The sequence below is a fragment of the Corylus avellana genome, chromosome ca7, assembly GCF_901000735.1.
Source record: "Corylus avellana chromosome ca7, CavTom2PMs-1.0".
Lineage (NCBI taxonomy): Eukaryota > Viridiplantae > Streptophyta > Magnoliopsida > Fagales > Betulaceae > Corylus > Corylus avellana.
In genome coordinates, this window is record NC_081547.1 from 27,575,561 (window position 1) to 27,647,128 (window position 71,568).

Sequence of the window (71,568 nt, forward strand, 5' to 3'; positions counted from 1 at the left end):
TTCTTTTGTGAATAATACAACCAAATTAAGCTCCCTCACCCCCCTCCCTCACTTTGTTTTGTTTTTTCTTTTTAAAGTGTGGAAGTAAAGAATAATGGATCCATAGTGATAGAGAAATAAATGAGTGGGGGTTATGGGACAATGATGAAGTGTAGGGGTAGTGAGGTGAAATCTTGGTGGCAATTTCACATGAATTAGGATGTTTCATGGGACTCAAATCTCAGGGGTCATAGGTGGCGGGTGGGTGTGTGTTGTTCAACTACGGCTTAATTATTTTGATTACGTGTTCGATCTTGTAGATTTGGTTGATGCCTCGAATTGGACAGTATGGCCTTGTCACCTCCAAATCCTTTATTTATTATTATTTTTTTTTAATGCAAGTAAAAAGGAAGAAATCTATATATTATTCCCACCAAGATTCTTCACATGCATGTAAATATTCTTTTTTTTAAAAAAAAAAAAAAACAGTAAATTGCTTTCTTTAAGTGTGTTATCAATATAATGATTTGTATGGATTGTCAACATAATCATTTTGTGCATTCCCTGTTGTTCCTTTATATACAATTATATCAAACATATAATTCGAATTAAAAACAAAAGAAAATGGGCTGTCATAGGATTCTGTTGACAGTAAATACAAACATCAAAAACCAAATTGCACGAGTTCAAACTTCTGGTGAAATTAATGATAGTAAACTCAAATTTGAAACGGGAAAAAATAAATTTACATTTAAATAAGGCGTAAAAAGTAGGCTAACGAATCACATGATTGAGATTCTTTGAAGTTGGGCCCTTTTAATTGTGCAGTTTTGTTTATCTTACCTGCTACGGATATTCAATTGTAAAGCATAGCTGAATGACTAGTGTAATTATATTTCTTAAGTATCTCTAATATGTAGGCCGGCGTTTGCATGCTTTCAATATTCTAGTAAATTAATTAGACATATATGCCACGGAATGTAGAATTAATTTACGAAATATGTGGGTCCGCCTACAATTCTGCTAGGGTTTCTTCTCCTAGCAGAGAGCGTCGCCTTGTTCTCTCCCTCCACCCTGGTTTTTCTTCCCCTTCCCTCCCCGCCTCTTCCCTCCCCTTCTTTTTCCCCTTTTGCTTATCTTTGTTTTCTGCTTGTTTGTATGTTTTTGGCACACTTTGTGGGTTCCATTCTTGGGGAATTCACTCAAACTACTCCTAATTTTTTGAGTGTGCCATTGATCTCCTCCCCGTCGCTTTGTCGTCCACCGTCTACTGCCGGGTTTGTTGTCGCACCCCCCACTGCATTTCACTGGCCCTATTCGCTTCCAACGCCAGCTTCGGTTTCTAGCATGCACCCAAGCAGCCTTTCTTCCAGCCGTTGTCATCCGCCTAGTGTGCTCCTATTTTTTGGCTTTTTGATTTTTTTGCTTTCATTTTCCCTGTATTTTTTCGTTTATGTTGTTTTTTCCTCTGTTATTTGTTCCTTATTTTATATTTCCTGGTTGTTTTGTTGCTTGTAATAAGGCTATGTTCTCTTGTTGATCCGTGAGGTATTTGTTTATGGTCTAAACCCTTGAGTTGTGGATGAGATCTCTATTCAGGCTTTCAAGTCAAGGAGGAAGAGTTTCTGCATGGAGGTTTTCTAATCCTAGGTCGAGGAATACGAACTACCTACTCATTGGAATGAGTCTGTTTAGAGCAAATCTGTTATTATATCTGAAGATTAGTCATGGGTTAGCGGATCTTGTTTGAAATTGGGATGGTTGTATCTTTGATGTCATCTTCGACGTTTTGTAACCTCGTAGCTTCGGCTATGGTTACTTCAGAGCTTTTTGCTCTGTATTGTAAGAGGTTTATACTCGTATTATCTTTGAATGAATGTGACTGAAATACTTTTCTCTTGAAAAAAAAAAAAAAAAAATTACGAAATATGTGGAAACATATTAATCACTAAATGTGCCACAAAGGGCACAAACAAAAAGGGTACGTCCCCTGATTATATATGGAAAATATATAATTAGGAAAAATAATATGGTTGAATTAATTAGTGGGTAAATTCTTATGCATTGAAAACTTGCCTGATCTTTTGCAGACCTAGGGACCATTTACCATATTTATGTCTTCTCTTTAGAAGAAAGGGAAACCCTATGTTTATATATGTATATGGCTCTATTGAGCTTTACGCGATCCCCAAAAGGAAAAGTTCCAAGTTTCTCAAGCAAGCAATTAAATTTAGAATCATATATATCTTCTTCATCAACTTTCTCTCGCCCTCTGCACCACCACCACCACCATTACTGCCACTGTGGCTCAATCTTTTCCTTTCGTTTTTGCAGGGATTCTTTTGGAGGTCCCCATGTGCTTTAGTCTCTAGGCTACTTTAAGCTTGATGAAGCCTAACTACCACATCAACCAATTTAACTACCACCCATTATAGCTAGCTACTGAATAAAAAAAACAATCATTTCTGTGATCAATATAAGAAGAAGAGACAGGAGTTCTTTTGTTTTTGAAGAGGGTTGTGGGGAGGGAGGGCAAGCACACTTTACGAAAGCACCTCCTTCAAGCTCTAGGAAAATGAATCTGATACCCTTCTAATTAATTATGATACACTGAAGTGGGTCTTTATGTTTATTGCATATCAATCTTTATTTCTACGTAACAATTTACAAGATACTTCAGTGCTAAATAATTAAATTTATTTATAAAAAAAACCCTCAAACTGGTGAGATGAATCTTTATCTTAATTAGCGGCTATATATACCCCTAGGCGGATTTGTGATCTCATGTGACAGAATTGAAATTAAACCAAAGTTCCCAAACAACACTTTGTTTGGGGTTTTTGGATGAATTGAATTTCAAGAACAATTATTTGTATATCGAGATGGGTCCTGCCAAATTCTGATAATTGCACTGAAGTAGGTCTACCACATTTTAAAATTTACTTATTTGGCACATGTTACACAATTTCGCTGCAAAAGGGGACAACAAGTCCCATGATGTATGTATAGGCGGTTGGTCGAGGCTTAGCAATTTCAAAACATCCCGTTTGAAAAAATAGCAATTTTAAATGCAGTTAACAAAAATATAAATTTTAAACGCATGTGAAAAAATCATGAATCAACCTTTAAAATTGTGCGTTTTCAAATACACACTTACCTACAATTTTAAATCGTGATTTTTTTTTTTTTTTTCTTTTCACATTTTCAAACCTGCAACTTTTTTAAAATGGGAAAAATACACTTTACCTTCCACTATCCACCCATTTGCACTTTTAACCTTAATGTTTAAAAAATGACACTTTACCCCCCCCCCCCAACTTTCAAATTATTATTATTATTTTCCAAAATGTCCCCATCACAAGTTAAAAAATAAATAAAAATTGAGGGGTGGCCAGTCTGCGGTGGCCAAAGCCACCCCCAGGCCCAACCTGGGTAACCGGTCACCCCTTAATTTTTAAATTTTTTTATAATTAAAAAAAAAAAAAAAACTCTTAGAATGAGGGCATTTTGGGAAGAAAAAAAGTCAGAATGGTCGAATTGCTACAATTTTGAAGTTTGGGGGGGAGAGGAGGGTAAAGTATCACTTTTTAAACATTGGGGGTTAAAAGTACAATTGGGTTGATAGTTCATGGGAATAAAATGTATTTTCCACTTTTTAAAATGCACTTTCCAACTGAATACTTTTTGTGATTTTGGTTAAAAACATGCGTTTGGCCTGTGTGAAAGAACCCTGACCTAACACTAGGAAATTACAAGGCCAAACACACTCTTAAAACAAATAGGTCAACAACTCAGATCATAAGTCACTACTCGATAACAGAATCCCAAAATGTATATATTAAGGATGGAAAAATTATTTTTTAAGGAAAATTATGTTATTACATTGGGTTAGCTATGTTGAACATTATAATTAATTTTTTTTATTTTTACTGTGAACAATATAATTCATGAGAAGCAAAATGATCTCGAAGGGAATGATGCACCCATAGTTCTTGCTTTTTGCTTAAGAGAAAGCTTGGTATAATAGTATATATGGATGAGACTTGAGAGCCTCTTGGTATTCAATACAATTAGAAATGATAGGGTCATCCACATTCTCAAGTAGCTTAATTTGTGGTTTTCTATCAATTTCCTTCTTAAACTCGTGTTGAGAAGAATGAATGCAACAATCCTCAAGGCATAATAAGGCATTATTACACTTAGGTTTCAGAAACTGAACTCTTACTTCTTCCCATTTTTTTCAATTTTACTATGTAATTATTCTTTCAATTATAGTTTCAATATTCCAGCCTGCTACTGCCTACTAGTAGAAGCAAATAATCCATGCCTGATGCCACTCTCATTCATTCCTATTAAAAAAAAATGGTTCACCTACTTCTTGCCATTTTGGGCCGGTTTGGGTTAAGCCTAAAAAAGAAGGCCCAAATGGGACACTAGTTTATGGGTCTGACATAGAAGAAATTAGAATCCCATTCCTGAGTCAACTTAAAATGGGTTCGGATCCAATTCGGGGGTGGTACTAGATCTATCTGTTTTGGGCAAACTCACAAAAGTGGAAAGAAAGATATAGGAAGCAGGCAAAATGTCTATGAAACATTTTATCAAACAACCCTCGTACATAATATTCACTCAATAATATTGAGACACTATAGCTAAATATGATTCGTATATAGAAAACGTAGATATCTTCTGTATGTTGAAAAATGAGTGAAGCTTAAACTTTGCGATAAATTAGACCAATAGAAAGTGAACAGGCATCCTTCAAAGATTTCAATATTAGTTCTTTTCCATAAGTCAAGGGAAAAAGGAACTTCACATCCTCTGTTAGCAATTTCTTTTCTTCTTATTGATGAAAATAATTTTTTTTTTTTTTCCAGATTGAGTCAGTTGATTAAATTGACATCTATCATTAAAGCATGTAATTCTCACATATATTTTTAATAAGATTAATAGAACATGTGATTTTGAGTTATGAGCTGACAAGCTTGCATAACCCAGACACCAAGCCCATTTAATTCTAACATTGACCCACAAGCCCGAAAGTACCATATGGGCATAGAATGAAATTCATTCCCAAGCCATTGGTCTCATGCGCAAAATTCTGTGCATTAACAATTTATCACTTACCTTTAAACACCGGAGTTATCTCTCACTATTACCCTCTTGCCACCTATTTTCTTTTTTCTTTTGTAGGTGTGAATTTGTTAGTGTCCAACACGAACAAAACTATTCTAACATATGATATATGTCCATATGATAGAAGATTTTTCACATAAATTTTAAGAATGCCGAAGTGAATCATGTGCTCTAAGAATTTAAAATCAATTTAATAAATTAGGTTGGATAAATTTTTTCCACTCAATTCAATGGAAAAAAATTTCCGTAGAAAATTACTTGAAATTAAAATCTGTTATGGGTAGCTATCATACTTAGCATTATTGTCATATCCACTTCTTTCAGAAGTTGCACTTAAGACCCCAACAAAAATAATGAGTATCACCATTTTTAGTGATATAAAATCTTGGTGAAGGTTTCAAATGGTACAATTATTGAATATTATATGTTGAAATAGCAAGACCCATTACAGGAGAAGATCCAATTATTTTTGTCAACCTCATCTACCTAACCTAAAACTAGTTAGGAATGAAGTTTGAAAGTAGAACAATATAACATGTGAGTTTTGATTAAATACACCATGGGCTCTTAAAGTCTACCAATTTAACATTTTATGTAATAGTTTTTCTTCAATTACAAGCAACTAATAGCTTATTAAATCCACCACAAACTACACTTAAAAATGGAAGTCAAATCCTTAATCCTTTGCAAGTTAAGCCAAATCCATTTTATTCACACTCAAATCTGCTTAATTATTCCTCCTCCATATATATATATATATATATATATATATATATTCAACTGTTCCCATTATACATCACCCATATTAATCAAAGGTTGCTTTTCAATTTCCCGTTGTTTCAATTGTATGACAATACTCTTTTAAAAAGCGAGTAATTAATTTTAAAAAAAAAAAATAGCTAAAATAGAAAATATTGAGGAAGATGCTCCAACACTCCACCGTACCCAACCTTATCCCTCACGTTTGATCGTTTAGTTTTAAAGAGTTTTAGATCTCTCAGGGGGACAGCTAGCTGGCGGAGCAAACATAGGCATGCTGTATTCACACGCTATCACATGCTGTTTTGAGAGCCCCTCTACAAAATACAAATCACACACACACACACACACAGATATTTCTTCTAATTTTCTGTCCATCTTGCTGATTGTTATTAGTGGGCGTGGAAGCTTTACTTGTAGAACATGCTGCTGCATCAATACAGATACCTTCTCTTTAATTAATTCATACACATTTTTTATGTCAATTTTCGTCTCGAAGATTCCCTTTGTTTGGCTGTAAATACTTCACTGCCTTTTCTAACATTGCATTCTCGAGCCATGAGCTGGTTTTTAAATCTTAATGTTTTCCAAAAGTTGGAAAATTTATTGTTGAGTTCATCATAACTTTATTCTTACTCATTGTCACCGGATATTGCCAAAAACATGTAACTAATTAAAGCCTATAAAGTAAAAAAGCAAAGGGGCTTTTTTTTTTTTTGGTGAAGAAACGATTGTAAGCCAAATTCTTGATTAAGAGCATCTATAGAATAAGGGAAATTAATCTTCAATGGTGGTTACTCCGATACTTAGGTCATAATTCACTTCGATGAAGGAAAGTGTGTGATTAAGATTGAACATACCTCTTGATGACTCAATTTTCTTCTCTTATATATATGGAGTGTTTTTATGTACTCTTTCGATTGATGGAGTGGTTCGTGGGCTAACATAATTTGATTATGTGACCTCCACTTGATTAAACATACATTTTTATCATTTTTCGAATATAACAAAATGTCATAACTAAAAAAAATAAGTAAAACATAATGTCAGTGATCTAGGTGACAGGGTTTGAGATATGGTAAATGTAACCTATATTTATACCCCATGCACTCATCAATTAGGCTGGACGTCTGCCTAATCAGATTGGGTCTGACCAACCCAAATCAGGTGTGGTTGTTTGTCCGGCCAACCTATAGGGTTTCGTTAATAGTAGGTTGGCTTGGAGCTTTTATTGAAGATGGGTTGGGTTGGATCTAGCGTCTGCCCAATCGGATTGATTCCGACCAACCCAAATCAGGCGTAGTCTGACCGGCCTAGATTAGGCGTGATTGCTCATTCAACCTAGCTAGATAAAGTGTGTTTCTGCCAACCTATAGGGTTTCGTTAATAGTAAGTTGGCTTTGAGATTTATTGAAGATGGGTCAGCTTGGGCTGATTGGCATGCTGGGAAAGCTTGCTTATAAAGCATTTATTGTGTGGTATACCATAAGAAATTTCATCTAACTCGGTTGATTAAGTTGATATGTCAACTCAAATATTTTCATGGGCCAATTTAGCAAATTGAGTCTGCAATAATCTTTTGGCAATAGAATTATCTCATCCAATGCTTACTACTTTAACCAACTCAATTTTTTTGACAAAGTTGATAAACGAGGGATCTTATGTCACATGCATGTTTGACATAAATCTTATTGCTAATCATTATGGTGACAACCGACACAGCCACCAATTAATCAGGCCACGTCATACAGATTGATCTTATTGATTTAACGTTGTGCATGAAGCAATATAAGTGTGGTTTGTTTAGTGAATTGTGATGCATACCCCAATTAATGGTTGACCCCATCACTATTATTATATAATCTTTTTTCAAAAAGCATATAATTCTAAAATGCATTTTTTAAAAATACATATATTTTGGAACCGACTGAATTGATAAAAATTATAGTTCTAAAATTTGTCCATGAAGTAATCAGATCTACTGAAATTCTTAAAAAAATTTAATTTTTAAAATTTTAAATTCAGGCTATTTATTTTTTATCCAAATGTCATTGTTCTGTCATATATCTTACTACTAATAAAATAATAACACGTAGCAGAACAACAACCTTTAGATAAAAAATGAATGGTTTAAATTTAAAATTTTAAAAACTAAAATTCCTTAAAAATTTGAGTGGATGCAAATCCGTAATCGCAATGAAGAGGAATGGGCTTCCTTTCATCCAAATAAACACAATACCTCGTTTCTACCAATAAAGTGGGTAAAGCCTATCTCATTGAAATTACCATTAAATGTTAAGATAAGGTCCTTATTTTCGACGATGACTGGTCATGGGGTGAACAACCCAAGCCCAAACCCCCAACCCCCACCAGACCAGACACAGTTGAATTCCATCCCTACCCATTAATTAATTTTGACAAGCAGAATCTAAATAACACTTGGCATCCAATGAAGGCGGCCAGACCAAGAGTGTGACCGTGGGTTAGTCCATACTCACAGCGTCATTGCGGGTCATTGATTCATTATATTTATACCCGACGTTAACAAGCTTAACATGTAGTACAACAGATCAGCCCTGGACAGAATCACCCCTGCCTTTAAGATCTTTAATCCTCACAAAATTTTAGAAATGTCAATGACGTATTTTTTAATTTTATCCAACCTCCTAATATTCCAATTCCGCCTCTCATATCAACCATAGTAGAACAGGAATATCTCCTACATCTCTTTCAATGAAGCTTTGCCAAACTTATTTCTTTCTCTCTTTTATTTTTTATTTTGACAAATAATTTAATATATAGAATACTCACAAATCAGTCAAAATAAATATTTTTGTCAAACCCAAAAAAAAAAAAAAAAAACAACCAAGGCATTATCAAACGGAACTGTTATATTCTTCTTCCTTGAAGAATGCGTGTCCAACACTTATTGTAAAGCAGACAGTTTTGACGGGACAACCGGGAAGAAAGAATGAGTTTGAGCCGCTTGTTTCTTTCTTTGATACTGTCGGTACCTTGTAGTTGTACGCTTTCTATGTACCACATAAAAAAGTAAAGTAAAAAAAAAAAAGAAAAAGAAAAAGAAAACTCCACAAATCCCTTGCAACTGACGCCGTCGGACTTTCTTTGGCTTATCCCACTGCCACTACTCCATGCATGGCTGACACTTGACAGAACATATCCACACATACACCGTCTACGTCAGCTTCCATGCTCACGTCCCATCTGTCACCCTTTTCTACCCCAGTGAATCACCTTCAAAAAATTCGATGCAACTCCAAATCATGATTAATTTTTTATAGTGGTTATTTTCATTTTTACTGGAATACCAATCATGTTAAATCACAATTTTTTTTTTTAATTTTTTATTAATAAGTTGTAAAATTAATTATTTAGCTAGCAATAACCGATTCTTAATCTTTTACGGATTGACTTCTTAGGGAGTTTGCAAAATTTCTTTAATTGTATTTCACAAGTTAGTGATAGGTTACTTTAATGGCATTAAATTAAAATTTTATTTAATTTATGGAGATTAGTTATGATATTTCAGCAGTCATCAGGCTCGTTTAAACATAATAAATATCAAACAATTGTGCGATTATAATCTAGTGGACATGTATAAATGTAAACACGGGTTAATTTATAATTTCAAAATTTAATGAAATAAAAATGAACGCTTGAGATTAAAAATAAAAATATTCTATAGTAATTCCATGTGACACCTTGAAACAAAGAGGTGCATTTGCATATTCTACAAACATGTCTGTTTGGCTTGCGGAATAGACCATTAAAATAGAATGGTTACTCTCATGGAATAGTCATTCTTTTGTTTTGTATAAGTTTATTCCTCGGGATAGTTATTTCCATAGGAATGACTAATCTTATCCACACAGGAATAGCTATTCCTTTTAAAAATGAGAGGAATAGCTATTCCTTATAGGAAGGACATGGTTTTTCAAAAAACTATTTTTTTTTTTCTTTCAAACTTTAAAAAAAAAAATAATAATAAATAAAAAATCATGTGGGCATAGAAGGCCCTAGGGGTGGCTTTGCCACCCCCGGAGGGCCTCGCAGTGGACCAGTGAGGCCCTCTGGGGTGGTGCGGCCACCCCCAGGGCCATCGGGAGTGGTCAAGCCACCCTTGGTGAGATTTTAGGGTGGCTTAGCCACCCCGATTCACATCGGGGGTGGTCTTAACCAATTTTTTTTATTATTATTTGAGATTTGGAAAAATTAGAAATCAAATGGGTTTTTTTAGTAATTTTAGTTCAATTTCAATTATGAAATATATGTTACTACCAAACTAAAGCATTAGAATAACTATTCAATTCCAATATCTTTCATTTTCAGTAATAACTGTTCACTTTCCCAATGAAATACACATTTCGCAAACCAAACAAGCCATAATGTGTTGTGGGGGCGATGGTGCAATAAATATTTTGGATCTAATAAAATAAGTCTGTTTTTCAAATAAAATAAGTGGCTTTTGTTTAAAGCGTTTTCTAACTCCTTTTTATTTTTTTATTTTCAAAACAAAGTATTAAAAACAACTTCAAATACAAAATATTTAATAAATTACATCAAAACACTATTTCATTTTTTTTTTTTTTTTTGAATGCAATACTTTTAAAATATTCTATCAGGAAAGTTAGGTGATAGACCATGAGACTCTTCCTATTACAATTCTAAGGATTAAGGATCTAACCGTCTTAATTTGTTTGGATCAATGATTATCCCTTAACAACCCCTTTTTTCAAAAAACAAAATCTTTCATATATCCTTTAACAATTTAGGAGCATTATGTATTGTTTTGAAGTGTGTTTTAAAAAATTGTGATTTAAAAACATATAAAAATTTTGTATTTTCAAATCCAATGCAAATGGGTGTGTTTTTAAAAACATACAATTTTAAAAGGCTAAACTACAATTTAAAATGTCAAACTGTGATTTTATCAAACATTTAACTGTGTTTGGGTTTGAAAATTTGCAAGCCAAAGGTGTTTCAAATCGTTAAATCGCGACTTCACCAAACACTTCAATTATGTTTTCAAAAATTGTATTTTTAAATGATATCGTTATTTTTAAAATTATATGTTTTAAACTCGCAATTCCAAACAAATCTTTTGATGTCCAGATTACATTAACGTGGTCCACTCGATTTATCAAAATATTAACGTCGCCCCAATTATAAACCATTGATTTAATACACCATCTAAGATAGGGAACCCAAAAAATTTGTTAGTTAAATATATTAATTCTTTTCGTGGTCCCAACCAAATATTTTATTGACCTTTTTTTTTTCTAAGTAGTAATTTTCCTTGTAGATAATTCTTGGATTAATCTATCATAAATGATATTCCAAAAGTTGAGTTTCCTTGACATATATATGTTAATGTGTTTGATATGAATTGCACACTTAGAGCCTGTTTGAGAATGCGATTTCAATAAGTGCGATTTTAAAAATTGCGTTTTTGAAATCGCCACTTTTTAGAATCGTATAGACGTTTGGTAAAATATGTTAAAATCGTACAGAAATTTTCCACGATTTTAAAATTTGCGTTTTTAAAATCGCAATCCCAAACATTCCAAAATTGCGATTTGATTTAAAAACGCGAATTATTTCTTAAAAAATGCACACTTAGTTTAGTAATTAAACGAATTTGTTAAACGTTTATTTATTTATTACTCTTAATTTTATATTTCATTACATATTCTATGCAAAGTCCAATTAACTCGACAGTATCCAACCCTAACCGTTTTCATTCCATGTTTCTTAATAACAACAAACATATGTATTAAAATTTAACCAACAAATCATTATATATATATCAACTTCTTTATTTATTTATTTTTTATTTTTTTGACATGCCCACACTAGAGGGGGAGGGAAATTCGAACTAGTGACCTTCGCTTCATTAGGTGTGGTCCCAGCCGATCAACTTCTTTATTTATTTATGTCACATAGACATCTTTTTTTAAACTAAAAACAAAAAACACGTGCCAAACACATTAACAAATAGAGGCTTATATTTGCTTGATTTTGTGTTTTTAGGAATGTTTTGTGTTTGAGTTGTCTTTTAATGTTTTTGTTTTGTAGGAGAGAAAACAAAAAATTTAACAACCGGAGCTAAGGATTTAAAATTGCACCAATAATATAGGGGCTCAGTTTTCCTTCGAACTCGGTTTGAGGAAATTCCTTTAATTTAATCTATTAAGTTGACATATGTTTTTAGAGTTCAATTTAATAAACTAAATTAAAAAAAAAAAAAAAAAAATCATCAAACTCAATTCAAACAAAAAACTCAATCATTTCCCTACCTCGATTAGTATATGGGACAAATTATTAGTTATTGGATGTACTTAACTAATCAAATAAGAGCATGTTTGAAATTATGTTTGATAAATAGAGTTTTTAAATTAAAAAGAGTTTTTGGACAAAAACTTCATTTTTAAGCTTTTGTCACAAGTACTTTTTGGCTATTTTTAAGTTTTTTTACCCTTAAAAATGCTTTTAATTTTTTTATCAAACAAATATTTTTTTCTTTAAACGAATTTTTTGAGTGTTAAAAGCACTTTTAAACTAATCAAACGCAATTCTAAACAAACCCTAAATGTTGTATTCATTTTTTCCCAAAGGATTAGCCATTTAAATCACAAAACACTCAAATTTAAATTTATGTGGAAGATATAAAAACAGTTAGTGGGACCACTAAAACAAGTATAAATAAAGCCGAGATGGGAATCTGAGGATATACCCTTATCCCCAAAAATATACAGAAACCTGGGAGAGGTTTCGTACAGCCAGCAGGCACTCCACGTGGCGAAACCTATCCAGTGCAATAATAATAAGGGGTTGAGAACTGGTCTAAAAGAGGAGGAGAGAGAGAGGAGTCGGGGGTTTTGGCAACCGGCTATTTCCGGAACAACAATGCCAGGTTACCGGCTTGTTCGGTTGTGTGGACACGAAACTGTAAGATAATTCCACTATAAATAATTTAAGGGGTTTAAGCTACTGTTTTCCCTTTAGGGGGTTTTTGAGAAAAAAGAAAAAAAAAAAAGAAAGAGAGAAGTTTAGAGAGAGAAAGAGAGGGAATTGAAAAGTGTTTGTTCGTTTATCGTGAATTGAATTCCGATTGATGGATCTTCTTGCATTTGCGGGAAATCTATGATCTTGGGGGGTGTTTTTATTTCTTCTTCTTCTTCGGAATTGCATTTTTTTCAACGGAAGCTGTTAACGGAATTTAGAAACAACTTGAACCGGAAATCGATCTCCAAGAGGTGAGTTGATTGAGTTTGTATGGGATTGTGATGTTTTGGTTCGTTGAATTTGGGTTGTGATCTTGTTGTTCTGGGTTTCTCGGGATGTGATTTGGTTGAATTTCTTGGAAACTGTGTCATAATTTTGCTTGCTGTCTGATCATTTGGGTTCTGGGGAATTGTATTGGATTTGAAATTGTGGTGGAGATCGGGATCGGATCGTGAGAGTTTGGCTGCGTTTGGTGGTGTTGAATCGGGTTTGATTTGGAATTTGAACTCGACACGTTTCCGTGTTTGATTTGGTTACGAAATTCTCTTTGATTTGTTTTGGTTACGAATACGTAGTTGTGAAGCAAAAAGACGTTGAAAATTGGAATTGGCTTGTTTAATATCGATTTTTGCGCGTTTAATATAATGTAACTATACCAAGCTTTTGAACTTGATGACGTTGTCCTTGATTTCTGGAATTACCACGTTCTGGATTTCAGGTTTATGGAATTCAAGTTTTATTGCTATATTAAGCAACCGATATGAATTTGAAATTTGGGCCTCCATTTCCAAATTGGATGGCCCGGTTTCATGCTACTGATTGAAATCTTCATTAACTGCCTGGAATTTGATCTCTGGTTTGCTTTTGGGATCTGATAATTGATATTATAATGTCTGTGATGTGGATCTATCGTGGAATCGTTTGATTGCTAAGGAATTGCAGTACATAGATACAAACACAAGCTCTCACACACATATATTGCAGCAAAAGTATTGGTAACCTCCAATTTTGCGCCATACCTAATCCTTCTAACTTGGATTGCTAATGTTGACTTTTATTACCATTGCATTGAACCTCAAGTCCTTTAGATCGTTTAAAATTCTTGCATCAATATATTTTTCAATTAATTTGTCTGGAAGGAGAAAAACATTATATTTAAACCTATTTTGACTTGGTTACAGAACTTTGTTTTAAATCAATCAGACTCAATATGCCAGAGTTATCTGGCTGTGGTTACTGATAGGAATCCTAGGAATTTACTCTAGTAAGATTCTGTCATGGTTAACTAGTGAGAATTGTGTTGACAATGGGTCTTTTTTTGGGGATTTGGTGGCAGTGAGGAGGATCTGGATGGTGAGGCTTCTTCGTGTTTAATGTGTTTCTATTGCCACGTATGTCTAAGCTATGGTGTTTAAGAAGAGGTTAGATCATGGATTTAATGGCTTCCAGGTCCCTGCTATACCTAGAGCTCCCAGATCTGTTCGAGTAAGTATTTATTGCAATTCTAGTCTTTATATTATTCTATGTTCCCAACTCTAGTTCTAACTCTGTAAATCTTGGTTATTGGTTTCAGAGGAGGGGTCTGTATAAGAAGACAGTTGAGGATAGTCAAATCTGTGCATTTGAATTGCTGGCATCTATAGCTGGCAAGTTATTGCAGGAAAGCGAAAGTTCTGCTTCTAGTAATGCATCTGAAGGAAATGATCAGCCTTCCACTAGCAAAGATGTTAAACGGGAACAACAAGATAGGGATAAACCATTCATGGCAGGGTGGACTCAGGGAAGTTGTGGAGACAGTTCTTTGGCCTCTGAGCTGGCCTCACAAAACATCAATCTTAAGTGTATTCTGAAGGAATTTTCACATGCTGAAAGTGATGATGTTTTGGAACGCAATTCTATCATTAATAACTCTGACTGCTCACAGAAAGTCAGTGGGGATTTGAAATCTGTAATCTGCAAAAGCAAGACTGATTTTGGAAACTATTCTAGTAAAGCGGAGGGAGACTACCCTCATTTTGGGGAGTCTTGTGATGCTAATGTAAAGAATGAAATTCAAAGACAACAAGAGGTTGAGGGGTTGAAAACTGAAGGTGTTAATACATTTAGTTCAAAGGAGCCAATGGACTCCTCTCTAAAATCTCCTGCAGCGATTGACTCTGACAGTAATGTCAAGTTGCCATTGCGACAGGACCCTGTTCCTGATGCTTGTTTTTCCGGGCATAGGAATGATATTATGTTAGTTAGTAGAGATGATGACGAAAATTTATCTAGGTGCTTTAAACCTAGCACCAAAATAAAGGCTTCTAGGCCTCCACCACGAATTGCAGACCGAAGAATAAGGAAGTTGCTTAATTCCAAATACTGGAAAGTAGCTCCAAAATTGAAGGATTGTGAACTATCTAGATCTGGTAAGCAGCTGACTAATGGTTTGAACATACTATGCTTCATATTTATGCTATGCTTGTGTTTCAAGTATATTTGATTCTCACCATTCTTATCTTATAATGAAGTTAATGGTTTCTGCATTTGTAGATGGGGGATTAAAACCTCTTTATCGCAAGAGGAAAACCTTTTGTAGCCGTGAAAGATGTCAGCGTGACATTCTCTTTAAGAGGAGGAAAATGTTTGACCAAAGCTCAGTAGTGATTTCTGATGGTGGGTTCAGTAGTGAAAGTGTTTCTAATTCACCCGAGAAAGGAATGACTGAAGATAAGACCACCTCTGCTGCAATGTTGCATGGAGGTCCTTTTCCACTTTATTAATCTGTTTGTGTTTCTTATTACTGTTGGGATGTGGTGTTTGTGGTCTTCAATAGTGGCTCTGAATAAATGCAATTTCTTTTGTGCAGCAAATAAGGTATCATCTTCAGTTATGGGTCATCAAGCACCCTTCCACTCCAAGGATTCTCACGGTACTAGAACATTTGGTTGTTTGATGTATATTCACTCGTTTCATTTTATTTTGTTCTGGTATCCCTGAGGTTCTTATGTGTTGTATGTTTTTTCTGCACAGTTAAGTTTAGCATTAAGTCCTTCAGGGTACCAGATCTTTATATTGATGTCCCAGAAACTGCCACTGTTGGTTCATTGAAGGTATTAAAGCGTCAAGTCTTTTCTTTTCTTTTCAGTTTGGCAATCATATTCTACTTAGCCCAAATCATGAAAAAGAGTTATATTGTCAAGGCTGCACATTGCAATGACAACCACACTATTTTTCTTTTTAAGGCTCTCCAACTGCTTTGCTCAGCCCTTTATCTGAAGTGACGAGGCTACATGCTAAAGTCTTCTGTAATATGATATAAGCATAAATGCTTTACAGATCTATTGTTTTTATCTTTTTTACTTTCCCTTGTATTTCCTATGACTCTTTTTTCAGTGATGGGGGCAATTGCTTGTCTGTTGCGCTGGTAATAGGTCTTCAGTTAAATCTTCCTAAGTGCAACTTTTTTTATTGCCTTCTACATCACATAATCGTATTGTATTACTTCTTTGTAGAGGTCCGTTATGGAAGCTGTAACTGCTATACTTGGAGGTGGATTACATGTTGGGATTCTTCTTCAAGGGAGGAAGGTTAGAGATGATAACAGAACTCTATTGCAGACAGGAATTTCTTGTAAAGACAATCTGGATTCCCTTGGTTTCACATTAGAGCCCAGTACAGTGCAAACTTCTCCACCTATGTGCTCTGATGATCTCCCTCCTCTGTTAACATGTGACTCATCTCAACTTTTAACCAGGTAATTCAAACGCGCTTTTTGCAAAACCCTTTGTCAGAGTTGGTATTTGCATTGCTTGATCACTTGTTATTATTTTGAAGCCCAAATGGTCATCAATTTCTTTTTTCCTTACTTTGCTTAAATTTTAACTTCTTTTTTATTTTTATTTTTTATCACCTATCATCTCTTACAAAGATTCTGAAGTATGGCCATATCCAAGCTACCCCTATTAAGACACCATTTAAGTGTGGCTTTGATAGGGATCTTTGAGGGCCATTGTCTGGTGCAATGTAGAGTCTTGGACTGCTAAGCACTAGTGTGCGGGCTTGAGTCTTGAGCGTGGTTACTTCATGCAAAAATTATTAAAGGGTCGGGAGGACTTTATGCAAGCCATTTCTCTTAGGACCCCACTTTGGTGGAACCAGTGTTGGCTACTGACCCTTATTTCTTATATGCATTTGAGTGGGTTGGACATTCAAAAATGCAACAAGAATTAGTGTGCTCTTTGTTTCGTAGCATCAAATGGTTCAGGAAAGTTAACTTTTATTAGTTATCATGTGGCCTAAATTTTTTGCTCATCAAAATAGAACAGGTTCCTCACCATGATTCATGATCGTCTTTTTATGATATTTTGATAACAAAAGCAGCCTAAGTTTTGACATTTTTGAATGGGTTGATAGTTTTGGCTTGAGTTCAATTCTATGGAATTGAGAATCGGTGGTGTTTTTGCATAATGCATTATAAGTGTGCGTGTGTGTGTTTTTTTTAAATCTTACTAAAGCTTGTATTATATTTCTATCTTTCCAGCTCCCCAGGAAATCCAGTTTTAGAATTGAGGATCTCTGATCCCTTAGCTGACTCTCCTCCACTGACCTATTCGGGTAACCACATTGAGAGTAATAATGATACAGTTTCCTCCCATATTGACACAACTGACAAAACGACATCAGATTCCAAAGCGCTAGTTGCACTTCCAGCAATAAGCATGGAGGCACTGGCTGTGGCTCCCTTGAACCAAAAAACAAGGCATTCTGAACTTGTACAGCGTCGAACCAGAAGACCATTCTCTGTGTCAGAAGTAGAAGCATTGGTGCATGCAGTTGAGGAACTTGGAACTGGGAGGTGTGATTTTCTTTCCCACTTATTGGCTTTCCTATTGAGAGTTCTTTATTTTTTTCCAAAGAAACTTCAGCGTTTTAAATGGTTTCCAATTCCACAGGTGGCGTGATGTTAAATTGCGTGCTTTTGAGAATGCAGACCATCGAACTTATGTGGATTTGAAGGTAAAATATTTTTGGGGTTTATAATATGTGTGAATGGAAAAATATTTCTTGACAAGAGGGGTCCTCATTTTAGATACACGAATTCATAGGTGAAATGCTCTTTGCCAAATTCATATTTTTTATCTGATTCTCATAAGATATGGCTTTTGCTGAGTTGAACATTCTATAACATTATTATTTTTGAGTTATAAAATCCTTTCAAGGTTTTTAAGGAAAATTTATGTTCTTTGAAACTCTTTTTCTCTCTCTCTGCCTTTTCTTTTGCTCCTCTTCACTTTTGAGTAAATGACTAGTGTGTCACAGGATTCAGTGCTTGTGGGGGAAAGCATAAGGATTACATGGGTCGTTTTGGGCCATAACTGTTATATAACTTTGCTGTTGCCAGCTTCCAACTTTTGCTATATAATGCGCTTTGCGGTTTTGTGCAGGACAAATGGAAAACATTGGTTCACACAGCAAGAATCGCCCCACAACAAAGAAGGGGAGAGCCTGTCCCCCAAGAGCTCTTGGACCGAGTCTTGGCTGCTCATGCTTACTGGTCTCAACACCCAGCTAAGCAACATGGAAAGCATCAGGCTGGAACCCTGAAGATCATGGAGGCCACAAGCAAATAGACTTGGAGTTGGAGGTGTACCTAATTGTGATGATGTAGAAAGAAAAAAAGAGAAATGTTGACAGGAACTAAAAGAAAATTGTACAAATTATTCAATTTCGTGTAATATTCTCCCACTCACTCGATTCATTGCTGCCTTTCCCCATGTGGATAGAGCTTGGCATTTGTAAATGATTTGATGGAATAAGGTTACATTCTAACAGAAGCTACAATGTTTTTTTCAGTTCAATTCATTCAGTTTGATGAATATATTATGTAGAAAGTGTAGAGAACAGAACTGGAAATTGTAGAAATCTTATTATCTTCATTGATTCTTTCATTTGTTGTTGGTCTGAGACCCTGCCGAGGTTTTTTTTTTTTTTTTTTTTTTAAACACTGCATTTTGTTTCACTAGACACAGACTGGACTCGGTCTCCACCGTCCTACTACCAAATGTCAAATTAATCTTAATATTTAATTTTGGAAAAAATATTTCATATTTGTATAGGCTCTTTTAAAAATATTTCACATTTAACTTGCTAATAATTGACAAATTGATTATCTTATAATAAGTTTGTGAAACATAAACACGAGCGGTTAATAACTCCTATAAAATATTAGAAAGTTTATTTGACAGCACGTCACACCAAAGACTGATGAAATCAAAACAACTCCATGAAAATGACAGCATGAATAAAACTTCAGTGAAAGAATATCATTATCTTGATGAATAAGCATGAAAAAGAACGAAAGCCAACAATGACAATGATATCGCTATAATTAGGTAATCGAACAGAACTTTTGACTTAACATGGATGGACACTTAAAGGGTCTATTTGTTTGTTTTTTTTTTTTTTAAATTAATTTTATTATTTTCAGAGCCAAAGAGAAAAAGCTTAAAAAAATGTCTTCAGTTATTTTATCAAACAAGTTTTTTTTTTTTTTTTTTTTTTTAAGAATGCAAATAAGCATTTCTCTTTTGAAAAATGAATCAAACATGCCTTAAAAGCCTATGACTAGTCGTGCAATCAGGGATGTACAACTCAGAGAAACGCTAATCGTATTTGTGTTGTATTTCAAATATACATAATTAGAGCTTTGCAAAGTTATTTATATAGTCCAACCTCACATAATACAAAACCAATACATAGACATATACATGTATTTTTAATTCACCTATAATTTAACTTGTATAATTGACAATCTTTCTTCCTTCAATTCCTAATGTCCTCATAGTTGTTATGTAGTGTCCAAGTTCCACACCAAATTATTAGGTTAGTTTTGATGGCAATTGCCACGTGTCAGCAATATCTCTATGATCCTCCAAAATGATCGGTCAAAATTACAATGAGCGTTTTCTAGAATCACTTATTTAACTCAATTTCACTTTGTACACAACCAATGCATGACTTGCTGACATGTTTTCATAATCTATTCACCAAATGTAGGGCTTAATTTTCACAATTCGGGATATCATAATCTCCTTCACTCAAATCCCTAATGCTTGAGTCCAAGTTCATAATGTATTGCAGTGTCCCAACACCATATAACATTATAAAGTTGGCTCTAACATTATTTGTTAAGATTACTTACGATATAGAAAAACTACATTTGTACTATGCTCAAAATAACATGAAGAAACAATCAAAAACATAAAACACTAACTCAATTTAAAAGAAATTTATGTCCAAATTTGCTGTTTATAATCTTGTAAATTGGGCCGCTTTTAAAAAATTGCAAAAAAAAAAGAAAAAAAAAAAAAGTTCTCTTAAAGTTTTTCTTAATTTGTTTGTTCTCTTTATCTTTACGAAGAACATGCTTTCACATGGAGCTTAGATCTGATCTTTTTTATTTATGTTTTCCCGTGCATACTAAAACTATGTTGTACCTCCGCACACCTAGAAACTCTTTCTTCAAGATTTACTTTAACAAGGTTTTTTGCTTTTCCTAAATCAGTGCGGGAATATAGAGACAAAAGTCGTCAGCATCTCAGCATGGCCAAAATCCAAATCAATAATAACTAAACAACCTTTTATGCTTTATAATTTTAATTTATATTCCAACTTACGATTAAGTTTAATTTTAAATATGTATATATAAGTATTTGGGTACTTTCCTCTTGCAAATCCACTTTTAAGGGTGGGTTCTATCCAAAATATATATCGTTTGATATCAGAATCAAACACTACGGAGAGTGTGACCTATGAATTGTACTAAAATACTGATAAGTGAGTAGAACCGCCAAAAAAAAATTTGCCGGATCTTGATACCATAAGTGTTGTTAGTGAAAAGCTAATAAAACTAGTTGAAACACATGGTATCAAAAATCTATTAAATAACCTCACTCAAAAAGTATATATGCTTTGAAGAGCTATCAAGAGTAAGAGAGCATGTTCAAGATCCTGCCAATAGTAAACAACCATAGTCCTATCAAAGCAGTATATGACACTCAAATCTTCCACCATTGATGCTGCTTTAGGTGAAGCTCAAGCAATTCTTCTTGCCACTCAATCAGAAGCCTCTCTTAGTGTCTGCTCTCTCTTGCTTGAAGGGGATGTCATCGACATCATTTTTGCCATTCAACATCAATACCTCTTCAATGATTGAAACTTTGCTTTCATTATTTTTGATATTAATATTAACTTGTTATTTTTTTATAGTTGGAAAGCTTATAAAGTTTTTAAGAGTGTAAATTATGGTTCATATTTTTTAGCATAATAAACCACTTACAACCTCGTATTTGGAAGCATTCTTAATTATTCCCTATTATTTCTTAAATTAAGATCAAAAAAGAAAAAACCTTCCTCTCTAAGTTTGTAACCTTTTCTCAATTGACTTAAAAAAAAAAAGGGTACTAGGAAAAAAGAAAGAGGAAAAAAATAAGTGTGGAGCAGTAGAGGTGTACAGAATCCCGTGTGTTGGCAGGTACATATACTTGATCATGAAAGGAACAGGAAACCACTATGAAGCCTCTGAGAATTTGACGGCTGAGGTTGTCCCCCTCCACCCACGAACACCAAAATCCTCATCACCCTCAGATAGCAGCCTTGCATTCACTCTTTCGTCTAAAAATGCCATCTTTCCAATCTTTCAACAGAAGAGCTTAGGTTGTCCAATCCCCCCCACCCGCTCTCTCCCCTAAGTTTGGCTCAGGTACATAGAATTTATATTCCAGCTGATTTGACGTCATGCAAGAAATGATTGATTTTGTTTGTGTAAAAAAGAATCATTCTTTTTGTGTTTAGTTTGATAATAACTGTGTGGTCCGAAACTGTAGCGTACAGTGATCAATATTTGTTGTTTTTTCATCTGTTTTAACTGTCTATTTCCTTCGATTCCATGTTATAGTTGTGTTTCGTTTGGTAGTTGAATGAAGTTAAACTTGCGTCTCCGATGCGATTTATTGCTCAAAGTTAGCATTTTTCTTGACCCATTTTCACATGCTTTTGTTTTTGTTTTTATGTTTCTCAGGATTTCGGTTTTTGGCTTTGAAAACAGAAATTGCTCTGTTTACTTGTGAGGTTTGATTGTCTTTTTCATGTTTCTCGGGGTTTTAGATTGAGACAGAAAGTGCCCTGTTACTTATGAGATTGTATTGAGGTGAGTCTTTTTGGGTTTTAGAGTTGTGAATGTTTACAATCTAGACGGCTATGGATCAACCTTTTAGAGGTTTCTATGGTTCTGCCGATGGATTAGAAGCAGGTGATGAGACCCTTTTGGCGATCTCGAATCAGAATCTTATTAACGGGTTCAAAATGGACAGTAACTTTCTTGATCAAAGCTATTCAAGAATTCCTCTCTTGCCACCTGATCCAGTCCCTACTTATATGGAACTGACTTCAAGTTTGAGCCCAGAGGGAGATTCCCATGAGGACTGTGATTTTAGTGATGTAGTTTTGAGTTACATAAACCAGATACTTATGGAGGAAGATATGGAAGTGAGGGCCTGCATGTTTCAGGAAGCTTGGCTTCAAGCCACCGAGAAATCATTGTATGAGGCCGCCCTTGGAGAGAGGTATGCTCCTACACCTTATCATGGCCTGCCACCTTATGTTGATCAAAACCATGAAACCCCAGATGAAAGTCGTGCTTGGAATCACAATGATAATTCTACTACTAGTAGTACTAATGGTAACAACTTAGTGGATACTGGGTGGAGTTTTTCTTTGGATGAATGCAGCTCATCACGTATTGTTTCTCAGTCGTCCTATAGCTCGTCACTCAGCACTGGTAATGTTGTAGATGGGTCTGTGGATTCTCTAGTCAGCACTCTTAGAGTTCCTGAAATATTTTGTGAGAGTGAGTCTGCTATGCAATTTAAAAGAGGGTTCGACGAAGCAAGCAAGTTTCTTCCCAATGGAAATAGTCTCATAGTTGATTTTGAGAGTAATAGTTTGTTATTTAAAGAGTTGAAGGAAGATGCTAAGGAGGTAGTGAAGGTAGAGGGGAAGTATGAGGGTCAGCACTCCTCAGATGGGTTGAGGGGAAAGAAGAATCCTCATCCTGAGTATATGAACTTAGAGGGAGGGAGGAGTAACAAGCAGTCAGCAGTCTATGTGGAATCAACTGTGACTTCAGAAATGTTTGATATGGTTTTATTAAACTGTGGAAAAGGCGATTCTCCTCTTTGGGAAGGTTTGCAAAATGGGAATGTGCTGCAGAATGGTCAGTCCAAAGGGTCCAGTGGTGGAAAGGCCCGTGGGAAGAAGAAGGAAGGTAAAAAAAGGGATGTGGTGGATTTGAGAAGTCTCTTGACACTGTGTGCGCAGGCTGTTGCAGCCAATGACCAGAGGAGCACTAATGAGCTACTGAAGCAGATCAGACAACATTCTTCTCCCACGGGGGATGGGATGCAGAGAATGGCCCACTATTTTGCTAATGGTCTTGAGGCACGCATTGCTGGTTCTGGTACTCAGATCTATACTGCCCTCATTAGCAGGCTAACATCAGCTGCCGATGTCTTGAAGGCATACCATCTGTTTCTTGATGCATGTCCTTTTAAGAAGCTCGCAAATTTCTTTTCTAATAAGACAATTATGAGTTTAGCTGAAAAAGCAACAAGACTCCACATTGTTGAATTTGGTATTCTTTATGGTTTCCAATGGCCTTCCTTCATACAACGTCTCTCATCTATGTCTGGTGGACCTCCTAAGCTTCGAATTACCGGGATTGATCTTCCCCAACCTGGTTTCCGACCAGCAGAAAGGGTTGAGGAGACAGGTCGCCGCTTAGCAAAATATGCAGAGACTTTTAATGTTCCATTTGAGTTCCGTGCGATAGCACAAAAGTGGGACACCATCCAAATTGAGGATCTCAAACTTGACAGTGACGACGTGCTAGTTGTGAACTGTATTTTCAGATTAAGAAATGTACTCGATGAGACGGTGGTGGTGGAGAGTCCAAGAGATATTGTTTTGAACCTGATTAAGAAGATGAATCCAGATGTTTTCATACTGGGAACCGTGAATGGGGCTTTTAGTGCACCCTTCTTTATCACACGATTCCGTGAGGCTCTCTTCCACTACTCTACTCTGTTTGATATGCTTGAGACTAATGTGAGCCGTGAGATTGAAGAAAGGCTGCTGATTGAGAAGGAAATATTTGGGCGAGAGGCAATGAATGTCATTGCATGTGAGGGCTTAGAGAGAATTGAGAGGCCAGAGACATACAAGCAGTGGCAGGTCCGGAATCTGAGGGCTGGGTTTAGGCCGCTCCCTTTGAACCGGGAGATTGTGAACATGTCAAAGGATAGGGTAAAGTCGTCTTACCATAAGGATTTTCTTATTGATGAAGATGGTGAGTGGCTGCTGCAAGGGTGGAAGGGACGAATTCTTTATGCACTCTCTTCTTGGAGGCCAGCTAGTTAGAGGCATGATTGCTAATAATTCATTGAAGGTCAAGATCATGGGATTCTCCTGTGGTTGACTTGCTCCCCTTTGTGCTATGAGATTTTGTTCTTGTATTTCTGATGCACGAAGTCAAGGTACTTTAGTTTTCCCTTCCCCATATTTTTTTTTTATTGAAAAAAAAAAATTATTTGTCTTTCTTACTGTTATCTTGCCGTTGTTTTGTATGGTTAGGTAAGTGAACTTAATATTGATAGTTGAATATGTTTTGCTGAGCAGGTTAATTGGGGAACAGAATGTTGGCTGCTTCCTGCCCATCATCATGCTATGAAAGACCTATTCTTGAATTCTAGGCGGCGGAACCGCTCATTTTATTCCGAGATGAACAACAAATGCATCGCTTACCTTGCCTGCCCATATACTTCTTGTATCTCAAGAGCTACTGATTTATACCTCAAAGAACGTATTTAAAAGAAGATCCTTGAGCAAGGTAATAGCTTTAACATATCATATTTATGAGCAGTGATCATGCCTAGGCCCCTCTTAGTAGTTTGTAGAAATGTGAAAGAATTTGAAGAATCTCTACAACAGAAGAAAGAAGAATATCTCTGTTCTTGTTATTTGAGTTCTTGCTGACACTGCTTGGCATTTTTCAGTAGCTGATCATGTTCATATGGCTGCATATAAATCCAGTAACTTCTTTTCTTTGCTTTTTTTGGGTGTTGTTTCTTGTTTCTCTATTGAAGGAAGATGTGTGGTTTTCTCAAAGATTCTGTTTATATTAATTTAATGGTGAAAATTTTGTCACCTTTGCTTTCATAATTAATGGTTTGTTTAATTGTTTAACGTGTAGCAGTGCATAATTTGCCGGCCATTTTCTTATCAGAGAAATGGAGCAGTTATATTTACTTAATCCTTGTGTAATATATATTTTTTTTCTTTTTCCAACAATGTTGAATATATAAAATTGTTTCCTCTGAGAGATTGATTATATGGAGCAGTTGACTAAACATGAGATGATTGGAAAGAGAGACCCAATGGGAGAAAGAGAGATAAAGCCACTTCACTTGATTAATGAAAAGGTCGATGTTTACTGGATGGATTACTTGATCATAAGTTTCTTTAATTACTTGGTAAATATCCATTGCTTATTCTCTACTCTGAAGTCATGTAATCGAAAGATTGAAGAAGACATAAAATTGAAGGCATCTTTGACTTTTCATGCAACCTGTTCACGCCTGACAATTTTTTTATGATGCATGAGGTTTATACAACACCTAATTCTACAATTAGTATGTGTAATATTATATGTCATATATGTATTTTTTTTTCCACAACTATTTTGTAATGTTAGCGTGACAATCTCAACCAAACCTAAATCTAAGAGGCCAATCTAAGTCCTATTTGAAAAATGGGTCATCCTCTCTCTTTCCAAAGTAGCCCAAAGCCAACTATGGCTGATTTGATCAAAGTAGGAGCAAACCCTCGTCAAGAAGTGAACTCATCCTTAGGCTCTGTTTGGCAAATGACATAAATTCAAATTTTGGGACATATACTGTAGCATGATGGGAAGATATACCATCAAGGACAACATAGTGTAGAGTGATAACTTCAGGTTCACGTTCACAATTTTTTTTTTCAACACACATTTTCAACACTTTAGTTGTACTTGATTGGCCGCTTGCCCATCATGCTACAGTAACTATTCCAAAGTCCGTTGCCAAACAGGGCCTAAAAACTGGATTAAAAAAAAAGATGGTAATAAAAAACTAGAATAGACATAATCAAAATCGCAATAGTATGCTGGCATGGCCTTTCCACCTACACTTGTTCGGAATCTTCTGCCAACTTCTGCAAATTGCAGTGCAATCGTGCAGGCAACTGAGAGACATTTTTTTTATGTTGATTTTTTTGAAAAAATAAAAAGAATAGTGTGGTGGTCTTTGGTGTTGTTTAACAAACCCCTGTTGAGACAGTCTAAACAACTCTTAACTCACAATTGCAGAGTCACTGCAAATCCATATGGAAATTGCTGACAATCCCGAGCCTAAAAATTGGATTGAAAAAAAAGAAGATGTTCAAAAACTAGTATACACATAATCAAAATCGTAATAATATGCTGGCATGGCCTTTCCACCTACACTTGTTTGGAATCTTCTGCCAACTTCTGCAAATTGCAGTGTAATCATGCAGACAACTGAGAGACATATTTTTTATGTTGATTTTTTTGAAAAGATAAGAAAAATAGTGTGGTGGTCTTTGGTGTTGTTTAACAAACCCCTATTTAAACGGTCTAAACAGCTCTTAACTCACAATTGCAGAGTCGCTGCAAATTCAGATGGAAATTGCCGGCAATCCCGATTTCAAATACTCGAGCTTCTATTTGAGGAGGCCGTGGTGTCACGTGGTGCCTATTATGTAAGTGAGACACCCCATACCTAGGAATGAAGTAGTTTTCCTCGTATATTAGTGTTGGTCCCCCTCTCTCTTGTCTGCCTGTCTCCCTCCTAGTGTTTCCAATTGGTTCATCTTGCTTTACTTTTAATATCCTAGAAAACTGTGGAGCTATTCCACTGTGACAAGGTGCATTTCTCTCTCTCCGCACGCGCAATCCAGATCAAAAAAGTCATACACAGCATTTAAATACTTGGTAATATGCAATTAAAACACACTCTAATGGAGAACACTCCTACAGGAGAAGCTCTTACAAGAATTAGAGAGAATCTCATCAAATGGACTTGGAGAGAGTTACTGTGGAAAAAGGTGATTCCCTAATACTCACTTTTGTCATCCTTAATCTGAATCACGCACAAATTTTGTAACATTGAACCCGTCTTTTAAGATGTTGGAAAAAGTTCTTCATTTTTAAAAAGAGAATATTTTAATTAAAAAAAGATAAAAATAAATAAGAAAATAATATTCTCAACAGACAAGTCGACGTGACAGGTGCCTACTTCTAGGCAAAACTCTTAGTTGTTTCTGCACTTCAATTTTTTATTATTATTAAGCAGTTATTTAGATGAGCACTGTCTTAGAGAATGACTCGATGAAATAAGCATGTATATAAAGACGTGAACTACTTGGACAAAAGAATTTTATGAAGCTTCACGGTTCCCCTGAGATTGGCTATGGGTCTTTCCTGCACAACTTTGATAATGGTTAATTATTATCTGAATTATATCTTTTTTACAAATTTAATCGTGCTCAATTAACATGGGGATCTACTTATGTGGATAAAAAATAAGTCTAGGGCCCAAGACCTAGTTAAATTAAAAGCCCACCCTCGCAAGAGCTCCTAAAGCCCAAAAAGGAATTAGAAAGCCTCAAATAAAAAGAATTATTTATTAAAAAAAAAAAGACCTCCTGTCAAAGCTACGGTAAGTCCGGTTTAGGATACCTGGGTTTCACCAAGGTGAGGCGACCCGGGTTTAAATCCCGGCAATGGCAAAACCCCGTTGAACCTCAAAAGGGTTTTAGATTACGAGCTTCTAAGAAAGAGAGTAGATGAGTGGGGCAGGAGCACCAGATTTCTTCTACAGAGAGGCTCAACGCCTTGGCTATGTCGCACGCTCCGCCTTCAAGGCACTTTTTCGTTTCTTTACGCCTTCCTTTCCCGCTTCATTTTACCAATCTAAGTCTAAAGTCTCTCTCTTTCTCTCTGCGTGTGAAACAGCTGCTTCAGATGCAGAAGCAGTACAAACTGATAACACCTGGTTCGTCCGTTCTCGACCTCGGCTGCGCCCCCGGTGCTTGGCTTCAGGTATTAATTGTTTCATGGGTTTTGATCGGTATCTTTGTTTTTTGCCTTTTCATCTTTTCTTTATGGGTTTCATGGTGTTATGGCTTTATTTTCTTGTTGTAGGTGGCTTGCCAGAGTTTGGGTCCGCTCAAAAATGGTGGGGTGGTTGTGGGCATTGATATCAAGGTGTAGTTTTTTAACTCTTTGATTCTTTAGTAGTTGTTGTTCTATTGGTGTTAGTTTCTATAAGCATATTGATACTAATGGGATTGTCGGTAAAGGATTTGACTTTTGGAGAAACAATTCCTTTTTTTTTTTTTTTTTGGTTGTAATGTTAATTTGTGAAATATGGAATATGCAGAGCAGAAGGTGAAGGTTCCTTCTCTTCACTGTGATGCAAGGGTTAAAACTGTTTCTGCTGATGTCATGAACCTCTCCAAAGACAAAGTTAGGGCACTCTCTCCTCAGGTATTACAATATGGGTATCTCTAAGGTATTCTAATTTGACATATTTTATGGTATTGACTATTTTCCATTACAGTCTAACTCAATTAGTGTTGGTAATGGCATGGAACTGAGTTACTTTCTTTCGTTTTGTCTTAAAGCTATAATCTTTGTCATTCTCACCCACCAAGGAAATAGTAAACCCTTACACTGGTCCAAGCTTGGTTGAGGGTGTTACTTAGGATCCAATTAATATTGAATGAAACCATCCCCCCATGCATCTGGTCTGGCTTTTATAGCCTCTATAATCTCATCAGCCTTCAAATGAGTAAGGCTTAGGATACTTCTTAAGTGTTGCACTATACTATGGATACAGGCCTAGCTGGGGAATGTTCATCCTAAAATGCTTTGCCAGAAGGCTAGTAGAGAAAGATAGGAATGGATGTACTTTCTGTAGATGATTTTTTTTTTTTTAATAAAGTCGAATCTTCATTTGGCTTAGTTAATCTAAAGGTTCCTTAGTTTGGGGCCAACCCAAACTTCACAGGAACCTAATTTTCTGGAATTGTCAAACTATATCTGAAAGCTTAATTAACAGGCAGCATGGTCTATTGGTTGATTCTCTTCAATATGTTTGCCTCGTATTGATCTATTCCTTGCCTACTAATATCAGGTTGGCATTTAACCTCATTGCCTTAGTGTGTTTGAACCTTTGTAACATCAAACACCTCAGATGTGAGGGATTAGTTTCTCTCAAGGCAAACGATTTTTAGGGTCTCTCCCCTTTCTCTCTCCTTATAGAAGAGGGATACAGATGATTTTTGTTTGCCTGTTGTGCAGCAGAGAGGATTTTCTGTAATACTCTCAGATATGTGTCCCTTGGTTTCCGGAATCACAACAAGGGATGCAGCTTTATCAGTTGAGTTAGGAATGCGAGCACTTGATTTGGCTGTTGGTGGGGCTGCATTACCTAATCTGGGTGATAAACCGGATGGCCCAGCCTCTGATTCAGATAATAACGGTGTATTGAAAGCAGGAGGCCACCTTGTCATTAAGCTTTTGGAGAGTGAAGATGTGCAAGGTTGGATTTTATTTCATAGATCTAAAATTATTTTTTCTGCTGATTTGTTTGCATATTTTTCTTTCTTTTTGCCTTTTGCTTTACAGAATTCAGCCGGATATGCAAGCCACTCTTTAGAAAGGCATCCTGGCTGAGGCCTAAAGCTACAAGATCTTCATCCAGAGAGAATTATTTGATATGTCAAGGTTTGCAGTCACAAGCCAGGATGTAGCTTTTTTGTTCTATATTTGGCTTCTAGCACCATACGCAGGTAGCCAAAAGTAAAAATAGCTGGGCAAATCACGTTTTGGCGAAATGGTTCCGTTGTAGTAGGAAATATATAGCACTTTGTAACCTGCAATGCCGTGTTTATTAATTTTATATGGGAATAAATAAGCTTGGTTCCCAACCATAACTCACATGTAAGAAACCTGCAATTTCATTTTGAATCGTTTCTTTTTATCATGCACAATCATTTCCATTTGACTCCCATTATCTTAGGACATGAATTAGCTACGACCTACAAAACAGTTTGTAGCTAATTTATGTTCATTATCTTTTATGTTATTTTGGAGGTCACCCATCTTTCACCTTGAGTTAGAGGAGGTAGTTGGCAATGGCTTGGCTCACCCGTTGAGGTGGTTGGCCACCCACCCCATTGGGGTGAGGGACCACTTTCTTAGGGGGCGACCGACCTCCCTTCACTTTAACCATGCCTCAATTCGGGGTCATTTATTTTGAATGAACATTTAATATATATATATATATGAGATGAAACAAACACCAAATTTTAGTATATAGAGTGACTCGGATTTGGATGTGGAGGTCATCAAATATTACCTAAACAAGGGAGAGAGAGAGAGACTGAAGGATAAGATGAAAAGGATTTTTTTGCTGAGAGTTGCTTGCGTTCAAGATTGGCTTAAACAGTACTGAAATCCTCTTATTGAGGCCAGGCCAGACAGGTCATCTGTTTGTTATGACCTTCCTAGAGCTAATTTCTAACTCCTTGGCAATCTAAACTTCGCTTTAATGGTAAGCTATGCTAGGCAGAGACTATTACACAGTTTTGATTCCACCAGGTTATGATCTTCCCTCAATGATGAATGAAATTAGGCTCTGGAAAGGGGACACTAGAAACTTTCAGGTTATGAGAGAGAAATTGCAAAATGTTATTGATGTACGAGTATTCTAAACAAGGAAAAACTTTACAGATTTGAACTTTACTGCAAACTGTAAAAATTACATTTAAGGAAATAAATAAAATTACATGCCAGTTTTCCAGCAAATCCGTGGCTACTTATAAAAGTACATTATCATACACTTCCTTTTACCCCTTTGTGAGCAAAATATTTAGCTTCATATGTGCAAAGAGTCTCATCGTATATAGGTTCGTCCTAGTGACCAAAGACCTGTATCTTTAATTGGTGTCTGAAGAAACAATAGAAAACATGAGGAGGAGAATGAATTAGGATGAGTAAAAGTATTTGATCAGAAGATAGCAACTACAAGTTAATCTTTACCAAATTGTGATTGGATCTGCAATTGTCACACTTACCGTTTTCATGGATGGGAAGACATTCCAAAATCTGAGAGTTTCATCTCCCGCTCCAGTAACTATTGTCTGCAGAAGGAAATTTTCTTTTTTCTTTAAGCAATGGCATATGTAGTATATGTGAAAGCATGTTTGCCCTTGCATTTTGTTTGCAAGTGTTTGTAAAATGCTTTAAAGGAAACGATGTGTAATACCTGACCATCAGGTGACACTGCAAGGTAGAGTACTCGCATGCTATGTCCAGTTAGAGTTGCAACCTATCAAAGTCCAATTCAAAAGGGTATATTGATTCATGACCATACAATTGCAGACAGGTTAATCTGAAAATAAGAAGTTTAGGACTCAGAAAAAGCTAATACCTTTGACAGTGATGGATACTTCCACACCATAATTTGATTCTGGGAATACCCATGAGTGCTTACTAGTTCATTCACATTTTTACTCCATGCAAGATTGCAAACCTGATGGTTAAAGGAAAATTGATTTTTAAGTATAGTTGTACTTCAGCATAAGAGTTCCTCAACAATAAATTTCGCATGAATTTATTATGTGTTATTTGAATTGGAAATACCCAATGAAGGATTTCGTAAGTTGTTTTTGGACTTTCTTTTAATTTATAAAGAACCTAAAGGCAAAAAATACCTGGCTCCCCGTGTCAACACTGTTCAATTGGTGGCCGTTGGTGGTGTTCCAGAAGCGAATACATCGATCAGCTGTTCCACCTCCAGATGCAAGAAGGCCACTTTGGTGGGGTGACCAAGCAATGGCCTTGACAGCAGCTTTGTGCTGTATCAGTCTCAAAGCTGGTCGCTGAGAATGTTGGTTCCAGACCAGCAGCTGGAGTCATCAGCAAGACAATCGATTAGTAATGACTAGAGGCACAGCTAAACACAGAAAGGGCAAGAGGAATGAGGAAAAACAAACAAAAAAAACTAAGTGATGGCTACCTGATTATCATTGCCACCAGATGCAAGTTCCCTGTCATCATTGGACCATTTTAACCCACACACCTGTTTGCACTAAAATGTTAAGACTAAAGTACCATTTAAAGACTGCTTCAATATATGTTGAATTATAACATGGGATAATTCAAAAGATTTGTATAGCCAACGCCAACTAGCTGGGAATAAGGGCTACTCATTTGATACAAAGGATTACTAGGAAATTTTTAGATGGCTTCACCTCAGACTTGTGACCAACTAGCTTGCTAACAAAGTCACTTGGAACCCGAAGATCGTGTTGCAGTATGTTGCGGTCCCTGCTTCCAGAAGCTAAGATTCGTGAATTCCATGCCAGGACTCCAGTTCTTGTTTGATGCCCTGCCATGGTTCGAACTTTCTTGCACTGAGTCCCATCCCAGACCTGTTACAGGAGCCACAACGCTAGCTAAATCTCAACTCCATAAATTTTTAGAATATAAATTCATTAATTCTTATTAACTATAACTTTAACATGGTATCAGATTCTTTCAAGTGTAGGGGTTCACTTATTAAGGGAGAGTTTGAGCTCACACGAAAAGAGGAGCGTTCGAATATAAATGAAATAATTAAATTCATCTATTCCTATTACCTTTAAGTTCTTAAGAAAAGTAAATGACTAAAAGAATATACTAGGCTGCGAAAAAGATGTGATTATAAAAGGACCAGATGCAAGATTAGAGAAGTAGCTACCTGAACTTGACCAAAACTTGTACCAATTGATATGTATGAACCCTCTCGGGTCCATTGTACTGAGCACACGCCGTCTTGGGGTCCCAAGTCACACAACTTCGTTACCTGAAAACAGAACATCATATTTGAATGTCAACAAAACCCATACAACAACAACTCACATTTTCATTGTTCAAAGTGTTGTCAACGAAGTAGAGTATTTAAACTTACTTTGCTGTTTGAAGCACTCCACAGATAAACAGAGGTGCCTAATCCAACTGCAAGGACATTTTGAGAGGACCAATCCACTAGGTTCAAGTAAAAGTCATCTTGAAGTGATGGGGCATCTAGAACCTGCAAACATTTATTTAACCTTCAGCGATCAATCTTTTTCTCTATTTTCCACTATGTTTATGCTCTTTATAATCTATTTAGCTAGTTCATTTGCTCTCATTTGCATCTCGGTGCCTCAGTTCAATCTCTTTGCTTTGAATTGAAAAAATGTTTTTCTTATAGTTTCAGGCACAAAAGAAAAGGACCTTATGGGGAGTCTTGGGGACCTTGCGAGGTGGCTTGGGAGGAGTCGAAGTCTCGGAAGAGAGCCCACTATCATGCCCTAAAATCGATGGAGAGTAGGGTGAACTCGGGCCCGAGCTCTCGGTCTTGAACCGTAGCATATTCTTGCTAGGACTCATCGGCGACCCTGGACCTGCAGGAGAAAAAGACCCAAAATCAGACCCGAAAAGTTCCATTCTCAACAACCTCGAATAGGCCTCGTTTCCCCCTTCTTTAGCTGGCGACGCCTTCTCGATTAGCCCGAAAGTGTGAAGCCTCGATGACGATCTGCAGGGTATGAATCTGTCACTGCACGTGGAAGATTTCGAGGGCGACGACAAGTTTGATATCGTTCGAGGCGATCCCAGATTCGGCACTGCACGAAAAGAATCGGAAAAGGTCTCTAGGCGCAGCGATGTCTCGGACATCCCAGCCGGGAGATTGAGCCCGGGTTTTCTTGGTTGTGGAGAATCCATTTCTGGGTCGTCTTTGATCTTTTCGCTTCCTTTGAGATCCTGGGTTTGAGAACGATAATGGGTTCCCTAAGGAGATCGACTTGTGGAACTGAGAAAAGGCCTCTCTTCTCTTCTGTAAGCAAAGAGGGCTTTTCTTGAGGTTTTGGGTTTTTGTGTGAAGGAAGATTTGTAACGGTCAAAAATGGTAAGGTTTATAGGAGCGAGGGAGAGGTCTTGAGTCTTGGGAAAGGAAAAGACAACATTCTCAACGGTCAAATTTTTACATAAATCAAGCTTGTCCAAGCTGGCACTTAGGTTTAGTTACGAAAGTAGCCGTTGCTTCGGATCTCACTATTCTATTGCTTTGCGCTCCCTATGCACTTTTAGGCAGCTTTTAATTACTGACTTATCAAAAGGAATAAAGCATTTTGCACACCAAGTATATAAGGATAAATCTGCGAATTAAGATCATTTCTATTTCAGTTCAGATTATCTAATGGTAAATATTAGTCTGCAGTGTGTACACGGTCAAGACTCTTACATCTTTTTAGGCTTTTGAATTTTGATTTTTATATGGTTAAAGCTAGTAAAAATTGTAAACATCATAATATAACTTCAAAGCCCATAAAAGAGATGACACATTTGAAGGGTACCTCAATCTAAGAGCAACTCCAATAGTTTAGCTAAAAGAGAAACAGTAGCTACATTTAGCTACTTTTGCTCTTGTTTTAGCTCCACCAGATCCATCACACCCAAGACGTTAGTATGCACTATAGGTCACTCTCACGTTCAGACAGCCCGATAATGCAAATAGGTCATACTCTGTTTTTTTTTTTTTTTTTTTGTAATCTTTCTTTGGGTAAGTAATAAGGTCATAGTTTGCATGGAGTTTTTATTTAATGGTTTCCAAAGATCAAATCAAAGAAAGGGGCTCGACTATTAATGGCAGTACACAACTTGGCCTGTAAGCAGATCTTGCTCCGAAAACATGAGCCACCCAGACAGCTAAGAATTTTCTTCCAATGATTTGAAATTCAGATGTACATAACATAAGCATATAACCAGCTGGACAACCATGGGGTCAGAGATAACTGAGAATCAAGTGGCAAGCTAGCCATCTGCACAAACACTTCAGACAATCAATTGGAATAGATAAGAGCAAATATCAATTGCCTGTATGCATCGATGCTTAACAGCAGCAATAGAGGCGAAGGAAGGACCTCAAAAACTAGTCTAGAATTTAATTAATTTGGCGTCATCTAATGTAAAAGAAGATATACATCAATGTACTGTGATCGAATCATTTATAATGTATACCGCAATTGGTATTGGCGAAGCCAATCTTCACCCTTCTCATAATAATCCGCTTTACTGAAAGTTTGTGTTTGAAATTGTGAAGCAGTGGCATAAGCAGCAGCCCCACGCCATGCGTCAAGAACTGGATCCAATGCTCTTACCACCCTTATAGGTGACCCACATGGCCTAATCATCCGAATTCCAGCTACCAAGCGCTCACTAATACCAGGGAAAAGACAACTCCCACCAGTCATAAGTATTGAACCGGTCAGTCTCTCCTCCACATCTTGGCCCACAGATGGCAACCTCCTTATTGAGACCCCAGCCATCTCATCTAACCCTGACTGATCCACCCCTATCCAGTTGGGGCGAAATAAAATTTCAGGGCATCGGAACCTTTCAACCCCAAGAATGATCTGGAAATCTTCCTTGGTGAGAGGACGAAGCCGTGGTACTTCAACAGGTTGGGAGGTTCCTAATTCTGCTGGCTTGGGAATGAATGTTGGATCTATTTCCTGCAGTGGTATTAGTCCATTAAGACTTGTACCGATACTAAATAATCAAGACCAAAATAATAGTTGCAGAAATAGATTCAATTATAGAATGAAAACTGACCTGGAGCCTAGAAGAGATACGAGCCACTTCTGCTTCATCCTGATCGAGTCCCTCGTCATCATGATCATTATCTTTGCTCATCAATTTGTAGAGTTGCCAATCTTCATCCCTGGCACCAAAAGTATCCTCACCCTTTCCTCGATCAAAGGCTGCTGTAGTTAAAAGGCGCATCCTTTCCCTCTGGGCTGCATTCAATCTCTCACCACGACCGACACCTCCTGAAAAATTATTTCCATTTGTATGGTTCCCATTTGTCTTAAGTCGTTTCCGCTGCTCAACTTTCTCAGAAAGATCTTTATATCTAGCACGCAACTGCTCTAAATAAAGCTCTGGGTTCTCTCTACACAACCAAGAAAGAGAAATACAATGAATAAATAGAAGGTACTTCAATTAAAAGAATCTATACTACTAATCAAGTATTGAGTAAAGCAATCAATCTTAAAACCTAAGCATTATACTTAAATCCAGACACAATGGGGGAGATGCTTTTTCCTGCTCCTTTCTCCCTTCTCCTCAGCAACCCTACTCAATTCAACTATATAAAGCCTTACTTTCAACTACAAAGGCTTATCCTTTTCTCCTTAACACCCGACCACAATAAATATAAAATAAAACAATAATAAAACAATCCTCGGCCTATACATACAAGCGTTTTTCTTCATCTTGTTGGCTTTTCCTTTCTCGTTCTAATTCCGATTCAGAGCGTTTTTGTTTGGCTCGCTGCCGGCCTTCAGATGTGGTTTTAAGAAACAACTGCCTCCTCTTTTCCTTGAGCTGTCAAATGACCAAAACAAAGTGGGCACATACCATTAATCATGAGAAAACTTGACAAAAAGGGGCAGAGCTATAAAGTAGCTGGTTTCCAAGACCGCATTGCAACCATGAGGTTGCATTTTCATATCCATCAGAAGCTCTAGCATTCAAATTCAGACTTTAGAATTCAATGGCCGCAATTCAAAATAAAAGTAAGACCTAAGAACTATGAATGTTAGGTTATGTGTATAAACTTCAGAATAAATGTTGGGAAATATGGCTACATAAATAGGTGTTTGCAGCAACAATTTAATGTAAGTTGCTCCCTTTGTCTTTGTTTCTATTGCAATCCCTCTCATCGCATCATATTATGTTCTGCAATATTTGGGAATCACCATCCATACCTCGGTGTAGGTTTGGGATAATTCTTTGTTCCATAGTCTGGACAATAGGTGAATATTCCTGTAGTGCTCCTTGTTGGTCCCGAGGGATTGAGGAAGCTAGGTTATATCTTGAAAGTACAACCAATGGCAACTTAAAAGCGATGAGGCTTATGATCAGCCATTTGCTATAAAGGCATACCTGCTCTGGCGTCAGCATGTCGTCAGGGATATTGATGAGAGGAAACTTTTCACTTGTGGCAAGATCTGCCTTGTCCTCAGCTTCAGCTTGGTCACCCTTTGGTTCACCTTTTGCTTTTCGTAAAGATTGGGTGACTTTTGCAAGGGCAGCTTCAATTTCCTGCTTGGAGACATAGCCAGTCTCTGACAGGAAAGATGGAATATCATTCTCTTCCACTTGTTCGAGCTGCTGTAAAAGAAATCCCAAATCATGCAATTCATTTTCTAGTTCATTTATCCTAGATGACCTCTTTGCCTCGGCCATTTCTCGCAACCGTTGACCTTGTTTCTCCTTTATGGCTGCCTTTCTTGCAATCTCTTCTTCTGAAGGAGCCTCCTCAGCTGGCGGTGGAATCCATGGAAGCTGCCAACACCTGGTTTTATCTTCAGCTTCCTTGGCCCCTTTCTGTCACAAAATTGCCATAGTTTCTTGTCAGAGATTGAAAAGGAGAAGGGGACGAAAAGGGCCATACACATTACCTGAAACAATTGAGCTTCTGAAAAATAATCCGGTGCAATATAACAATGCTCCATCTTTAGGTCTTCAGCCTTCTCCCATGTAAACCTGGCCCTGTTGCATTTAAACAAATACTCAGAAGTTTTGCACAAACAGTACTGATCAATAGAAGCAGAACCTCAATAAATTTTATACTTACATGTGATGAGGGTATTTAAGTGAAAGAAGCTGCTTCAAGTAATCAGTGATGTGGTATCCACCAATATTAGTTCGGCAGCTTCCATTATAAACAGGCTCCCCATCAATAAACTAAGAGTCAAGATGAAACAAAATAATACGCCAATGTTAGTGCTATTTTCCTTCTTTTTCTTTTTCTCTCTCCACTTAGCAGTAAAATTACAGGTGGTAATACTAATTACTAACAATGATAACAACGATGCACACAAACCAAAGTTCCCAAACTGTTAAGGTTGCTCCAAAACATGGTTTAACATGAACCATATAAATCCTGGATATATATTTATGTAAAATGCCTATTGTTGAATAGAGAATGCAAGGCTAAGAAAGCATACCGGAATTACATGAGTTGTGGTAAATCCTGGGCAGATAGCAAGACCATCTTTATCACAAACCCCAAGTCGTTGATTATACTTATAGCTGAATGCAACATCAACACCAAATGCTGAGATAATAAAAAGAAAAGACAGATTAATCAAGCCAGCATTAGAGACATTAAAGGAGCAAAAGAGAACTAAAGCCAGTATAAAATATTTTCCAAACGAAGTAGGAAGGCATATACAATATAACAGAAAAGAAACAACAATGCCCACTGATCAGGCCCATTGCTTACACAGGCAAGGGCATGCCCTCCTTATGCAGCTCTTAAGCCAGCCCACTACGGATGTTTTTCAAAGTTTGACGTAGTAGTTAGTGATAGTACCTACAGATGGAACTCCATAAGTCTCAAAAAGAAGCTCTGCCATTTTACTACGGGATTGAACAGGGTTGCATACGCATTCCGTGATCAGGACAGGATGATCAATCTGTTCTGCCCTCAAGTGAACATAAAATCAAGAAAAAGATCTCGTGAGTATATTGACAAATCCAAAACCTTAATTACACAGTATAAAATATTTGGCATAAAGTAACATGCCGGATGCACGGTACAAAATAGAAAATACAAATATTGTATGGCATATTATGCAAATGCCTGCTATCAGCACCAATTTTACAGTCTGAACTCACTCTTTGTTTCACGACATTTCCAGTGGTCTCCAAATGCCACAGATAGCTTCTTTTTTTGTTGATAAGTTGAATTTTTATGTATAAAAAAAATAGTTGCTCAAGTGTTCTTACACAGCAAGAGGAAAATGCAAGATATTTGAATATTTAACACACACTCACAGTTGCTTCAAGGAAAATACCACAGATAGCTGAAGATGAATTTATTAAAATTCAAGTCCAGATTAATCTTATTTGGGAAATGATAAGATTTTTTTTTAATCTAGGAACTATCCATTTCATTTGAAAACTCTCAAAGTCAATACTATGAATCCAAGCCACAATTTTTTTTTTTCAAATTTAATAGAAAACCACAATGTAAAACAATAAGTTTGCCATGGTTTCTGTTAACAACCACCAGCCTCAATGCTAACAGAAACCATGGCACAATAGAAAACCACTGAACATACCAAAACAGATTGGCAAAAATTAACCCTTCGACAGTGAAAATCCTAAAGCATCAATATGTATAAAATTTTATCCATTTTCATCATACCTCTGATCCGTTTGCACCCATCCGATCAAAGGCAAAGTCAAGAATCTACAGATGCAAGAAAATATTAGTGAGGACACCATTCATGACACAGTCATGCATACACAAACACAAGCACAAGCACAAAAATTAGTGGAAATGTGCTCCAGATCATTCTGTTCATAATCAAATAATGCATTACGGCATTCGTGACTGAAAAGCATAACATGTCCCCCCTTGTGAAAAACATAAAAACCATATAAATGGAAAGATCTTTTTTTTTTTTTTTTTTTTTTTTGATGGGTAAATGGAAAGATCATATTATAGAAGGATTTAAGACAGAATCTTCCAAACCAGTTACTGAAACTCCTTAGATAACCATCTGGGTTGCAGAGTTCATTTTTTTACTCACATGGAACAGAAACGATAAATCAACTGTCAGTTACTCAAAAATAAATGGTGTATGGACTCTATTAGGTCAACTGTAGTAGCATAATATTTACTTTTCTGGTTAAAGGAAAAGTAGCATAAGATGCTAGTCTGGGTCGAAATCTCCACACTATAAGGTTTTCAATCAATATTGCCATGCTGTGTTGTGGAGAAATTTTAGAGAAAAAAAGAAAAAAAAAAACCATTATCTGACAAATTTTAAGATTCTAAAATGGGTGTTTCTCAATTCACACGATTTAATGTGTAGATAACAGAAAGGTGCTCGGATTTTTGCAGTAACTCAATTAGCTTTCCCAGGTTTTCAACAAGTTGGTTTTATTTATTAGTTTGCCTTCTGGTATATCCCACCAACCCACAAAACAGAATTCTCTGTTTAAGTAGAGCGGCAATGATAAGTTTTGATAAGCAAAAAATTCTGTACTTATAAAGTACTTGGTAAAGAAAGAAGGACAAGCTTACATATTCCATTATTTCAAACTGATAAACAACATTGCTATCAAAAGCTGAGCGAGGTCCTGAGCGAGTGCAATCGAAGTACTTCAACAATGCAGGATCATGGTCACCAACAATAGTGACAGTTTCACCTGCATTACATAGCAAAATCCCCATGCTGTAATTTATAAAAATAAAATAAAATAAAAAAATAAAAATTTAAAAACACACACACACACACACACTCTAGATAAATAAATAAACAAAAGAAGCGAAGTTCATTTAAACCTGTCTACTTATCAATTTTACTGTGGGATATGGAATGCAATTAGAGGCTCAAATTCAAATTTTCAATACTTTGTTCTGCCACTCTCTCAGAAGCTAACCAGAACCTAAGAATCTAAACACTCTTTTCGTCTCAAGAGAAGAAAAAAAAGGCAAAACAAAAAAATTTACAGAAAACTGCAATCGAAGTACTTCAACAATGCAGGATCATGGTCACCAACAATAGTGACAGTTTCTGTTATGGCCCTAATCACAGCTAATGTATTTAGTAGGTGTATAGCTAAGAGCATTCATATTGGTTTATGTATATTTTTATGCAAAATGGCTAATCAAAACCCATTTTATCTAGTTTGGCTAATGAGTCTTACAAGATACCATACATCCGATTATCTATTTTTTTATTTATATCATTTTTTTTTTTTTAAGATTGTATTTTCCTAAAGATTCTATTTTTCAACTTTTGGGAAAAAAAGGATGTCGAGAGAGAAATAGTAGGAGAAAATTTTTGAAGAGAAATAGTATGAGAAAAATTTTGGGAAAAGAGAGATGTAGAAAGATAAATAGTATATTAATGAAATGGATGTGTGAACAGTGCCCGCTACATGTAGGCACTGTTCACAAATGCAATAAAAACGTATTTTGCATTTGAGATGCATAATCCAATGTAATGGGTTTTTTAGTGTTTTGCTTATCTATTTTAGATAAAAGTAAGAAATAGCTAAGCCATTGGGAAGGAGTAGAGATTTCCGGATGCCAAAATTGTTAGCCAAGCGTCAGCCATTTTTCCTTTTTTTTTTTTTTTTTAATTGAAGAAGAAAGATGTTACAAGGGGAATCCAAATTTGAGGCATTAGCACCAAATTTAGGATGATCGAATCCCTTATGGGTGATACCATCCCTAAAGGATTAATCTTCCACCCCTAGGTTTTAATTTTGAATCTAAAAACAAGTTTTGAGGCATTAGAACCTAAATATTAGCTCATAGAAATTTAACTAACAAAAAAAAAATAACAGAATTTTTTATTATTATTATTTTTTAATATTTGGCCGATGCTAGGCTGCCTCAATTTGACAGCCGCATAGCACGACTCATTGGGGGGTGCTCTAATGTGTTTAGTAGGTGTGAGTTTTGTAGGTGAACTTTACAGCTACTGGAATCAAGGGCTTAGTGGGTAGTTAGTTTGAGTTAGTGGGCAGTTGCCTTAGAAGGGGATCAGTTGAAGCCCGTTTATATTAATGGATTGGGCGCACATGGGAGATAGGTGTGGAAAAATATTGTTATTTGTAATCTGCAGGCTGGCACATCGACTCAGCCATCCTTATTCCTGTTTGCATTTCTGTTTATCATATGTATTGTGTTGGATATTCAGATTATTAATTCAAATCCATTCAATTCAACCGTTCTTACATTCCATTTCTATCGCAACATCAAATTAGAATTTAGGTTCATTTTAGTTTCACTTGCATTACAAAGCAAAATCCCCATGCTAGAATAAAAAAACATAAAAACATAAACACAAAAGATAAATAACTAAACACAAGAAACGAAGTTTATTTAAACCTATCAAATCAAATTTACGGTGGGATACGGAATGCAATTATAGGCTCAAATACAAATTTTCAAAACTTTGTTCTACCACTTTCTCCGAAGCCAACCAGAACCAAAGAATCTCTTTCCCTCTCAAGAGAAAAAATAAAAAATAAAAATGGGGGAATTAAGCGGTACCAGTAGCTTTATGCCGTGGCCTCTGAACAATGTTGCGGAAAATAACTCGAGGCTCTGTCTCTCCTGCCCATCTGAACATTCAGGAACACACATTAAACACACACAAAGATTACAAACACAGAACTAAATGAATCGTGTACATATGTATAGGCTGAGTTAGGGTTTGTTTGGGGATACCCGATACGGAAATAGGAGGCGCCATTGTCGATGACAATGGGAGTGGTGGAGGGGACAAGATTGTAATCGGATTGGCGTTCAATTTGTGAAATAAACGGCATTTTCTTCAAAAAATTTCCCTCGATTGGGAATGAGGAATTGGGGTTTGGGGGAGGAGGGTCGGGTCCTGCACCCTTGCTTGCTGCGACTGAAACCAAAGTCCAACAATCATAGTAGCAGCCGTGGGCCGGATTATTCCGGCCGGTTCAAGTCTTTTTTTTTTTTTTTTTTGCTTGGAAGTTGGGAGAATAGTAAAAGAGAAATGCTTATTTTATTTTACATTAGTCAATGTTAAAAAAGAAATTTAAAACTTCAAGAGCTTTTTAACATTTGAAAATGCTTGGTACTATAATTTTTATTATAATTCCTAAATAATTGCATGATAATTCATTTGATATAAGTTTTATTATTTAGAGGTTGACCTAACATATGATAATCATACGCTTTTTTTAATACCATGTGCTTCTCACATTTTTTTTTAATGGCTTTAAAAATAAAACTTTAGGAACAGATGTCACTTTATTAATCTGATTTGTATTAATTAAAATAATTTATGTCAAGATATTAGAAGTGTTGTTTTGATGAACTCCCAAAATATGCAATTCTTTTGTTTGCATGCATTGAACATACTTGACTCTATGGGTTGTCGTAAACAAATTATTGGCTAAAAAAGGGCTCGAACTCTTGACCTATAGCATTTAACATGTTTATCACGGCTTGACTTATCACTTAAATAGTTAAACTCCCCTTTTGAGATTCTTATTAGGGAAAATTACACTCACTTTTTTAATTTAGCACCATATTTATAATGTCTCCCTCAATGTTTTAATTTGGTTAATGTACCCTATGAATCCATTATTAGGATTGTAATGTACACTCATCCCATTCAAATGACAAAAATACTATGAAAAAAAAAACAACTAAAAAAGACAAAAAAAAAATTCAGAATAGACTAAAGTAATGATTTTATTATTATGAATTTTGTTGTCTTTTTGGAATTTTTTATTTTATGTAGGATATTTTTATTATTTTGGATCCCTTTAATTGAATGGTAGATCAATAAAGTATATTAACCAAATTAAAGGATTGAAAAAACATTACAAATTGAATATTTGATTGAGAGGAATAAATATATTTTCTCTTCTTAGAATTGAAATCTCATCAAGACTCAACTTATCGTTTGAACTCTTCTATTGAAATTCCTATTATTCATGTTGGAATGAAATGAGATTATGTGAGATTTTTAGACATCATTATAGTGGGACTAAAAGAAGCTATTGCCTGCACTTCCATCAAAGTTTATCTTCAGGCCCATATACCCAACTACTTTAATTGTGGGCCGTAACCCATCAGAGTTAGAAGCCCAACAAAAAAGAGTCACGGCCTAACGTGGATCAGTTCCCAACAAAAGTCCCAACTTTCAAAGACGTGGGCCACCAAACTTGTCGGTGAAGTCCCTTGCGAAAACGACGTGGTCCGTCAAAGCCACAATGCACGTGCTCCATTTCTCCACCACAACCCAGCTGGCCCATGGCCCAGACTCCCCCTGTCGGACCCACCCCACCATGTGTCCACGACCACGAGCATAAAGCATCCGAAGATGCGAATCCCCCGCTACCAGCCATCCAAAAAAGGAGGGAAAAAACGTGTGGTCCAGATTCAAATCCACACTCCCCTGCCATTGAATCTTCTCGCGCGTCCAAGTGGCAAAAGCCAAAACCCCGTCTATTTTCCATGTCAATCTCAGCGTCAGTTACTTCCACCACACGTTTGGATAAAGTCAAAGAGTGCCTTCCGGAACAAGCTAGAGCCAAAGTCTCCTATATAAATTGTCTACCAACACCTTCACAACGCTACTTTCTGTTAAGAGACTCAGACGGCGTTAGCGTACATACAATATTAATGGAGGTGGATGAGAGGATTGGGGCGGTGGAGGAGGGTTGCGGGACTCCTAGACATAGTGGGTGTCGATTACCGGCGGCATTCGCGTGCCCGCCGGCTCCGAAGAAGAAGCCGGTTTACTTCAAACAGCAGGCGCCGCCGAAGAATGGTTACTTTCAGCCACCTGATCTTGAGGCTCTTTTTGCAATGGCGCCGACGAGGGAAGCTTGTGCTTAAGAAGCAGATCATGAAATCATTTTGCTTCTGTTATTTTTGATCAGTTAGACAATTTTCCTTAAACTGTGTCTATAATATGTTGCTGTAAATTTCTTTCTTTACCGTTGGATATGGTTGTAACGCACGCTTTTTAGCATTAGGATTTGCTTAGTTTGCAATGTAAAAATTGATCTTTCGTAATAATTATAGTTAGTTATTCATTTTCAGAATTAGAATTATTTTGTTGGCAAATTCAATTAGTCTGATTTACGTACAGTAGATTCACATATTCATACATGGACGAAAATAATGAAAAATAAGATGAATAGTAATTTTTCTCATTCACCAATGTGAAAATTAAATATCTAAACAACAATACCCAAGTCTCAGCCTGTCATATTTTATCAAATCGTTTGATTGTTAATATTTAAAATGTATTAAATTACTCCATAGCTCGTGCAATTATCAATTGACTTCTTCCGTACCTCGTATTAACATTTTTAACCTGTAAATATGTGTTCAAATGATCCAGTGAGCTAACTTATATTACCATATACATGTCACATTGGACACCTCATGTCATTAACACCTAAGTAGCCCGGAGCTAGAACTTTTAAATTGAGGGGTGAAATTTAAAAAAATATAAATATATTTGGAGAAGCAAAAATCAAATTTTAAAGGTTTATTTTATAAAAAATACACATATATTTAAAATATATATCTATTGGAACGACCTTATGCCTTGGGCCCCAGGCCCAAGCCCAAGGCATGAGGTGGTTCCGCAATGATAAGAACCATAAAAATAAATAAATAAAGAAGATAATAAATTCAATAAAGGTAAAAATTAAGTCCATATTTTTTTTCAAAATAATACGTGTGAAACGTTTTCATTTTTTTTTTTTAAGTGAGTTATTTGAATATTTTGTAAAAAGTGTAATTTTTATTTAATAAAAAGGAAAATAATTTTTGAAACCCATATGAATTTTGATAAAGTTTTGAGAAGCAATTTAAGTTTTGTAAAAAATACAAATTGAGAGATTTAGTAGTAGCCACATTTAATAAAAAAAAAAAAAAAAAAAGTGTTCTGCCAAAAAAGGTTTGTTAAAATTTTGAGAAATATTTTTGAAAAATAAAAAGAAACTACTTCAATTTATGGTCAAGAGTCTAGCGGCCACCACCATCAAGCCGCTAAAAGTTAATTAGTGGCTTATGTAAGTAAGGTAAACAAGAGTTCATGGCGGACAATGTCGGGTAACCGATGACCATGTTCGGCAAAGTATTTTCCTTAGTCACTGTAGTTGATGTGAAAAAAAAAAAGGTAAGAATATCTAGTTAAAAAAAAAATAGTATGAAAAAGTGAAAAAAATTTGTTGTGTTGTGATTTTTTTTATTTGAATAATAATAAAAAATTAATGATATGATATAAAAAATGAAAAAAGTTAGAATGTTTTGATAGTTGAATTTTTTTAGAAAACGATAATAAATAGTAACAAAGGAAAAACAAAGGCTTTGCCAAACAAAACTCATATTGCCATTGGAAACACTAAAGGAGTTCTGCCGTATGATCCACGAGGCAATAACAAAAGCCCCTTTCACCTTGGGCTAGGAGGCAATGGGCCAAAAAAATAGCCCAATCCTCTGTATTTTGAGCAAAAGACAAATAAAAAAATAAAAAAATGGGCCGCACAATATAATTTTTGAAGCAGGATCGGTTTGAAAGCTGAAACAATCACCGAAAGGGAGCCGATCTGGAGCCGTTGAAGAGGAATAAGGAACTCTGGTTACAAATATCTTCGCAATCGAGAGAGACGTGGAGACGAAGACCCACAACCACGACAACCACAAGAGAAAATAAAAAGTATCGGGGTAGAGAAGTTGATGAAAGGTTCCATTGTTTGAAAGCAATGATAGAGTTTGAGGCCATTGTAGATGAATGAGTGATGAGTGGAAGTCTGAAAGGTTATGAATTTTAGCGGCAAACACGGAGGATGTGGTGTACTTTATGGATCAAATTATTGTACTATTGGGGCCGCAAAACTCAGTGATTAAAGGGTACGAGGCGTACTGGATGTCTGGTCTAGTGGGTTTCTCTGGTTATCGGAACTTCAGCATATATGGGCATTGGATACTCCTCATGCGTCATTTATGGGTCCACTTTGGGCAACATTATTGTACCGCACAGCTCTTTTGGCACTCAATATATATATATGTTTAATTTATACAAACATTTTTATTGTTTTGCCTGCTGCATCGATCATTATAATACACAAGTTGTGAAAGCAACATTATCATAATTCATGCACGTACGTTTACAAGAACACAATGAGTATTTGAAAAAACTAAGGCTGCGATCGAATTGATAACTTTTTTTAGCCCCATAATGGAGTTTTGGGGGGCATTGTACAGATCAATGTCACTCAGTTCCCTCCTCGATCTCCTAATTCCAAGAATTAATGTTTGTTCATGTTTTTGTTTTGAGAAATAAAAAAACATAGCCACATTGATATGTTTCTAGTCAAATCAGGCCATGATGAAAGAATATGTCGTTTAGATGACTCAACGATCATGAGATAGTAATTGCAGTCAATTGAATTATCTTCGACCCACATGTGGTTCACATCAATTACATGAACACTAGATCGGAAGTTGCAGTGATTGAACGCGTTAATAATACATGCGAAAATATAGCACCATTTAAAAGAAATGAAAAAGATATTCACCAAGACAAACCCACGAAAGGGATAAATTAAGAAGCTATATATAACAAATAAGTATTCTATTTAAGGCTAGGTAGACATGATATAACTATTAACTAGAAAATATTTCTTCCATAACGACCATGTATTTGCTTGTTCATTCACAAGTAGGTTGTCTTTGACCATCTCATCTGAAAATCAATCTGTGTTCACGAGAGAAGCTAAAACTTTGTATGACATTCGAAATCGCACTCTGTAAAGCATGTTCTAAGAACTATTCACATAAGCAGAATGACACTTTCACACTTCAACACAGTTCATAAGCACATGGCAAGGTTTAAAAGTAGTACAATTTTCACAATACCAATCAGCAGAAAGTAACCAAATGCTATTCTCATATATAAATATTCCCATTGTAACTGAGATGCTGCAATTAATCATGGTATTCACACGTACAAGCAAATAAGAGCAAGACGAACAATTCAAGTACACATAACTAATCACTATTATACAACAAAATCATACAATAATCAAAGTTTTTACATTCAATAGAAACATGTTTTAACAGGAGAGTCCACGCAAACTATTGCATCTTTTTAATAAAGATATTAAACCTGTGGTAATAGGAATTGAAACTAGAGAATCATGTTAACATGTAATAAATTTGGGTACATATATATTGCTCCATGAGTGAAGTGACAAATTATTTAAATGTGATCAACCACGATTAGAATTCACAACTACAAGATATGGTTCCTCAAAAATTTACACTTAAATGCAGAGTCGATCGTGTGCAATTGAACTTTTTCTAGCACATTCAAACATTCCCATGGATGAACATATATAGTTTACTTGGCCAAAAAAGCCAGTGAGAGCAATATTCCTTTGCCAACCCTAAAAGAATGGGGAATTACAGTCCACGCAACAAGTACAAGTTATTGATTACAAAGTAGAATTAATTTGATAGCAATGAGAATGAAATAGAGCTCTTACACGAAACCAGTACAAGTTCTTTATTTCAACTAGATTCCCTTTTTTTCGTCCCAAAAAACAAAAACAAACAAAATATCAAGTATGTTTGGTGACATTTTTTAAGAACACTTCCAGTTTTTAAAAACGCTTTACCAAATCAAGGACAGTTTTCCGACACTCTTCTGCCGGCCGGGAAATTTTTCCCGGCCGGCCGGAGAAGTGTAAGAGAAGCATGTATGCACCAAATTAAGCCTTGAATAAGACTAGCTGAGGTTATTTTATTTCATTTTTACCCATATTTTAATGTTTTTATAAGAAGGATGTAATGTTAAAATAGGGTTTATGTATCATATTTTAGCCCTATATATGCCAAGAATGGTTTTTCAAAAATATATTTTTTTGAATTTAAAAATACAAGCACTTTTTGAACTCAAAACAGTTACTAAATATATAACCCAATCTTTTTTCTATCAACACTTTTTCATAAGGTGATGAAAAAAGTTACTTTCATGGACTCAATGACACAAGATTTTGGGATTGAAAAGAAAAGCCATTCAAATTATAATGTCTCATCTTATAATTAACCAGCCAAGCGTAATAAATTTCCTAGTCGATAGAGAGATCTAGATATAGGGTAAAGAAATAGACTGATTGAAACAGTACTATGCCATGCCCAAATAAAAACAAGTAACCCTAGATACACCAGACAGCTAATTTGCCAACCCTAAAATGGCAAAAAGATTTGAGAATTTCACAAGATTAATGCAGATTTACAGGATGAAGCTAGAGATGAACAAATCTCAGAAATCTCTGATCATTTACATATAAAAATCTGAATTAGCTGGAATTAATAGAGTGATGTTATATATAATACAGATCGAAATGAAGATCCAGAGTACTGAGAAAGAAAAGAGAATATATAAAAACACATGATTGCTTGGGGTACTACACAATATTAATCCACCGAAGTACTGACATACCTGCGGAGACCGGGGGATTTGCAGTACGGTGACCTTTATGAGTAATCTCTCGTCACTACTGAAAAGAAAATATCCAAGTAACACAGATTACAGTATATTACCATATGGATCATTAGAAGAACATTTCCAAACACAAATATAGTAAAATAGACTGTGTGTGCGTGTGTTTTTTTTTTTTTTTTTTTTTTAATCCATAAATAAAAAAATTTGATTGGAACAAAAGAATAGTATTAATTACCTTATAATTGACGTCTACATACACCGTTGGATAATCTGCTAGTATATATAAGCCATTTATTGCCGCTGCAGCATCATCAAGATTCCCAGATCATAGGCCATTGAAATTGGAGCAAGGGATGATGATCACCAGCCTCCCACAAAGCCCTTAAAAGATTGTGAATCTTGATGATGCTCCACCAGCAAGAAGTGACTGTTTGTTGTTAAATCTTAGTCGCTAGCCATTATCAGCCCATGCAAAAAGAGAGAATATGTGGGACGGAGGAACCCTAACCCTAAATCTCTCATCTCATGAAGGACAAGTAAATAAATTTCTTTTTCTTTTTCTTTTTTTTTTTAAAAAAAAAAAAGAAAAGAAAAAAAGAGAAGACATAAAATTTTCAAAAAGTAATTCATTCCCATGTGTAGGACTATGATTTATGTAAGACCCACTTGATAAAAATAAATAAAAATCTGTATATTCATGAACTAAAGGACTTGTAAAAGTAAAAAGACTCACAGAGGAGAGATGGAGAAGTGAGGGATGGAGAGGGTTGAAGGGTGCATATATATAGAGTTTGAGGAAAGGAAGAGAAGGTATGAGCTAGCAATGAATAAGAGAGAGAGAGAGATAGAGGACTGTTTGGTGAGAGAGATAACAGTTATCCATCGTAATCTTAGGAACCAAATTTACCAAAAACTTAAAAACTCTCTGACCCAGTCCCTATTCCACAGATGTCAATAGCTATAACATATCTCTGAGAATTCGGGAAAATGATAACTTACCCATTAATGTAAATGGCGTTTATATTTATTTGGATGATATGTTGATGTTGCGTCCTCCACAAGCATTTTCAAGTGGGGGCGGCCGGGCGGAACTGACAGGGCCCTGACCCTGACCCAGCAACATATCAAGGGGGCGTCCATCCCCACTTCTAGGGTTTCTCTGGTCTCTTGCCTTGATCCCTATTTTGCCACTTTTGGATTCTTTTTAAGCTTTAAAAGAAGATTGAGCAAGTTTATTGCCTTTTCTGCTCCCTATTAAAGATTCATACTGTTTAATACCCAAAACGTCCTTTACTTTACCCATAGCCAAATGATGCATATTAAGTATGAGCAATGGTAGGAGATGTGACTTTTAAAATTACCTCTAAATTTTAGATGAATCATACTTGAATTTTGATCTAATGGTGATTTTGAAAGCCACATCAATTTTAAGAGGATAAAAAAAATAATAAAAATATATTTTCTAGCATTACTCATTAAGTATATATTAACTAAAACTTTAATTTACTATTTTTTAATAGCTTAAATTTTTTAAATAAGTGGGAGTTTAACATGAACAGTTGGCCACGTCAAGAGAGAAGGAAATTATGCAGCTAATGGATTGGCTAAGGAGGGAGTACTAGGAGAAGTCATTGATGAGATTTGGATGGAGAATATTTCAATTCACATTGTATCTATAATACAATACTGTTTTGTTAGAAAAGCTTGCTCTATTTTCTTGATTTCTATTAATAAATTCATTCAATATATATGTATATATTTGTCTACTTCTTATATTGATTTGCTCACCCTCTAGCCTCCATTGGCGGAGGGAGAGCAAATCAATGGTTCGATGACATAGTTCGGTTTAATTAGACTTTTTTGTTTTTCCCCCTCATCCATCGATTAGTGGTTATGGGGTGAAAATGCGGTTATAACCTGCACTAATTACTTTTGAAGGTGGTTATGAAAAATCGCTAACCGTCTAGACGGTTAAAGTTAGCAATTTTATGTTTTGAAAAAACGGCTAACTACATTTATTTATATTATATATACATACATGAAACGACGTCGTTTTTGTGTTTAAATATATGTATAAAAATCTAGAAATGATATCGTATATAGTAGGGTATTATGATATTACCATAAAAACGACGTTTTGTTTTTTTTTTTTTTTAATTTTTTTTTCTTTAAAAAGCGGTTAGCGAAGGAGGTTGGTGAATTTTACTAACCACATCTTCACCCCTACATTTCTTCCAAGCTCCATTCCATTAGATTTACTGATTATAATATGCGGTGTAACTGATCATATCATGTGTCCATGGCTAGGAGTTTCCCCTCCATCTTCTATAAGGTCGTCAATTTATTTACTGTTGATATGCTTTGCACGGAGCGGATGAAACGGTTTGTTAAAATATTAATTAATGGTTAACTTGTTCTTATTAGTTTAAACTTTTTAAATAATTAGAGATCATTTAACATATATGGTATAAGAGCAAATGTACTTAGTTTAAACATTGTCTTAGTAATTCACATTTCGTTTCAATTTAATATTCTACTTGTTAAGTCTTACTTATTGAGGAAGAGTTTGAACTCATACGTGAGGAAAAATACTAAAATATTAATTAAAGAGTAATGTTACATGCCACACTACCATCCCACTATTGTCTCACTATGCCGATATGGTATTGTCAATACACCCTTAGATTAACCCTTGTTAAAATAAACAAATAATAATGGCGGATATTTGTCATATATATCATTATAGTGAGATAGTGGTGTGGTGACAGTGGTGTATAGCATTAGTACTCTTGATTAAATGATTACATCAACTATTCTTTATGTTTTCAGCTTAAACTTTTGAGATTAATAGTGATTTAACACGTTCAATCTCTCTCATATATATATATATATATATATATATATATATATATATATATATATATTTCATACTCTTTTTTTTGAGGGGTTGGGGGGAAATCGCTAGAATTATTGAACTTGACTAATCCCTAATTATATGAACATTTCCAATTTGGTGTCACCTCTAAGTACACGTCAACTGACCATTTAAATAATTCAAAGATGAATTTAAAGTCTAATCTCAGAGCAATATGCTAGTCTTTTTCTAAGTTTATGTCTCTCGGCTTATGATCAATCGATCATATGTGGTGCCTTTAATTACACGCATCTGTTCCTAAGAGATAGCTCAATCGAGTGAGAATTATGCCTTATGAAACGGAAGTTATTAGATCGAATCACTCTCCACTTACACGCATTTGAAACGGCCCTATTATTGTGGTTTAGCTCCTATACTTGCTGCTTCTAATATATATACCTTGTTACCTCAATTAATTAACGCATACAGTTTCATTCTATTAAGATAAATGGCCTTCAAATATTCAAAACATTAATAGATGTGATCTAGTGCTTTACGTCGTTTTCTTTCCCAATCTATTGATTAAGAAATAAAAACCATCCACATCTATCCACAGCTGGCCTTATTTAGTAGAGTTTAATTAAGTTTACAGAAGACCCCCTCCTAAATCAAGATTAAGGGTATCGGATATTTACAAAGATTGAAATTATAACATCCATCTCCCACTCGTCGACATAATGGAAGGGCCACTTGAGAATTACTTGTAAATGGCCTACAATTCTCCTCAGCGCGCGATTTTTCTTTCTTTTTTGTTTTATTTGTTTTTTACTTTTAGCTAGTTCTGTTCATCTTATCACTTACCAACAAAAAAACAAAAGGAAAAGAAAGGGAAAGTCTCATATTGCGTTCTCCATACATAACTTTTAGTGGGACTAGATATGTTTACACGAATCTTGTTGTACAAAACTGTATTATCCTTGGTTTCTTCTCTTGCATACGCAACATATATGCATATGCGCACTACCAATGTGACCATTTAGTCAATAGATTCATTCTCATTTTCGTCCAATTAAGCAGGTAGCATCTCCTCTCATTTTTCAAATTACTTAGAGAAAAAAAAAAAGAAAAAGAAAAAGAAGAATGTTATGTCAGTTTTGAATCTGAATATATTGCACAAAATATTCCAAGAAGTTGTTTGATATATTTTATATACATATATAGTACGATTAAACTCGTATGCATGTGAATAAAAATATTAAATATGTAATACATGCAATCCGACCATAAGTTGACACAATCACATAATGTTGTGTCAGTAGAGTCGGTAGTACTATCTTTCTTTCTTTCCTTTTGTTTTATGGTTTTTAACTAACCGGCCATGCGAAGCTTCTCACTTCCCCCTCTCTTTGGGGTTGAAGGCCGCTAGATGTGCTTAGTTGCCAAAGCCAAGTATATATGTTTTTAAGAATCTTTTTCTTTACAATTAATCTAGCTAGTAATTATATAATTAAACAATTGGGCACCTCAATATTGATATTAAATTGAGCGCCTAATGGAGATTAAAACGAAACACCTTTTACAAATATCATCTTTAATTGGCCATGTCAACTTGCAATACCCAAGAGCCAAAGTGCATACACACTCATAGTCGTCATGGATAAGGCTACAATTTGACTTTGTTAATGAGTTTTTTTTTTTTTTTTTTTTTTTTTTTTAATTTTAAATGTGACATCAAATTAAAACTAATTGTAAGTTACTTAAAAAAAAGATGAAAGATAAAAAGGACAAGGAAAAACCTTTTATAAGCTCTCCTTTAAGATTCCTTAGAGTAATGCTATTCCTCCGCACCTATCCATTACACGATGATATATGTTTTAAATAACCTTTTTATATTATTCACTTAAAACAGGAATATGAACTAATGAAATTGATTATATATATTTTATAGTCATGATTTAAAGTTATTGTATCTAATAATGTATATTATATTATTGTTAACATGTCTTTTAAAAAATTTAATATAAAAATATATTGTTAGATATACAAATTTTAAAATACGTCATATCAACAGATGTGAAATCAGAGCGCAATAAATTAAAGTGAAGATTAAAATTTACTCCTCCTTCAAATTCAAGGAAAAGGTAAGTAATTAAGTATTTAAGTGGATTAATCCGAGTGGCCGTCTGTCCAATGACTCTTGTGTGGCCTCCCCTAAGCTTCTTCGAGGATATTTTGGTCTAACAGTAACCATCCCTCAAGCCAACGCCGGCCGGAAGAGAGAGAGATGTGACAATTGATTTGTCTGCAATTGTACGGACGACAGTGGAGAGGAGCCAAACATTAATTAGCATTATAGCCACGGTTTTCCACACAGCCTCCTCGTACCATTTGCTTCGTCTTCTCAATCTAACTAGATAATCGTGTGCTACTTCATACTTGGAACCCCTTTTTATTACTAAAATAATTCCAATCCTCTCACTCATTACCCATCACGCTTGTTCATTTCCTTGCAGGCCGCTCCATAGATTTTGACCTGTAGAAGTTGACTAATTTAACTGAAACTTTTTTTTATAAAGAAACATTTCTTTTTTAATTTAAAAATTATTGTTCTTCTTACTTTTAGCTCTTAGTTCTTTCCCAACTACACCTAGAATTCATCTATGCCTTTTAAGAGACATTTAGTATTAAGTTAATTACATATAATTTTTTTGATGTAGAATTTAATTTACTTTATTTTAAACTTTAATTATTTTAATGAACGAATATATGGTGTCATGGGTGTGCCTTTTCATTCTTCTTCCTCACTAAAGTCTCAAAATCGTTAGAAATTCAAACAAAAAAAGAGAAGAAAAAAGACACATTAATTTGAGAGAGAGAGAGAGAGAGAGAAGAAGATGGTATCTGATTCCTATCTCACAAGTGAGAAATTTTTAGATGAAGCAGGGTAGGCAGGCCGGCTGAGCCATATTATAGGCATCCCCAAGACAAACATACGTACGTACTAGGCTACTAGCTAACAATATTATAGGGGATGGATCCCTTATAGTAGCTAGACTGCCCAAGATTTTCCTTGTCTACTACTGATCACACCTATTTCACACCCCCAACAGGTAATTCCATTCTAGACGAAAACGATCGAGACCAATGAAAAAACTACGATCGAAGAAATATATATCTATTGGATTATGTGGGGTGTTTACCTTCAGAGTTAAAACACATGAAAATGTGGCTCTTCAATTCCCACGCAGAAGCATTTTAATTTTCCAAAGTTATATATATTATCATATAATAATCTATTTTTAATTCCATTTTATATTAGGGTTTTTATAAACATGCGATATATTGAGGTTTAACTGTTGTGCTCTTCTCGACAATAATTAATGTCTGCATGTACTATTCTTTTATTATTATTTTATTGAATGAATTGACATGAGAGATCGATTGGCTTAGAGATTTCTTTCAAATGTAACATCGTCTATACGTTGGCAGTTAGAACGAGACGATTGATATTTGGGTAAGTGCACGGCGTTTGGGAGGGAGATTTAATTAAAGCTAGATTCCAGGCTTCCAGCTATAATTAATCAGGAGGGCTATGTTGCAATCCGGAAAATAATGATATTTATTAATTACTCCCAGTTAATTAAGTCTGTCGTCCTGCTGGTTCTGCTGTCAAATCGCACTTCCTTGATGCTTTTTGAAACTTGTTAAAAAACAAAAGTTTGGGTAGGTTGGTGAGTTGGATCGTCGTCCTCACAATAATCATATGATCACATGTTTCCACCTCAGTGCATGGAAAAAACAAAAGGTCTTCGATCATGGGTCTGGCTTCTGTGTAGGGATACGAACATCTCCATTTTGCTCATACAAAAACAGAGAGTGAGAGTAGAAGACAAACTACTGTGCTTCAACTTTGATTTTCTGAGATATCTTCTTTTTCACTTTGTGGGGGCTACGTGCTTTTTCGTGCCCTACAACCTTTGTCTTCTTTGTAAATTCATTAATATTATACACTATGAATCGAATGAGTTGAGCGGAATTAGGGCATGGCTCCCAATTTTTTTATTTTTTTTATTTTATATATAAAATTGAGCATAAAAATTAGGCTTGACCTTACGTCTAATTAATATTCGTTGGCCTCCAATTATGAATGAAGCAAGGAGAATGGGCGACCTTTTGGACGTTGTAATGAGTAATTACTACTTTTTGTCGCGACCCGGGGCGAAACAAGGATTTATGGTGTGAGGTGACGAATTTTTTTTATTTATTTTTTAGTTTGGGGAGATGGACAGGCTTATATAATACAAAAGCACATAAATAAATATAATCTTTTTATATGCGTGTGTGCGCGTGTTTATATAAAATAAAAGTATAGAAGTCTTACATTTAACCTCATGGCATCACAAACACACAATAGTATAAATAACTAGTAAAATAAACTAAACACGATCTATAAGATTCAAGAAAAACGGTACATTTGAGTGTATACTCTTTTTTTTTTAACAATTTCCCGAAGCTCTAAATTACAACAATGCTAGAGTCGAGTCAAACAATAGCAACTGATTGTAGGTTAAAAGCAACTCAAAGAACCCAAACCATTTAACTTTTCATTTTATATATTCAATCAGAATCCCAAACCAACTTGAGTGGGCTATTTTAGGTTTTTTATTGTTAGAAGCGAACTAGAATATGAATGGAAACAAAATGAATGAGGTATTTTAGGTTTTTTATGTTGAAAGAGGGGGTAAGCTAGAAAAAAGAATTAAAAAGGGACACAAATATATTGTTTTTTTTTGGGGGGGAGGCAAAACTAAAAATAATAATTAAAATGGGACATAAATATTATTTTGGGGGGACAAAAATATTAGTTTAGAATGACAAATTTATAAAATAGGTATATTTTAAGCAAATTTGTAAATATTTTGGAGGGGCATTCGTCACCCAATCTAGACTGTAGATCCACCCCTAGTCGCGACATCAAGCGAGCAGATCAAAAGCTCAATTCAAATGTTATCAGATGTCTATTTGAACCGACCGATCGATATGAAACATTTATTATTGAACGTTGCTTTCGCCTTCTAATTTTGCTCCAAGTGTTGATATGCTATCAAACGAATCTCTAATGTTGCTCTCAGTTTCCTTTATCATCAAATGGCTATCAAAAGGCCAATTTTTTTTTTTTTTTTAATTAACAATTAACGATCTTAATTAGAATATTTGCTATGTTAATTAAGCCTTAATGTATTTTTCTCATAGTTCTGCATTATCATTTACATAATTATTTCACTAATTATGAATTGACAAATCAATTTATAATAAAAAGTTGTAGTATTCTAAATATTTTTTTCATAATAAATATTTTAAAAAAATGTGAAAATTGGTTAGATCACTCATCTTTTTGTCTGGCTTCCGTAGAAGAAGAACAAAGCAAGCCCTAATCTACGTAGCTAGCTGTGAAACGTTTTGTCAAAAGATCCCGGAAATTTCGCTGAAAAACGAGAGTGAACACTAAACAGCGCGCAGATGCTACGTAGCTTACCCCAAACGGAAATTCCATTGTCCTTAGGCTACCCATGCCTCTTTCTGCTGCCCCTTTTTTTCTGCATACATACACCGTCTCTTTTGTTTCCCTTTTCTCTTTTGAGACATGTTTAATTACTCCATAATTTCTTTTTCAAATTCATCATAAAATAAAAATTTCAAAGAAATCGGATAATAGATATGGAAGAGAAAAATCTTGTATAGGCTGCCCACACAAGTCAAAATTAGTTGAACACATCTCCACACACCAAAGATGTGCCATCAATTAATTAATTAATCATCAAGTACTAATTAAAGTATGAGAATTCCTTCATGCTCACATCCCATATATTGAGAGATGAGACAATTAAAAAGGTTATTAGCTTCATTAATTTCCAATTTAGGTCCTCTTCTTCACACATTATTTCTTAAAATGGCCAGGTGCCTGCCTCGTCACTCTCTCTCTCTCTCACAGACTGTTATTGAAAACAGTGTCAAATGGTATATATATATATATAGATGCATGGTTTGAGGGTGATACTGATAGAAAGTAAACGCATGGTAGATGTGAAGACTCTGAAGGCATGCGTGATCATGCATATTGATGATGGCATGCAACGCAAGGCAAGGAGGGGTTATGATTCTCTGAAAGCTATATATAAATATAAATACATATACTCTCTCTGGCCATTTTGTTTCCATGTGAAAGTGATGGAAGTGATATATATCACCCCGTTTACTCAACTCATCTGAGTCACATGTACATGTCACTTTTCTCTCTCTCTATTTCTCGTACAAAAGTGGGAGAACCCAGGGCCTGTGACAAGAACTTTGCCCCGTACGGCCAAATTAAATTTCAAATCTTTCAATGAGAGAAAACTCGGGTATAATGTATCTTCCCTTTTTGAACCAATTAGGCTTTGACATGTAGTCGGGGATACCGAGTCTCTAGAACAATATCACTCATCAATTATAAGACGGATATTAGTGATCACCTGAGGGTTACATATGTTTATGCATGGGTTTGTCAAGAAGCTCATGTAGAGTCGTAGCTTCTGATTTCTTTCTCATTCACCTACGCCAGCCAGCTTGAGCCTTGCGTGTGTGTGTGTACATGTGTGTTTGTGTGTGTGTGTGTGTGTTTGTAACTGCCATCCCGTCTTGTTTGATCTTTTTTATTAATGCATTTAATTAAGGACAAAGCAGGGTCGAAGGAATTGATCTTCAGTTTAGCTTATTAAGTTGACATTTATTCTTACAACTTAAAAAAAAAAATGCAAGTGAGAACATGCATGTTTAAAATATATATGATAGTTTAATAGACTAAGTTCGAACAATCAAAGGAAAACTCTTTATCTTTAAATTAACAATCATGGCAACTACTACAGGTATTTCTGGATTGAAATTTTCAGCAATTTACTGTCTAAGTAAATTTTAGGTTATCTGGCCACCTATTCGGACAAACAGGTTTCATGTGGACTCTCTCACATATTCTACCAAAACTGAGTAAAAAATTGTTGTAGATCCTTTTTATATGGAATATTGTAGCATTAATTTGGAAACCAATTCAACAAAATGCAATATTTTAAAAAATATGAGTGATAAAGGCACAACTTTAGCCCAACGTTTCTCTTATGTGGTCATTTTTTTAAAAAACAAAATAAAAAATAAAAAAAAAATTCTGAAGTAATAACATCATATGTGGTCATTTTTTTATTTGGTATTTTTTTTAAAAAAAAAAATTGTATTTTTCTTCATAAAAATGGTCATTATTATGAAGAAAAATACCATTTTTTTTTTTTAAAAAAAAATACCAAATAAAAAATGACCACATAAGATGTTATTGATTTAGAATTATTATTTATTTATTTATTTTTGTTTTTTTTTTTTAAATGATCACATAAGATAAAATTTTAGCTAAAGTTATGCCTTTATTATTTGTTTTTAGAAAATTTCTTTTTTTTAAAAAAAAAGGGGGGGGTGGGTGGCGGCGGGGGCAGTGATTTTACATGTGATCCATTCCATGCGTATGACATGTAGCATACAGAAATGGTGAATTGGACGTATATATTAACACAGCAGAGCATCTTTTTCAAGGCGAGACAGACCGCCGCTATTGGCAGGCCTCAGCCAAGGATATAGGCTTTTATAGATGCAACGCCCAGCAAATTATGGGCTTGTACTCAAGCCGTCAAAAAGTAAGGAAATAGATCCTTTAGTTTCTCGGCCCATTGAAGCCAGACGTCAAATGGGCTTAAATACCGCCCATTTCTCTAAAAGTAGAGGTAGGTCCGGTTTCTTTGTCAATGATCCAAATCATTTCATTTTAACTAAAGAAAAATGTTGGACGACACATGCCAGCACGTGATTAGTTGGTGTTAAAAACGTTTTAGTGGCTAATGTGGAATGAATCACATATTGACACGTGTCAACAAGTTATGAAAGAGGTCGGGACAAAAATCTGACAAAATATCTTGGAAAATTAGAGTCATGTCAACTTACAATTAATTTTGGTCATTGTTGTAACATGGGAATGATATATGTGCTTAATCATAAGATCAGATATTCTTGCGATTGCTCCTAGCTTCCAGAAATCTAATTAATGATTGTCAAGTTAACAAAAATATCATTTTCCTCCGGAATTATATATAACTACACAAGGTTGTTCCAACAATTAATATATGAAGAAACATAATCAAAAATTAATGAATATTTATGAATCCATGATCTTTTTAGAAGATAGTTTCTGCATGAGCAGGGAGCAGATAAGATCATGGAGGTCAGCCAAGTCGCAGAGGCAAAGACAAGATAGATTAATGTATATTCAATCATTGTAAAGGATTTCCTGTCGCTGCACATAATGTTTTAATCCATTTAAACAAAGATATTGAAATTCAGCAGCTGCTGCTCACATGGAGGCATGTGACATTCATAGAATCATATATACCATGCACTCCATGAACTGAGCATATATATATATATATAGAGAGAGAGAGAGAGAGAGAGAGAGAGAGAGAATAAGATCATCGTTCTTTTTTCTTTTTTTTTTTTTTTTAGATCATCGTTCTTCAAAACTGTGACTATATATATTGTAATATATTTTGAATTAAGGTCGGTGTGGAAGAATAGTATGATTTTGCAGTTGACTGTGCTATATGTGCATGCGTCATGAGAACATGATTGAGTCACAATCTGACAGTAGTGTAATTTGTTGGAGAAATTGGAGTGAGAGTAATATATACATTTGTATATTAGATAGTGAAATGGTATAACTTTAAGGAACATCATATGATGTTATCTCATGAATCTAGTTATGTTAGAATATAAACATCAGACTTATTAAAGTTGGCCCTTCGATTATGTTTAGGGTTTGAACTGACGAATTTTATTTTGATATCATGTCAAAGCATCAGTTATCACAAAATGTTTAAGCTAATGGGAAGACGTGAATAATATATTTGTTTATTAGACAGTGAAATGATAGAACTTTAAAACAAAAAGCATCGCGTAAGATGTTATTTGGCCCCTCGTTCATGGTTTGGCCTTCTAAGGTAAATTTAATTAATTTGAGAGTCAGTGTTTAAATTTACGACCTTTTACTTTGACACCATGTAAATGAACTAATTATTCCAAAAATATAAGTTAATAGGAAGATGTGAATATAATTATCTAATTAACATTTTAACAATAAAGTCTCCTTTTGTTCATATAGTTAATATTGAATTAAAGTTGACAAATTTAATAATACAAACTTAACAACAAAGTTTTTAAAGGGTAACTCAATCGACTGTCAATCAAGCCTTATGAAACGAAGATCACTGTGGACATGTCAAAAAAAAATTATACTATATACCTAAAAGTATAAAAGAATTGTAATGATGTGTTGAATATATGCAAACATTAAATACATAAAATAAAATAACAAGAAATATAATTAAATGAATGCCTACATCAAAATCTTTGTTAGTGGTCCAAATCATTTAAGTGAAAAACATAAAATAAAAATACATATACCAAGTAGGACAAAATGTTATACTCATGTATATGACTTTATCAGTTAAGACAATGGGTTGACCCGTGATCCCAGAAGATTTCTGTTCATATATGGCTTAAGTAATGCAGCAGTTTTGGCTCTTCATTTGATAATGAGCTAATTAAGTTAATTAATTAATTAAACCATTTTTTGTGCGGTTGCAAGAATTCACCATTTAAGAAGAGAATTGACTGGCCAGTTAGATATACATATGATTAAATCAAAGCGTAAATGCCAAAGATGGCATGAGAAATATTGTTAGGATTGTTCCCCATCCCATGAACAAGACATGCTGAAGTAGCTGCACCACACCCACACATCACTAAAAAGAAGAAAAAAAAAAAAAAAGGAAAGGTTTTTTAATATTCAGGGCTGATGATTGATGGTGCCTTGGCAATTAATGTAAAATATTTGATGATATTGTGGGAATGTAATTTAGAAAATCATTAATTCAATTATATATTTAAAAAATGCAATTCTCTCTCTCTTATTTATCACTCACGGTCTGCCATGTCAGTTTAAAAATTTTATGCAATTCTCTCTCTCTCTTATTTGTCACTCACGGTCTGCCATGTCAGTTTAAAAATTTTTCTGGATTCATTTGTTTGGCTGTGTAGCACTTCTCAAAATATAATGGAAGAAACATTAATAGAAGGAGAAATAAAGTCAGGATTCCTTGTACTTTTTATCATTTTTACTTTGGCCACAAATTTTCTCCAAACTGATCGGGAGGAAATTTCCTTCAACCTACTATATAATAAGTGATAAATGTCATTCAACATTTTTGAGTTTTTAAAAAATTAATGTAGTTTTGAGGTCTTAGTTTTCAATTTGATACGAGTTTAGATACATTATAAATTTGAGACCCGTGTCAACATTTTCAGATAAATTGATACGTGTATATATGTATATATGTGAAAAGACAATTGTATCCCTTAATAATTTATTTATTATTTTTTAAAAATGTGAATCACCTATCAAACCACAATGATGGTTGTGCATATTAGAAACGGGTTTTGGGCCTAACTCAACCCAAAAGCTAACTCAAGAGTTTGGGTTTTTCCTCACCTTATAAATGACTCATCTCCTTAATACCCAAGCAATGTGGGACTTTCAACACGCCCCCTCGCGTGTGGCGGGAGGACATCTAAGCTAAGACGTGCGACAATGGGTGACGGTGGGCCATAACCAATTGGGCTAGGCACGTGTGGCGGGAGGACATCCAAGCCAACACGTGCAATAATGGGAGAGACAGTGGGCCACATCCAATTGAACCTGGCTCTGATATCATATTGAAATAATAATGTTGAAATAATGATGATGTTAGAATATTGAGCGGATGCAAGAGAGAGAATGAACACAAAGAACTTACGAGTGGTTTGGTATTTAGACACCTACGTCCACCACTGATATCAGTGTTGGGTGGTATTGGGCCTATCTCAACCCCAAAAGCTAGCTCAAGAGGTGAGACTTTCTCTCACACTTATAAAGTGACCACTAGCCCCTTCCACAACCAATGTGGAATAACCCCAACAATCTCCCCCTCACACACCGGGCACTGGGTCGGAGCAGCGACAACCCGTTTCTCCCGTAAATTGTTGGGTTGAGACTTGTTGGTAAACCTGGGCTTTGATACCATATTAGAAATAGGTCTTAGGCCTAACTTAACCCAAAAGTTAGCTCAAGAGTTAAAATTTTCCCTTACCTTATAAATGGCTCATATCCTTAATACTCAAGGAATGTGAGACTTCCAACAGTGCATATGTACTCATGACTTAGGAAGTTGTTGTAACTCATGAGCCACCCCTAACAAAAGGAATGCTGCGACCACCCTAATCAAATTAAGGTCACCCATTAACGTAGAATTGTAGGGGCGACTTCGTGGCCACCCCTACTATTCTAACAATGTTCTTGAATTTATAATGAATTTAAACTCTTGAGTTTCGAATCTATCAAATTGAAAACTGTAGTTTTGAAGGCCTACCTAATTCCCCTAACAGAAAAGTAGTTAGCCGCACAAGGTAGGCTAAGGTGTGGGGAGAGGGAGAGAGAGAGAGAGAGAAAGTGTTTCAAATTTTCAATGTTAGTTGAAAGTCATTATTTTAGCAAACGTTCCTGCGGCTGCAACCTGCACAAGTGTGGGACACATCTCATGCTGCCGAATCTAAAATGCCACCCCTTCCAGTAAACATGGCGTGCTCCATGGAAGCTGCTCCTCCTATTGCAATTCTCCTCAATAAATTATACCAAGAGGAAAAAGAAAAAGACATCTTATTCCATGGTTTTTGCTGACGATTGATGATTCCCTGGCCCAAAGAAAGCGACCGCATTCTTTTTCTTTTTTTAATATATATATATATCATTATCAACTTGTAGTTTATGAAAGATATATACTAGCTAGCTAGGTAGTAGTCTAGGGTTTGTACCGGATGAGTGCAGTTTTTTTGTTAATTAGGAAATACATGAAATAAATTGTGATAAAGGATTCCTTGACACTATATATGAAGTCCCCCGGCAATAATAAGGCTCAAGTACTGACAAAAAATAAATAGATTGGTAGAACTTGGTAATGAATGAATTGGGTGTTTATAAAATGCAGGGATTTTGATCTTTATTATATATATATATAAATACAAGATAATATATATCTTTGTTGGAGATACTCTGATGAAAAGGGCACAAAAATATCCTTAAATTATCCAAGGAATTAATCATTACTCGACCACAAAATAACGACATACCATAAATACAAGCAAATTATTTGGTCTCATCCAAACGTCTCTGCTGCTTTCTTTGTTGATACACATAAATACCCCAACAAGAAAATTAAATATTTGACCTTGACTCTCTCTCTCTCTTTCTCTCATGAAGTACGTACAGTTGTTGGTATATGAACTCCACTGGTTTGAAGGTTTAGATCATCACAAAGCTCACATGGGGTGTGGCATGTGATAATCTCATCCGACTTGATTTTCAAACAATGGCTAAATTGACCAGACAGGGACTAATTAAGGAAGACATTGTTTAGTATCTGATGGTCGAAAGTTGCAGGGTTGTTGGAATATGAACTCTTTAAGTACTCACAGGTTATATATATATAAAAGAAACGCCACTGGTTTGAAGGTATAGAACATATATAGCTCACATGGGGGCCATGTGATCATAATTCCATCCCAAATATTCCAAAAATTGGCTAAATGTACCAGATAAAAGACACTGCTTTTCAAGTCTTATGGTTGAAAGTTGTACATATGATGTAGCGATAAACGTTTAGGTCCTGAGATCAAACTTTGTCTCTTACCATAGACAAAAAAGTAGGGTGCATGTGAGGGGAAATGGCAGTAGAAGTTGACATTAAAGGGGGACAACACAAAAGCAGAGCAACATGAAAAAGGATATAAAAGACGACAGTATAAGATAAGCTGGAGAGCACATTTTGTAATAAATAAAAGAAGAAGCATGGCTCTATATGCCTATAAGTCTGCATTAAAAGCAAAATTTGTGGTCCCAAACTTTGAATTAGAGAGGGAAATTCTTAAGAAAAGAAAAAGGGTGACGACCGAGTAGGACAAAATGTCTAGATCAATTATAAAACATGATTAAGCTCTTATTAGTTAAAAGACAATAATGCTAATTAACAGCCCCATGATCACAGATGCTGCCTCATCAATACTTAAATGGGCTACTTTGCTTCTTTAATTATATGGTATAAAAAGCTGCAGTCAGAAGTTCTTGTGCAGTTGCATGCATTTTGCATTTGAGAGAAAGATTTGACTAGTCAATTCAACTAATCAAAAGCAAAACAAAGATACCAATTAAGATCCCAATGGGAGAAAGCGAGATATATATATATATATATATATATATATATACAGTGTGAATGTTCCCTATCAGATGAACAGGGCAGGCTGACAAGGTAGCTGCATGCGCCCCATTTTGCGTTTCTGTTGCATCAAAAAGTAAATGAAGTATTAATGATTGATGATGCCCCGGCGGCACAAAGAAAGAGATGACTGAATTCGAAATTAGTTATTGGAAGGTGGTCTCAGAAATAATATAGCCAAAGAATCTAATATGGGATTTGCAGGTGTAGGGTTTTCTAGCTAGCAATTTCCTCTGCTGTCGAGGGTGAGTGACACCCATTTGAGTGAAAACGAAGTAATTAATTGAGCTGCATGCAGCAACAAAGTTTCATGTTTGTTTGTTCATGCTAGGTTGTGTTAAGCTAATTGTAAATTGTAATTAATCCTCAAGGCATATCTGTTTTTCCATGGGAAGTGGTCTGATATTTCTAGACAATAATCTAGATGATCATTAAGAATGGAAATATGTTCTGTTTCTTTGATTGGTCTAAGTGCATTTAACCAAACCAATGAGATATATAACACGATCTGTTGAAATCAACTACACTCTAGCTAGAGATCACAAGCTTATACTTTAAGGTCAAGCAGAGGTAGATTAAATCCTCACAAACTTCTAAGATCGGTTCTCGATAGGAGGTGGTCAGGAGAGATTTATAGACAACAATCAACATTATGAGAGACTGGTGGGAAAGAAAAATAGGTTGTCTTCCATGGATTTGTTTGTCTAAATGCATTTAACCAAACGAATGAGCTAACATGGACATGAATTACATATGCATATGTTTCTGGTGAACCAAATACATTCTATATGGACAGATTGAAACTTTAAGCTCAAGCATAGCCAGGTAGGTAGCTAGAACATATCTTTAAAGATTCTCACTTAAGTTCAAGTTTTGATCACGCTCACTGCCCCCCAGGAGTCAGTTTTGGATGAAACAAAACCCTAGTTTTTCCATACATTTTAAGGATGTTATGTCTCGGCACCTTTGATTCTTGGAATGTAGCCATTTCCATGATGCAGTAGTCTCACTTTCAAGGCTCATATATGAGAAGATATGGTCAACTTAAGTAGTTGAATTCTTAATTAAAAACTTGAAGAAGAATTCTCACTGATTACTAGAACAATTTTTTCCTCTCACAATTAATGCTACCCCAGAAATGTGGATGTGTTTCCAAAGTTGATTTTCATATCGCAAAAGGCGACAAAAACATCAAAATATTCTCAATCGGTCGTGTCTAGTGACAAAAACAAGCAAGTCATTGCATTTCAACCCCAAAATCCTTATATATGTAATCCTCCCACGACTAAGACTTGATCAAAATATAAATACTAATACAAGCTGATGAAATGACTTCGAAATCACTCAAGACTCTTTATTGTTTGAACGGGTCAATATATAGGTTCAATTATAAGGATTAAGAATTTAACCAAATACTTAGTTAAACTCTCTTTAAACTTGCTTGTGAGTTCCAATTGCCTGTCCATTTAAACTTGACATGATATATAGCTCATCGGTGAGTCATCTAAACTCAGTGCCGAAGTAGGATTTTGGTTTATATGGGTCGAGATTAAAAAAATAGAGTTAAAAAAAAATTGATTAAAAATATTAAAGAATTTAACAAATGAAATAAATAAACAATTCAACAAAACTTAACTATTGTTTAGCACATATAAATTAAAATTACACTTCATTTTTTTAAGCCTAGCGTTAATTTATTCATTTTCCTCGACAAGTTTTCATATTTTGAAATCGTTGCATGATTTCTTCATTGGTAGTAATATTGAATATATCATTCACAATGTACGTAACCTGATAATTATTCATCCACGGATTTCTCATTTAGTTCCTCAAACAACTTTTAACAATATTCATTGATGAAAAATATTCTTTCAATAGTAGCTATTGTACTTGGTTGAATCAATGGCAATGTTACCGATTAATAAACTAATGGATATACAATATCATTTCTTATTTCTATCATCTTTTTAACAAGTTGTCTAATCCTTTTGAATGTTGTAAATTCTTCTCTAGAATGCATGTCAATGATGTGTATATGTTTGATGCTGGTTATTGTCCAAGTTGATAAGTCTGGATTAAATGAATCAGTATATTTGTTTGTGCTCATTGTTCAATATATATATATATATATATATATATATATATCAGCATTCATAATATCTTCAAGCGCATCAATAGCAAAATATAAATCAGCTTCCTTATATTCATTTCTTGATTCAAACTAATTTTAATTCCAACGCGCAAGTTTGATAATTTTTATAAGGCAGAAAAAAAAAAAATTCAACATTATCTTATTTACGCGTGTCAGCAGCAGATTCGCCCTCTCTCGCACTCGCACTAGCTGGCGGTTGACCAAAAGAAGAGGCAGTAAGGACTTTCGGTCTGAGCGACTAGAGACACAAAGATTCGCTTATGCCGATCGACACGTGTGCAAAGCGACATGAGCAACCCAAAATTAACGCATTTCTTTTCACATTGCAGAATCCAGATAGGTCGGTCCCACGCCGATACCATGTGCACCATGTGATCCTCACTAACACAGTTTCTGAATCCTGATGCCTTTCGTTTTTTCCTTTGTTTCTTCCTTATATATCTGTATTTGCTCTTATCAGAAATATTTATCCTTTTAATCTTTTTTGAATTAACACCCCATTAGTAAATATTGATATAATTTCATACAACTTAATGATATGACAGTAAAAATTAATATTTACAAAAAAATAAATTAAATATTAATGTAATAATTGATTTTTACTTTTATAGCAATTATAATTAAATTTACTAAATAATATTATTCTTAATTTAAACTACCACTTGTTATATTTGACCTCCTTTCATTTAAGTAAAAAAATAAAAAAATAAAAAAATCCCTCTATTAACTTCTAGCATTAAAACCAACCAAAAACAAAAAAACAAAAAAAAGTACAAGACATAGCCGCATATATTATAGACTTGAAGTGTTCAAATTGTCTTCTCTTTTCCCTTTCCCCATATGAAATAGAGAAAATATATATATATATATATATATTCAAATTGTCCTAATAAGTGATTGAAACATAAGGAAAAATAAAATGAAATTGGGTAGTCAAACCATCTTCTCAAGCTATCTTCTTTCTTTTTATTTTTTTGTTGCATTCTTTTTTTTACATGATAGGGTAGTTAAGCTAATTTAACATTTAAAATTGGAGCATTTAGATATTTCTAGTCCCAACTTTGCAAGTGAGCTCTTTATCCCTCCATTTTTACCTTAACAGCTAATAGAGAATGGTCCTTAAGCATCCATCTAGCTAATTCATATATAGTTGGAGGTATTCAAGTATTGAATTGGGATTTCATCAATTTGCTAATAATTTGGGCAGCATATTGTAAAGTAATTCATATGAAACTCAATTGCTCAAATAAATTTTGGACTATTCGCTCACTGTAAGATTTTAAAAGAAGAAAGAATTCTTTTATTTCACTATATATCTTCTTCTTACAAATAGTTTATTATATAGACTGGAGAAGAGGGAGCACATCCTGTGAATCAAGGCCCAAATCATGCATAATCAACCTTTTTAACTTCTGAGATTTATTACACAATAAATCAGATTATCTAGATTTGTTCCATTAACACTCACTTACTCTTGATTTTTATCATGTTATTTTAAGACAGGGAAGCAATCCAAAACAATGAAAAACAAGGGGAAAAAAAATTCACTTCCGTAAATCATTTTTATTCTTTTTTTTTTTTTTAATTATCAAATTCGTGCCTATCTATAGATGAGCATGGGACAAAGTTGGGATAAAGAGAATATTGGCTTTGTTGCACATGGGCTTTCCAGATGCATTCAATTTGACTCTCACATCACTTCATATTTCTAAGAGAGTCAAAGTTGCACCCGTGCATCTATATTCTATAAATCTAGAGTGCACTAGTTCTTTTGTTCACCATGCAAAATTGGGACCACCATGGTAAATGTGTTTGGATATTAATTATTTACTCAAGGTTCTACTTTAATTACCATACTCATTATTTACTATTCCCAAACACCACATGGAAACTCAAGGAGATCCTATTCATCATTAACAGTGTAGTACTTACATTCCTATATTAGAATGATGAATAGTGTAAATAAAATTATTAAATTATAATGGCACTTATGAGTATTAGTTTTAAATTAGTTCCTCACTAGATGAAAGTAAGATTTATGAGTAATTTTAGGAAAATTTCAAATTGACTAAATCATTTTATAATAGTAATACAAATATGACTAACAATTTTCTGAATTTTTACAAAAACAATATTAGTGGAAATTAAGTGCATTATGTGTAATTGTTCCCAAGGACTGGGGACCACGCCTTATGAAACAAAGGTCACTAGTTCGAATGCTCCCCCTCTTATATGGACATGTAAAAAAATAAATAAATAAATAAATAGAGTGCGCATTATGTGCAATCTTACTATACCAACTAAAGATGATGAATTCCTAGTTTAATCTTCAATGATAGAAATGGAACTATCCTTTCAAAAAAAAAAAAAAAAATCTACCCATGTGCAGGATAATCTTTATAGTAAGGTTAAATACCTTTGAGGTACTTAAGGTAAGGCCTAGTTTTCAATAGGGTCGAAGATGGTATGTTACTTGAGCCTAAATAACGAGAGGGTACTTTCGTCTATAATTTTATAAGATAGACTAATCAGAAACTGCCATATGACCCATATGCCTCATTAATTAAAATAAAAAATACAAATGAAGAAAAAAAAAAAAAGAAAAAAAAAAAAAAAGAGAGGCTTGAGTTACTCTCATTGGGCGACCAGAGGGTGGTTGAAATCACTCCCAAAGCCAAGCCACCCCTATTAGCAAGGGGGTGGTTTTGACCATCCCTGCTTAACAAGTGGTGGTTTCAACTACTCCCACGAGGGCAAATAAAAAAAGTTTTTTTTTTTTTTTTTAAAAGGGTTTGGCCATAGGGGGTTTGAAACCTTCTTGCTAGCCATGGGTGGCTCAAGCCAACTCCCAATATATATTTTTTTTTTTGGTTTTAAGTTTTTAAATAATATTAATAAGCCATATGAGACAAGTGTCACATTCTGAAAGGTGTTGACATGGATCACGATTAATTTTATAAACAAAACATGGACAAAAGTATCATCAATATTTATTTGATGTATTTAAGTACCACCTATGATACTTTTTAAATCAAGGTAGTCATTTAATAATGAACTTTACCATACTATTTCATCTATTTTATTAGCTCAGCTTGTAGGATAAGTCATGATTTAAGATAGCATTAGAGTTAGAGGTTATAACTTATAAAAAAAACCCCTAGCCTCTCTCTAGTTCCTCTTCGGTGAGACTCAGAAGGGGGGAGGGATGGATCCCCCCTCCCCACTTTTTTTTTGTTCTTTCTTTCATTTTCTTTGCCATGATTTATTTTAGAACCCAGTAACAGCGTCTAGATTCAGCAATAGCAGCAGCCGTCATTTTCACCTCGTCTTTTGACTTTTCCTGGCGCTTGGGTTTCGTCGATATTTTGCTGAGAAACTTAGATCGGCTCATTGTGTTGCCGATCTACTCTTTTGCCGTTGGCCCAAGCTCGTACACTCCATTACACGCTTCTCTGCAGTGCCATTGTGCCCGGTAGACTCCAGACTTTTTCTCTCTTCTTTTTGGCACGTGCCAGATGTGATTCGTGCAAGCCAGAGTGTAAATCGTGTGGATCTCACGCACTTTGCATGTGAGCCTCATGCCGGGTTTCATCTGCCATTTTCTTGCTGGATCTTGTCATTGCTGCTGGTTTTCTTTGTTTTGTTCTTGTTTTGTTGTATTATTCTGGCCTTTAAGCTGAGAATAGATAGTTTAGTGTGAGGGTTTTGTCTCACGGCCGGGTCAATAAAGTTTGTTTCTTTAGAGATAAGACCTACTTATGTATTTAGATCTAGTTTGCCATAGCAGATGTGCCTCTTAAATGAAGTGTGTACATGAGTTGGATCGGATAAGGTAGATACATTTTTAATTGTTAGATTTTCAGTGTATCTACAATTATTACTCTGTAAGAGTTTTACACCTTATATCTCTTATTATAAAATGAAGATGAAAAAATTCCCTTAGAAAAAGAGCTAGAGGTTATAAGTTCACGTCATAATTCTATAGT

At 35.1% G+C, this 71,568-nt stretch overlaps 5 protein-coding genes and 1 long non-coding RNA gene across 10 annotated transcripts; 3 read left to right on the forward strand and 3 right to left on the reverse strand.

The window, feature by feature from the left end:
• Positions 1–12,911: 12,911 nt before the first annotated feature.
• LOC132188632 (telomere repeat-binding protein 4) lies at positions 12,912–18,846 on the forward strand. The gene is made up of 10 exons (XM_059603145.1): positions 12,912–13,151; positions 14,237–14,385; positions 14,474–15,308; positions 15,433–15,642; positions 15,749–15,811; positions 15,913–15,992; positions 16,395–16,636; positions 17,423–17,737; positions 17,835–17,898; positions 18,327–18,846. Exons 2-10 carry the CDS (start codon positions 14,305–14,307, stop codon positions 18,510–18,512), a joined length of 2,076 nt encoding a protein of 691 aa, XP_059459128.1. The 5' UTR covers positions 12,912–13,151; positions 14,237–14,304; the 3' UTR covers positions 18,513–18,846.
• A 2,632-nt stretch (positions 18,847–21,478) lies between these two features.
• On the forward strand, positions 21,479–25,388 carry LOC132188631 (scarecrow-like protein 14). Its single transcript, XM_059603144.1, has 3 exons — positions 21,479–21,643; positions 21,962–24,473; positions 24,616–25,388. The coding sequence occupies exon 2, from the start codon at positions 22,141–22,143 to the stop codon at positions 24,355–24,357; it is 2,217 nt and encodes a 738-aa protein (XP_059459127.1). The 5' UTR covers positions 21,479–21,643; positions 21,962–22,140; the 3' UTR covers positions 24,358–24,473; positions 24,616–25,388.
• Positions 25,389–27,712: 2,324 nt separating this feature from the next.
• On the forward strand, positions 27,713–30,028 carry LOC132187207 (uncharacterized). Of its 4 annotated transcripts, none has more exons than XM_059601441.1 (6): positions 27,713–27,918; positions 28,010–28,096; positions 28,199–28,261; positions 28,442–28,543; positions 29,360–29,600; positions 29,687–30,028. In XM_059601441.1, the coding sequence occupies exons 1-6, from the start codon at positions 27,841–27,843 to the stop codon at positions 29,809–29,811; spliced, it is 696 nt and encodes a 231-aa protein (XP_059457424.1). In that variant the 5' UTR covers positions 27,713–27,840; the 3' UTR covers positions 29,812–30,028. The 4 variants fall into 4 exon arrangements, with proteins under 4 accessions (XP_059457424.1, XP_059457425.1, XP_059457422.1 ...); XM_059601442.1 differs by having other exon boundaries at positions 29,363–29,600; XM_059601439.1 differs by having other exon boundaries at positions 29,360–30,028.
• A 713-nt stretch (positions 30,029–30,741) lies between these two features.
• On the reverse strand, positions 30,742–34,067 carry LOC132186306 (B-type cell cycle switch protein ccs52B). Its single transcript, XM_059600206.1, has 10 exons — positions 33,323–34,067; positions 33,015–33,137; positions 32,805–32,909; positions 32,317–32,496; positions 32,082–32,144; positions 31,777–31,971; positions 31,494–31,595; positions 31,329–31,391; positions 31,138–31,203; positions 30,742–31,010 (listed from the first exon to the last, which is right to left on the reverse strand). Exons 1-10 carry the CDS (start codon positions 33,812–33,814, stop codon positions 30,957–30,959), a joined length of 1,443 nt encoding a protein of 480 aa, XP_059456189.1. The 5' UTR covers positions 33,815–34,067; the 3' UTR covers positions 30,742–30,956.
• Positions 34,068–35,009: 942 nt separating this feature from the next.
• LOC132186305 (actin-related protein 5) lies at positions 35,010–42,578 on the reverse strand. 2 transcript variants are annotated; one of them, XM_059600204.1, is made up of 12 exons: positions 42,357–42,578; positions 42,180–42,250; positions 40,197–40,321; positions 39,312–39,356; positions 38,475–38,577; positions 38,107–38,216; positions 37,734–37,843; positions 37,558–37,648; positions 37,040–37,483; positions 36,351–36,478; positions 35,705–36,044; positions 35,010–35,604 (listed from the first exon to the last, which is right to left on the reverse strand). In XM_059600204.1, the coding sequence occupies exons 1-12, from the start codon at positions 42,455–42,457 to the stop codon at positions 35,098–35,100; spliced, it is 2,175 nt and encodes a 724-aa protein (XP_059456187.1). In that variant the 5' UTR covers positions 42,458–42,578; the 3' UTR covers positions 35,010–35,097. The 2 variants fall into 2 exon arrangements, with proteins under 2 accessions (XP_059456187.1, XP_059456188.1); XM_059600205.1 differs by lacking the exons at positions 42,180–42,250; positions 42,357–42,578 and having other exon boundaries at positions 38,475–38,582; positions 40,197–40,216.
• A 4,673-nt stretch (positions 42,579–47,251) lies between these two features.
• LOC132187678 (uncharacterized) lies at positions 47,252–49,874 on the reverse strand. Its single transcript, XR_009440842.1, has 2 exons — positions 49,379–49,874; positions 47,252–49,198 (listed from the first exon to the last, which is right to left on the reverse strand). It is a non-coding gene; the product is annotated as an uncharacterized LOC132187678 (long non-coding RNA).
• Positions 49,875–71,568: the final 21,694 nt, after the last annotated feature.

Excerpts from the sequence above, each read along its gene's own strand:
- LOC132188632 (XM_059603145.1), top strand. The coding sequence starts at position 14,305 with ATGGTGTTTAAGAAGAGGTTAGATCATGGATTTAATGGCTTCCAGGTC. Across the intron at positions 16,637-17,422 it reads TCATCTCAACTTTTAACCAG|CTCCCCAGGAAATCCAGTTT; the intron begins GTAATTCAAACG and ends CTATCTTTCCAG. Across the intron at positions 17,899-18,326 it reads GAACTTATGTGGATTTGAAG|GACAAATGGAAAACATTGGT; the intron begins GTAAAATATTTT and ends GGTTTTGTGCAG.
- LOC132188631 (XM_059603144.1), top strand. The coding sequence starts at position 22,141 with ATGGATCAACCTTTTAGAGGTTTCTATGGTTCTGCCGATGGATTAGAA.
- LOC132186305 (XM_059600204.1), bottom strand. The coding sequence starts at position 42,457 with ATGCCGTTTATTTCACAAATTGAACGCCAATCCGATTACAATCTTGTC. Across the intron at positions 38,578-39,311 it reads TGGGTGCAAACGGATCAGAG|ATTGATCATCCTGTCCTGAT; the intron begins GTATGATGAAAA and ends AGGGCAGAACAG. Across the intron at positions 36,045-36,350 it reads CAAGATGAAGAAAAACGCTT|AGAGAACCCAGAGCTTTATT; the intron begins GTATGTATAGGC and ends TTGGTTGTGTAG.
- LOC132187207 (XM_059601439.1), top strand. The coding sequence starts at position 27,841 with ATGAGTGGGGCAGGAGCACCAGATTTCTTCTACAGAGAGGCTCAACGC. Across the intron at positions 28,262-28,441 it reads TTGTGGGCATTGATATCAAG|AAGGTGAAGGTTCCTTCTCT; the intron begins GTGTAGTTTTTT and ends TATGCAGAGCAG. Across the intron at positions 28,544-29,359 it reads TTAGGGCACTCTCTCCTCAG|CAGAGAGGATTTTCTGTAAT; the intron begins GTATTACAATAT and ends CCTGTTGTGCAG.
- LOC132186306 (XM_059600206.1), bottom strand. The coding sequence starts at position 33,814 with ATGGATTCTCCACAACCAAGAAAACCCGGGCTCAATCTCCCGGCTGGG. Across the intron at positions 33,138-33,322 it reads TCCCCAAGACTCCCCATAAG|GTTCTAGATGCCCCATCACT; the intron begins GTCCTTTTCTTT and ends AAATGTTTGCAG. Across the intron at positions 32,145-32,316 it reads TAGTTGGTCACAAGTCTGAG|GTGTGTGGGTTAAAATGGTC; the intron begins GTGAAGCCATCT and ends TAGTGCAAACAG.